At 35.2% G+C, this 72,089-nt stretch overlaps 2 protein-coding genes and 1 non-coding gene across 6 annotated transcripts; 2 read left to right on the plus strand and 1 right to left on the minus strand.

Moving 5' to 3' along the window:
- The first annotated feature begins 23,014 nt into the window (after positions 1 to 23,014).
- LOC139894443 (puromycin-sensitive aminopeptidase-like) lies at positions 23,015 to 32,619 on the plus strand. 4 transcript variants are annotated; one of them, XM_071877736.1, is made up of 29 exons: positions 23,029 to 23,092; positions 24,987 to 25,081; positions 25,164 to 25,239; positions 25,317 to 25,393; positions 25,501 to 25,614; positions 25,705 to 25,779; positions 25,865 to 25,972; positions 26,316 to 26,528; positions 26,837 to 26,895; positions 26,981 to 27,008; positions 27,108 to 27,194; positions 27,289 to 27,314; positions 27,402 to 27,465; positions 27,543 to 27,623; positions 27,739 to 27,786; positions 27,880 to 27,903; positions 27,983 to 28,051; positions 28,158 to 28,267; positions 28,825 to 28,905; positions 28,975 to 29,158; positions 29,656 to 29,804; positions 29,895 to 30,033; positions 30,100 to 30,246; positions 30,754 to 30,835; positions 30,931 to 31,106; positions 31,198 to 31,308; positions 31,846 to 31,962; positions 32,127 to 32,198; positions 32,305 to 32,619. In XM_071877736.1, the coding sequence occupies exons 1-29, from the start codon at positions 23,077 to 23,079 to the stop codon at positions 32,383 to 32,385; spliced, it is 2,709 nt and encodes a 902-aa protein (XP_071733837.1). In that variant the 5' UTR covers positions 23,029 to 23,076; the 3' UTR covers positions 32,386 to 32,619. The 4 variants fall into 4 exon arrangements, with proteins under 4 accessions (XP_071733840.1, XP_071733837.1, XP_071733839.1 ...); XM_071877737.1 differs by lacking the exon at positions 23,029 to 23,092 and adding an exon at positions 23,614 to 23,772; XM_071877738.1 differs by lacking the exon at positions 25,705 to 25,779 and having other exon boundaries at positions 23,030 to 23,092.
- On the minus strand, positions 32,330 to 34,117 carry LOC139894444 (uncharacterized protein At1g65710-like). Its single transcript, XM_071877740.1, has one exon. It carries the CDS (start codon positions 34,112 to 34,114, stop codon positions 32,615 to 32,617), a length of 1,500 nt encoding a protein of 499 aa, XP_071733841.1. The 5' UTR covers positions 34,115 to 34,117; the 3' UTR covers positions 32,330 to 32,614.
- Positions 34,118 to 50,731: 16,614 nt separating this feature from the next.
- Positions 50,732 to 50,838, plus strand: LOC139894883 (small nucleolar RNA R71). The gene has a single exon (XR_011775361.1). It is a non-coding gene; the product is annotated as a small nucleolar RNA R71 (small nucleolar RNA).
- Positions 50,839 to 72,089: the final 21,251 nt, after the last annotated feature.

Raw genomic sequence — 72,089 nt, forward strand, 5'->3', positions numbered from 1 at the left:
ATATAATAACATGTATCATCTGCAGATTGCGGTTGTTGCATGGCTCTATCAACTGAAAAGGTAACACTCTCGTCCTCTATACTTAAGGTCAGTTTCTTACCGAACACGTCTATTATTGCTTTAGCCGTGTTTAAGAATGGTCTTCCTAATATGAGAGGAACTCGAGAATCTTCTTCCATGTCCAGAATAACAAAATCTACTGGAAATACTAAAGTACCAACTTTAACTAGCATGTTCTCCATTATCCCTCTAGGATATTTTACTGATCGATCGGCTAGTTGTATGCTTATTCGTGTTGGTTTCAATTCTCCAAGGTCTAGTTTAGCGTATAGTGAATACGGCATTAAATTTATACTAGCACCTAAGTCTGCCAATGCTTCTATTGAACTAAGACTACCCAGAAAATATGGAATTGTGAAACTTCCTGGATCTGATAATTTTTCTGGTATCTTATTCAATAGTACTGCAGAGCAATTAGCATTCATAGTAACAGCCGAGAGTTCTTCCATTTTCTTTCTATTTGTGATTAGATCTTTCAAGAATTTAGCATATCTAGGCATTCCTGAAATTACATCAATGAAAGGAATATTTACATTTATCTGTTTAAACATATCCAAGAATTTGGATTGCTCGGCTTCAAGTCTCTCTTTTCTCATTTTACTCGGGTAAGGAAGTGGTGGTTGGTATGGTTTAACATAAGGTTTAGCCTTAACTATGTTATCTTCATTAACCTTTTCAACTACCAGTTCTGTTTCCTTATCTTGCTCAAATTGTGGTTCTTGTGGAGTATGAATAGCCTCATCAGAAATTACAGGTATTTCAGGTGGTTTAAGTGTAATACCACTTCTTGTGGTAATGGCTTTAGCTGTTTTATTTCGGGGGTTAACATTTGTATCACTGGGTAGACTTCCCGATTTTCTTTCACCTATCAACCTTGCTAGGTTGCTCACTTCTTGTTCCAGATTTTGAATAGAAGCTTGTTGATTTCTAAATGCTTGAGCATTTTGTTCATTGGTTTGTTTCTGAGATGTGAAAAATTGCGTTTGAGATTCAACTAGCTTCGACATCATATCTTCTAAATTTGGCTTTTTATCATCGGTTTGTGGTGGTTTGTTTTGAAAAATAGGTCTTTGCTGATTGTAAGTATTATTGGATACTTGTTGATTGCTAGGACCTTGTTGGTTGTTGTATGGAACATTTCGGTTATAATTGTGGTTTTGATTGTAGATTGGTCTTGGCGGTTGATAATTATCCTGATAATTATTTCCAGACCTTTGGTTTATGTATGAAACATTCTCTCTTTGTTCCATTGTTAGTTCAATACTGAGACAATCTTTTATTAAATGTGGTCCTCCACACTGCTCACAACTAATTCATATTGAGTGAATATCTTTAGTCATCTTTTCCATTCGTCTCTCGGCAGCATCTATCTTTGCAGAAATGGAATCTAAGTCATGGCTAGAATCGGCTCTAGCTGCTTTAGATGATCTAATGATATCTTTTTCTTGATGCCACTCATGTGAGTGGGAAGCAGTGTTATAATTTTGTAAGCGTCAGTTGCTGTTTTCTTCATAATGGAACCACCAGCTGCTATATCGATGTCTTTCCTTGTAGTGATGTCGCATCCTTGGTAGAATATTTGTACTATTTGACAAGTGTCTAAACCATGTTGCGGACATCCTCTCAATAACTTTCCAAATCTTGTCCACGCTTCATATAGAGTTTCATTTGGTTTTTGTGTGAACGTAACAATTTCTCCTTGAAGTCTTACGGCTTTAGATGCCAGAAAGAATTGTTTAAGAAATTTTTCAACTAAAACGTCTCATGTATCAATCGCCCCTTCAGGTAACGATTCTAACCAATCTTTGGCTTCTCCCTTTAAAGTCCAGGGAAATAACATGAGATATATCTGTTCATTCTCCACTTCTCGGATTTTAAATAAAGTACAGATCCTATTAAAGGTACGAAGATGTTCATTTGGATCTTCCTTCGGTGCACCACTAAATTGGCATTGATTAGTTACCATGTGTAGGATTTGTTCTTTGATTTCATAATCTGGCGCATTAATGTCTGGTTGAGTAATTGCGTGACCTTGGCCAGTGCGTTTAGCTCTCATTCGGTCTTTCATACTTAGAGGTTTCAGATTCTCCATGATTGAATTTGTTGAATCTGAATCAATAGAGGATTCTGATTTAATGGTTGGTTCCTCTACAATCTCTGTTTGAATGATTGGTGGTTCTGGAGGAAAGATTAATGGTTCAGGATCTCTGAATTGTCCCTGAATATCTTCCGAATTCTCAATTGTGAGGTCGGGTTCAAAAAATGGATTATCGGAAATTTGAATTGGAGTACTTGGTTGACTGGATGACGATTCTAAAGAAAAATCAACGGCGACAATATTTGCTAGATGTCTTGATCTGGTTATAGGTGGTGAACGTACAAAAGGTGGTGAACGTTTTGCTCGGTGCATTCACTGAATATCCAATTAGTTATAAAAAATAAAAATTATATAAGTTATCAAATTAATAGACTTTTCTGCTTTTGCCCACGTTTCGAATAGCCAATAGATGTAGCAAGGAGCCAGAACCCTTTAAATCGAAAGCTCACAACTCAGCCACTAACAAATCCAACTATTACTACGAAGCAGAAAATTTGGATGTCTATCAATTTAACCACTTAAAATAATTTTTCGTTGAAATTTTAGAGAAATTTTAAAGAAGAAACAGAAAATTCTATGTCCTAAAAACTAGATCGGTGAGAAATAAGAAAGAAAAAAAGCGCGTCGTAAAACGTCAAAAAAATAAAAAGTCGAAAAAAATATAAAAATAAGAAAGTAGCGCGTCGAAACTTAAAAAAGAACTAAAACCTAAGAATTAAAAGTTGCGTCTAAAAATATTAAAGCTTAAAAGAAATACTATATCTCAAATGGCAATAACTTAAAAAGGTACTAAAATATAAAAACGGCGTCGCAAAATTCTATAGCACCTAAATCTTAGTCTAAAGAAAAAGTACTTAAGAGATTTTACGGCAAAGCCTAAAAATCTAGAAATAAAAATAACTATGGCAAAAACTACACTTAAAAGTAAATACGAGCGAAAAATACAAATATTATGCTAAAACAAACAAAAAGATACAAAATATAAAAAAATAATCTTAAAGTTGCAAAAAGTACAATTTTATAAAAATATTATTTTTATATTATTTATTTTATAAACTATTAATTTATACTTTATTAAAAATAATTAAACTAAATAATACAAATTAATAATAAAAACTAAAATAAACTATAAATTAATAAACCCTAATTATAATTTAATTAATAATAATAATAATAATAATAATAATAATAATAATAATAATAATAATAATTAAAACCTAACCCTAATTCGTACGTCCAAGGATTCAGACCTGTCCAGTCAACTCATGCGATCGCATGAGTTTTCTGTTATGGAGCCATGCGATCGCATGGGCCTCGGATCCGGTTCTATTTTGGGCTGCTACAGTGACCAGGCCGAATAATTTTATATATTTTTTTTTCAGTTTTCTGTTTTATATTAATACAAAATATTAAATAAAATTTATATTTTTACAAACTAAAAATAAAAATAAAGAAACTTTATAAAACTTAAATATTTAAAAAACTCTTAAAAATATATAAATTTTGTTTTTCTTTTTATATTTTTGAATATATATTTTTTTAAAACGTATATTTTTATAATAAAAATAAAAATCTTTTTTTTTATATTTAGCGTTGCGCTTTCGGCGTTTTAGCTTTCCCCGGCAGCGGCGCCAAAAATACTTGATGTGTGCGAGGTGGTGTATAAAATAGTTATATATTTGCTACAAAATACTATTAAATACGATACAATTTTACACAAGTGATTTATTTATTTATAGAGTGGATATACCTAAACCTTGCTACAACACTTATAGGCAGTGTACCTAATCGTACAGTAGTGTAGTTTTTTGTAAGTCCGGTTCGTCCACAGGGAACTCTAGCCAAGTTTAACGCTATATTAGTTTTAACTTATAATTGTAAAAATACAAAAATATATATAAGTAGTATTATTATTATAAAGGGGGTTTTTACCGTTTAATGACCGGTTTTTCGATTTTAAAACTTTAGTCGCAGTTAAAACCTAAAGTAAAATATTAAATATATAAAAGACTTAATTTAAAGCATAAAGTAAATAACGATAATGAAATTGCGATAAATAAAATTGCGATAAATAAAATGACAATAAATAAAAGTGCGATAATTAAAAGTGCAATTAAATATGAAATAAAGGAAATTAAATATGAAATAAAGGAATTATGCTTATTTAAACTTCCGTTTGTCCTGGATTATTCGATATGTCCATATGGATTTGTCCATAATAGTCCATCAGTCATAATCATAAAGTGCGAAAGTCTTCATCAAATTATTCTTATTCCCGAGGTCAAATATTCCAACTAATTGGGGATTCGAATTGTAACAAGGTCTTAATACTTTGTTTAATGAATACACCAGGTTATCGACTGCGTGTAGACCAAGGTTTTACTACTTTGTTAACAATTACACCAATTACCCTTGAATGTAATCCACCCCTGTTTCAACAAGTCTATTAACTATTAATCCAGTTCCGTGTCCGGTAAAATGAACAATTATTGGTATTTATAGATATCCCGTCCACCGTGCCCAGTCAAGCGTATGTGGTTATATATAAATACGTCAAATTATAAGTCTATATATTAAATCAACGAGGTATCATTTAGTTAATATAAAACCCATTAATAGCCCATAGTCTAATTTCTACAAGTGTCGTTCTTTTATCCAAACCCCAATTATGGTACAAAGTCCAATTACCCAATTTTAATATTTAGCCCAACATTACGATTACTTTGGCATTAAATAAGCATAATAATAACTTAGCTACGAGACATTAAATTAAAAAGGTTGAACATAACTTACAATGATTAAAAATAGCGTAGCGTTACACGGACAGAATTTTGACTTACACTTTTACAACATTCGCTAACATACCCTTATTATTAGAAATTAAAATTAAAATTAAAATTATAATATATATATATATATATATATATATATATATATATATATATATATATATATATATATATATATATATATATATATATATATTATACGAGTGAGTGATAGAGGAAAGATGGAAGATGCATATAAACTGAGCCAAAACCGCGAAATTTATAGCATGTGGCCTGTCACCTACTTCCATGCGATCGCATGGAAAATGTGCTTCCGGGCCATGCGATAGCATGGCCACTTTTTCCAGCTCAGGTTACTTTGTTTTCTTTCTTGCCGACGGATTTAATAAATAAATATAATATATAAATAATTTTAAGAATTATTTAAATATTATATTATATTTATGTGCATAGTTGACTTGTAATTTTTAGTCCGTTGCGTCAAGCGTTGAGAGTTGACTCTGGTCCCGGTTCTGGTTTTTTAAACGTCCTTGCGTACAATTTAATATCTTGTACTTTGCTTTTCGTATCTTGTACTCTTGTAATTTTGAGACGTTTCTCATCAATAATTGGAACCACTTTGATTGTACTTTGTACTTTTGAGCTTTTTGGTCATTTGCGTCTTTAATTTGTCGAATCTGTCTTTTGTCTTTACCTTTTATTATTTAAACGAATATCACTTGTAAATAGAACAATTGCAACTAAAAGCTTGTCTTTCTTGAGGTATAATGCTATGAAATATATGTTCGTTTTTAGCATTATCAACCGGCATGCCCTAGAAAACTCCTAACTCCTCTAACATTGGTGGGATGTGGAAGTTTAGCAATTACATCTACTTTAGCTCTATCCACTTCAATTCCTTCCTTTGAAATTTTATGACCAAGAACGATGCCTTCATTAACCATGAAATGGCATTTCTCCCAATTAAGTACTAGATTTAATTGTTCGCATCTAATAAGCATTCTTTCAAGATTAACTAGACATTATTCAAATGTATCACCGAAGACTGAAAAGTCATCCATGAAAACTTCCATGCATTCTTCTATCATGTCGTGAAAAATCGTCATCATGCACCGTTGAAAGGTTGCAGGGGCGTTGCAAAGTCCAAATGGCATGCGTTTAAAAGCAAAAGTACCATAAGGGCACGTGAATGTGGTTTTCTCTTGGTCCTCGGGTGCTATTGGAATTTGAAAATATCCGAAAAAACAATCAAGAAAACAATAGTAACTATTTCCGGCTAATCTTTCCAACATTTGATCAATAAAAGGTAAGGGAAAGTGATCTTTTCCGGTGGCGTCATTTAATTTTCTATAATCAATACAAACACGCCATCCTGTTACAGTCCTAGTAGGAATAAGCTCGTTTTTCTCATTTGTGATGACAGTCATGCCACCCTTCTTAGGTACGCATTGAACTGGGCTTACCCATGGACTATCAGAGATTGGATAAATTAAACCTGCATCTAGCAGTTTAATAATTTCTTTCTTAACAAGATCTTGCATGTTCGGATTTAGTCTTCGTTGGCGTATCACATACGTTTTATGACCTTCTTCCATAAGGATTTTATGTGTGCAATACGAAGGACTTATTCCTTTAATATCATGAAACTTCCATGCAATAGCTGGTTTATGAGCTTTTAGCACAGAAATGAGTTGAGATTTTTCATTTTCAGTAAGAGAAGACGATATTATTACAGGTAATTCAGTTTCACCATGTAAATAAGCATATTCCAAATGGTTTGGAAGTGGCTTTAACTCTAATGTCAGTGGTTCTTCTATCGATGATTTATATCGATATCTGTCTTCTTCTTTTAACATTTGAATTTCTTCTGTTGTTGGTTCATATCCATTAGCCATAAGTGTAGCTAACATTTCAGTTTCATCAATTGGTTCAGTTCCTTCTCCTAAAGAACATTCTCCTGTTCCTTGTAATTCTGGAAATTCTTCTAACAATTCTGCATGTGGATCTGTAGTTTGAATATAATAACATGTATCATCTGCAGATTGCGGTTGTTTCATGGCTCTATCAACTGAAAAGGTAACACTCTCGTCCTCTATACTTAAGGTCAGTTTCTTACCGAACACGTCTATTATTGCTTTAGCCGTGTTTAAGAATGGTCTTCCTAATATGAGAGGAACTCAAGAATCTTCTTCCATGTCCAGAATAACAAAATCTACTGGAAATACTAAAGTACCAACTTTAACTAGCATGTTCTCCATTATCCCTCTAGGATATTTTACTGATCGATCGGCTAGTTGTATGCTTATTCGTGTTGGTTTCAATTCTCCAAGGTCTAGTTTAGCGTATAGTGAATACGGCATTAGATTTATACTAGCACCTAAGTCTGCCAATGCTTCTATTGAACTAAGACTACCCAGAAAACATGGAATCGTGAAACTTCCTGGATCAGATAATTTTTCTGGTATCTTATTCAATAGCACTGCAGAACAATTAGCATTCATAGTAACAGCCGAGAGTTCTTCCATTTTCTTTCTATTTGTGATTAGATCTTTCAGAAATTTAGCATATCTAGGCATTCCTGAAATTACATCAATGAAAGGAAGATTTACATTTATTTGTTTAAACATATCCAAGAATTTGGATTGCTCGGCTTCAAATCTCTCTTTTCTCATTTTACTCGAGTAAGGAAGTGGTGGTTGATATGGTTTAACATAAGGTTTAGCCTTAACTGTGTTATCTTTATTAACCTTTTCAACTACCGGTTCTTTTTCCTTATCTTGCTCAGACTGTGGTTCTTGTGGAGTAGGAATAACTTCATCAGAAATTACAGGTATTTCAGGTGGTTTAAGTGTAATACCACTTCTTGTGGTAATGGCTTTAGCTGTTTCATTCCGGGGGTTAGCATTTGTATCACTAGGTAAACTTCCCGGTTTTCTTTCACCTATCAACCTTGCTAGGTTGCTCACTTCTTGTGTCAGATTTTGAATAGAAGCTTGTTGATTTCTAAATGCTTGAGCATTTTATTCATTGGTTTGTTTCTGAGATGTGAAAAACAGAGTTTGAGAATCAACTAGCTTTGACATCATGTCTTCTAAATTTGGCTTTTTATCATCGGTTTGTGGTGGTTTGTTTTGAAAAATAGGTCTTTGCTGGTTGTAAGTATTATTGGATACTTGTTGATTGCTTGGACCTTGTTGGTTGTTGTATGGAACATTTCGGTTATAATTCTGATTTTGATTGTAGATTGGTCTTGGCGGTTGATAATTATTCTGATAATTATTTCCAGGCCTTTGGTTTATGTATGAAACATTCTCTCTTTGTTCCATTGTTAGTTCAATACTGAGACAATCTTTTGTCAAATGTGGTCCTCCACACTGCTCACAACTAATTCGTATTGAGTGAATATCTTTAGTCATCTTTTCCATTCGTCTCTCGACAGCATCTATCTTTGCAGAAATGGAATCGAAGTCATGGATAGAATCGGCTCTAGCTGCTTTAGATGATCTAACGATATCTTTTTCTTGGTGCCACTCATGTGAGTGGGAAGCAGTGTTATCAATAATTTTGTAAGCATCAGTTGCGGTTTTCTTCATAATGGAACCACCAGCTGCTATATCTATGTCTTTTCTTGTAGTGATGTCGCATCCTTGGTAGAATATTTATACTATTTGACAAGTGTCTAAACCATGTTGCGGACATCCTCTTAATAACTTTCCAAATCTTGTCCACGCTTCATATAGAGTTTCATTTGGTTTTTTTGTGAACGTAACTATTTCTCCTTGAAGTCTCACGTCTTTAGATGCCGGAAAGAATTGTTTAAGAAAATTTTCAACTAAGACATCCCATGTATCAATTGCCCCTTCAGGTAACGATTCTAACCAATCTTTGGCTTCTCCCTTTAAAGTCCAGGGAAATAACATGAGATATATCTGTTCATCCTCCACTTCTCGGATTTTAAATAGTGTACAGATCCTATTAAAGGTTCGAAGATGTTCATTTGGATCTTCCTTCGGCGCACCACTAAATTGGCATTGATTTGTTACCACGTGTAGAATTTGTCCCTTGATTTCATAATCTGGCGCATTTATGTCAGGTTGAGTAATTGTGTGACCTTGGCCAGTGCGTTTAGTTCTCATTCGGTCTTCCATACTTAGAGGTTCCAGATTTTCCATGATTGAATTTGTTGAATCTGAATCACTATAGGATTCTGATTTAATGGGTTGTTCCTCGACAATCTCCGTTTGAATGATTGGTGGTTCCGGACGAAAGATTAGTGGTTCAGGATCTCTGAATTGTCCCTGAATATCCTCCGGGTTCTCAATTGTGAGGTCGGGTTCAAAAAATGGATTATCAGAAATTTGAATTGGAGTACTTGGTTGACTGGATGAAGATTCTAAAGAAAAATCAACGGCGACAATATTTGCTAGATGTCTTGATCGAGTTACAGGTGGTGAACGTACAAAAGGTGGTGAACGTTTTGCTGGGTGCATTCACTGAATATCCTATTAGTTATAAAAGATAAAAATTATTTAAGTTATCAAATTAATAGACTTTTCTGCTTTTGTTCACGTTTCGAATAGCCAAAAGATGTAGCAGGGAGCCAGAACCCTTTAAATCGGAAGCTCACAACTCAGTCACTAACAAATACAACTATTACTACGAAGCAGAAAATTTGGATGTCTATCAATTTAACCACTTAAAATAATTTTTCGTAGAAATTTAAAGAAATTTTAGAGAAGAAATAGAAAAAATCTAAGTCCTAAAAACTAGAGCGGCGAAAAATAAGAAAGAAAAAGAGCGCGTCGAAAAACGTCGAAAAATAAAAGGTCGAAAAATAATAGGCGTCGAAAAATAAAAATAAGAAAGTAGCGCGTCGAAACTTAAAAAGGAACTAAAAACTAAGAATTAAAAGTTGCGTCTAAAGGTATTAAAGCTTAAAAGAAAAACTATATCCCAAATGGCAATAACTTAAAAAGTACTAAAATATAAAAACGGCGTCGCAAAATTCTAAAGCATCTAAATCTTAGTCTAAAGAAAAAGCACTTAAGGGATTTTACGGCAAAGCCTAAAAATCTAGAAATACAAATAACTATGGCAAAAACTATGTCTTAAAACTAAATACGAGCGAAAAATATAAATATTACGCTAAAACGAATAAAAAGATACAAAATATAAAAATAAACTTAAAGTTGTAAAAAGTACAATTTATTAAAAATATTATTTTTATATTATTTATTTTATAAAAGTATTAATTTTATATATTTATAAAACTAATTAAACTTAAAATACCAAAATATAAAACTAAAACTTAATTAATTAAATACACTAACCCTAATTAGGGTTTTGATTAAATAATAATAATAATAATATATACTCCGTAATTATTGCTGTTACCAGTCAACTCTGGCGTGTCAGATGGTTTCATGCGATCGCATGAATTTTTGCCTTCGGGCTCATGCGGTCGCATGAGCTAGGGTTTCGGGCCAGTATATGGGCTGCTACAGTACCAGGCCGAATGTTTTTTTTTTCTGTTTTATAATTATATAAATTATTTATATAAAATAAATAAAAACTTAAATTATAAAAACTAAAATAGAAAATAAAAGTATTTTATAATTTATGTATTTTAAACAATTCTTAAAAATATATACTTTATTTTGTTTTTCTTTTTATATTTTTGAATTTTTAATATTTAAAACATAAATTTTTTTTTATACAAAGAACTTAATAAAAAAAAAAATTTTATAGCGTTGCGCTTTCGGTGTTTTAGTGTCCTCGGCAGCGGCGCCAAAAATACTTGATGTGTGAGAGGTGGTGTATAAAATACTATTAATTTTTTTGCTGGAAATACTATTAAATACGATACAATTTTACACAAGATATTTATTTATTTATAGAATGGATATACCTAAACCTTGCTACAACACTTATAGGCAGTGTACCTAATCGTACAGTAGTGTAGTTTTTAGTAAGTCCGGTTCGTTCCACATGGATCTTTTAAACAAGCTTAACGCTATATTTTTAAAAACTATAATTGTAAAAATACAAAAATATATAAGAAATATTATTATTATAAAAAGGGGGTTTTTACCGTTTAATGACCGGTTTGTCGATTTTTAAACTTAAGTCGCAGTTAAAACCTAATGTAAAATATTAAAAATAACTTAATTTAAAGCATAAAGTAAATAACGATAATGAAAGTGCGATAAAATAAAATTGCGATAATTAAAAGGTACGATAAATGACAATAAATTAAAGTGCGATAATTAAAAGTGCAATTAAATATGAAATATATAAATTATGCTTATTTAAACTTCCGTAATCATGATGTTTGATGTGTTGATTTTAGTTTATTACTATGGGTTAATTGTCCTTTGTCCTGAATTATTCAATATGTCCGTCTGGTTTTTGTCCATAACAGTCCATCAGTCATAAATATAAAGTGCGAGTGTCCTCGTTAAATTATCCTTATATCCGAAGTCAAATATTCCAACTAATTGGGGACTTAAACTGTAACAAGGGTTTAATACTTTGTTTAATAATTACACCAGGATATCGACTGCGTGTAACCCAAGGTTTTAATACTTTGTTAACTGTTATGCCAAGTGTCCTTGTACATAATTTCACCCTTGTTTTAATAAGTCTATTAACTATTAATCCATTCCCGTGTCCGGTTAAATGAACGATAATTCGTACATATAAATATCCCGCCCATCGTGTCCGATCGAGTGTATATGGTTATTTATAGGTACGTCCAATTGTAAATCTTTATATTAAATTAACAAACTATCATTTAATTAAACAAATATAAAGCCCATTGATAGCCCATAGTCTAATTTTCACAAGTGTCGTTCTTTTGTCCAAACCTCAATTATGGTATAAAGCCCAATTACCCTGTCTTAATATTTTAGCCCAACATCATGATTACTTCGTCTTAAATAAGCATAATAACAACTTAGCTACGAGACATTAAATTAAAAAGGTTGAATATAACTTACAATGATTAAAAATAGCGTAGCGTTACACGGACAGAATTTCGACTTACACCCTTACAACATTCACTAACATACCCTTATTATTAGAATTTAAAATTAAAATTAAAATTAAAATATAATATATATATATATATATATATATATATATATATATATATATATATATATATATATATATATATATATATATATATATATATATATATATATATATATATAGAGATGGATGGATGATATTTATTCGACCAAAAACTGCGAAATTTATAGATGTGGCCAATATTTTAGGGCCATGCGATCGCATGGCTTTGATGCCTGATTTCCATGCGATCGCATGGAGGTAGGTATCAGCTCACACTCATTTGTTTTCTTATTTGCCGATGTTTATATTATATAATATAATATATATATTAATTTTAAGAATTAATTATATATTATATTATATTCATGTGCATAGTTGACTTGTAATTTTAGGTCCGTTGCGTCGAGCGTTGAGAGTTGACTTTGGTCCCGGTTCTGGATTTTCGAACGTCCTTGCGTCTAATTTAATATCTTGTACTTTGCGTTTCGCGTCTTGTACTCTTGTAATTTTGAGACGTTTCTCATCAATAATTGGAACCACTTTGATTGTATTTTGTACTTTTAAGCTTTTTGGTCGTTTGCGTCTTCAATTCGTCGAATCTGTCTTTTGTCTTCACCTTTTATTTTTTAAACGAATATCACTTGTAAATAGAACAATTGCTCTTGAGGGATAATGCTATGAAATATATGTTCGTTTTTAGCATTATCAAGAGCAGAGGTCGTTTGTTACAAAAATGCGATTCGCATTATGCGTGAAAAAGGAAAACCTTTAATGGTGTACGGAGAAAAGAACAACGCGAAATTAAATCTTATTAGTAGTTTGAAGGCGCAAAAACTAATAAGAAAAGGTTGTTACGTCATTCTAGCACACATCGAGGAAGTTAAACCTGAAGAAAAGAACATCAGTGATGTTCGCGTCGCAAAAGAATTTTCCGATGTATTTTCGAAAGAATTACCGGGATTACCCCCACATCGATCCGTTGAATTTCAAATAGACCTTGTACCAGGAGCTGCACCAATAGCTCGTGCTCTATACAGACTCGCACCCAGCGAAATGAAAGAATTACAAAGTCAGTTATAGGAACTTTTAGAGCGTGGTTTCATTCGAACAAGCACATTACCATGGGGAGCTCCTGTTTTGTTTGTCAAGAAGAAAGATGGTACATTCAGGTTGTGTATCGACTACCGAGAGTTGAACAAACTTACCATCAAGAACCGCTACCCACTACCGAGAATCGACGACTTATTTGATCAACTACAAGGCTCGTCGGTTTATTCGAAGATCGATTTAAAATGCGGGTGAAGGAGGATGATATTCCAAAGACTTCTTTTAGGACACGTTACGGTCATTACTAGTTTATGGTTATGCCGTTTGGATTAACTAACGCACCAGCTGTGTTCATGGACCTCATGAACCGAGTGTGTGGGCCATATCTTGACAAGTTTGTCATTGTTTTTATCGATGACATACTTATTTACTCGAAGAATGATTAAGAGCACGAAGAACATTTGAGAAAAGTGCTAGAGTTACTGAGAAAAGAAAAACTGTATGCTAAGTTTTCAAAGTGTGCATTTTAGTTGGAAGAAGTTCAATTCCTCGGTCACATAGTGCACAAATAAGGTATTCAGGTGGATCCAGCAAAGATTGAAACCGTTGAAAAGTGGGAAACCCCGAAAACTCCGAAACACATACGCCAGTTTTTAGGACTAGCTGGTTACTATAGAAGGTTCATCCAAGACTTTTCCAGAATAGCAAAACCCTTGACTGCATTAACGCATAAAGGGAAGAAATTTGAATGGAAAGATGAACAAGAGAAAGCGTTTCAATTGTTAAAGAAAAAGTTAACTACGACACCTATATTGTCATTACCTGAAGGGAATGATGATTTTGTGATATATTGTGACGCCTCAAAGCAAGGTCTCGGTTGTGTATTAATGCAACGAACGAAAGTAATTGCTTATGCGTCTAGACAATTGAAGATTCACGAACAGAATTATACGATGCATGATTTGGAATTAGGCGCGGTTGTTTTTGCATTAAAGACTTGGAGGCACTACTTATATGGGGTCAAAAGTATTATATATACCGACCACAAAAGTCTTCAACACATATTTAATCAGAAACAACTGAATATGAGGCAGCATAGGTGGATTGAATTATTGAATGATTACGACTTTGAGATTCGTTACCACCCGGGGAAGGCAAATGTGGTAGCCGACGCCTTGAGCAGAAAGGACAGAGAACCCATTCGAGTAAAAGCTATGAATATAATGATTCACACTAACCTTACTACTCAAATAAAGGAGGCGCAACAAGGAGTATTAAAAGAGGGAAATTTAAAGGATGAAATACCCAAAGGATCGGAGAAGCATCTTAATATTCGGGAAGATGGAACCCGGTATAGGGCTGAAAGAATTTGGGTACCAAAATTTGGAGATATGAGAGAAATGGTACGTAGAGAAGCTCATAAAACCAGATACTCAATACATCCTGGAACGGGGAAGATGTACAAGGATCTCAAGAAACATTTTTGGTGGCCAGGTATGAAAGCCGATGTTGCTAAATACGTAGGAGAATGTTTGACGTGTTCTAAGGTCAAAGCGGAGCATCAGAAACCATCAGGTCTACTTCAACAACCCGAAATTTCGGAATGGAAATGGAAAAATGTTACCATGGATTTCATCACTAAATTGCCAAGGACTGCAAGTGGTTTTGATACTATTTGGGTAATAGTTGATCGTCTCACCAAATCAGCACACTTCCTGCCAATAAGGGAAGATGACAAGATGGAGAAGTTAGCACGACTGTATTTGAAGGAAGTCATCTCCAGACATGGAATACTAATCTCTATTATCTCTGATAGGGATGGCATATTTATTTCAAGATTCTGGCAGACATTACAGCAAGCATTAGGAACTCGTCTAGACATGAGTACTGTCTATCATCCACAAACTGATGGGCAGAGCGAAAGGACGATACAAACGCTTGAAGACATGCTACGAGCATGTGTTATTGATTTTGGAAACAGTTGGGATCGACATCTACCGTTAGCAGAATTTTCCTACAACAACAGCTACCATTCAAGCATTAAAATGGCGCCGTTTGAAGCACTTTATGGTAGAAAGTGCAGGTCTCCGATTTGTTGGAGTGAATTGGGGGATAGACAGATTACGGGTCCGGAGATAATACAAGAAACTACCGAGAAGATCATCCAAATTCAACAATGGTTGAAAACCGCCCAAAGTCGACAAAAGAGCTACGACGACATTAAAAGAAAAGATATAGAATTTGAAATTGGAGAGATGGTCATGCTTAAGGTTGCACCTTGGAAAGGCGTTGTTCGATTTGGTAAATGAGGGAAATTAAATCCAAGGTATATTGGACCATTCAAGATTATTGATCGTGTCGGACCAGTAGCTTACCGACTTGAGTTACCTCAACAACTCGTGGCTGTACATAACACTTTCCATGTCTCGAATTTGAAGAAATGTTTTGCTAAAGAAGATCTCACTATTCCGTTAGACGAAATCCAAATCAATGAAAAACTTCAATTCATCGAAGAACCCGTCGAAATAATGGATCGTGAGGTTAAAAGACTTAAACAAAACAAGATACCAATTGTTAAGGTTCGATGGAATGCTCGTAGAGGACCTGAGTTCACCTGGGAATGAGAAGATCAGATGAAGAAGAAATACCCGCACTTATTTCCAGAAGATACGTCAACACCTCCAACTGCTTAAAATTTCGGGACGAAATTTATTTAACGGGTAGGTACTGTAGTGACCCGAACTTTTCCATGTTTATATATATTAAATGAAATTGATATTTACATGATTAAGTGTTTCCAACATGTTAAGCAATCAAACTTGTTAAGACTTGATTAATTGAAATAGGTTTCATATAGACAATTGACCACCCAAGTTGACCGGTGATTCACGAACGTTAAAACTTGTAAAAACTATATGATGACATATATATGATTATATATATAGTAAACATGATATTATGATAAGTAAGTATCTCATTAGGTATTTTAACAATGAGTTATATATATAAAATTGTGTTTATTGAATTAAGAAACTCGAAATGATATATATAACGATTATCGTCATAACAACGTCTTACTAATTACATATGAATCATATTAAGATATTATTGCACTATGTTTAATCATGATAAATGATAAGTAAACATGTCATTATGTATATTAACAATGAACTACATATGTAAAAACAAGACTACTAACTTAAGGATTTCGAAACGAGACATATATGTAATGATTATCGTTGTAACAACATTTAAATGTATATATATCATACTAAGATATATTAATATATCATAATATAATGATAATATAATAATTTAACATCTCATTAGATATAATAAACATTGGGTTAACAACATTTAACAAGATCGTTAACTTAAAGGTTTCAAATCAACATTTACATGTAACGACTAACGATGACTTAACGACTCAGTTAAAATGTATATACATGTAGTGTTTTAATATGTATTCATACACTTTTGAAAGACTTAAAGACACTTATCAAAATACTTCTACTTAACAAAAATGCTTACAATTACATCCTCATTCAGTTTCATCAACAATTCTACTCGTATGCACCCGTATTCGTACTCGTACAATACACAGCTTTTAGATGTATGTACTATTGGTATATACACTCCAATGATCAGCTCTTAGCAGCCCATGTGAGTCACCTAACATATGTGGGAACCATCATTTGGCAACTAGCATGAAATATCTCATAAAATTACAAAAATATGAGTAATCATTCATGACTTATTTACATGAAAAACAAAATTACACATCCTTTATATCTAATCCATATACCAACGACCAAAAATACCTACAAACACTTTCATTCTTCAATTTTATTCATCTAAGTGATCTCTCTCAAGTTCTATCTTCAAGTTCTAAGTGTTCTTCATAAATTCTATAAGTTCTAGTTTCATAAAATCAAGAATACTTCCAAGTTTGCTAGCTTACTTCCAATCTTGTAAAGTGATCATCCAACTTCAAGAAATCTTTCTTATTTACAGTAAGATATCTTTCTAATACAAGGTAATACTCATATTCAAACTTTGATTCAATTTCTATAACTATAACAATCTTATTTCGAGTGGAAATCTTACTTGAACTTGTTTTCGTGTCATGATTCTGCTTCAAGAAATTTCAAGCCATCCAAGGATCCTTTGAAGCTAGATCTATTTTTCACACTTCCAGTAGGTTTATCCACAAAACCTGATTTAGTAATGATGTTCATAAAATCATTCGATTCATATATATAAAACTACCTTATTCGAAGGTTTAAACTTGAAATCACTAGAACATAGTTTAGTTAATTCTAAACTTGTTCGCAAACAAAAGTTAATCCTTATAACTTGACTTTTAAAATCAACTAAACACATGATCTATATCTATATGATATGCAAACTTAATGATTTAAAACCGGAAAACACGAAAAACACCGTAAAACCGGATATACGCCGTTGTAGTAACACCGCGGGCTGTTTTAGGTTAGTTAATTAAAAACTATGATAAACTTTGATTTAAAAGTGTTTCTTCTGAGAAAATGATTTTTCTTATGAACATGAAACTATATCCAAAAATCATGATTAAACTCAAAGTGGAAGTATGTTTTCCAAAATGGTCATCTAGACGTCGTTCTTTCGACTGAAATGACTACCTTTACAAAAATGACTTTTAACCTGTAATTCTGACTATAAACTTATACTTTTTCTGTATATATTCATAAACTTAAGTTCAATATGAAACCATAGCAATTTGATTCACTCAAAACGGATTTAAAATGAAGAAGTTAAGGGTAAAACAAGATTGGATATTTTTGATCTTTTTAACTACGGGAAATGTTTAACAAATCTATACAAATCATATCCTAGCTAACTTATATTGTATTATACATGTATTCTAATATATTATGTAATCTTGGGATACCATAGACACGTATGCAAATGTTTTGACATATCATATCGACCCATGTATATATATTATTTGAAACAACCATAGACACTCTATATGCAGTAATGTTGGAGTTAGCTATACAGGGTTGAGGTTGATTACAAAAATATATATAGTTTGAGTTGTGATTTAGCCTGAGACGTGTAAACACTGGGTCGTGGATTGATTCAAGATAATATATATTGATTTATTTTTGTACATCTAACTGTGAACAACTAGTTGTAGGTTACTAACGTGGACAGCTGACTTAATACACTCAAATCTTTAAAACATAATAAAAATGGTTGTAATTATATTTTGATCATACTTTGATATATATGTACATATTTGTATAGGTTCGTGAATCGATCCGTGGCCAAGTCTTATTTTCGAGGAAGGAAATATCTGTGAAAGTGAGTTATAGTCCCACTTTTAAAATCTAATATTTTTGAGATGAGAATACATGCAGGTTTTATAAATGATTTACAAAATAGACACAAGTATGTGAAACTACATTCTATGGTTGAATTATCGAAATCGAATATGCCCTTTTTTATTAAGTCTGGTAATCTAAGAATTAGGGAACAGACACCCTAATTGACGCGAATCCTAAAGATAGATCTATTGGGCCTAACAAACCCCATCCAAAGTACCGGATGCTTTAGTACTTAAAAATTTATATCATATCCGAAGGGTGTCCCGGAATGATGGGGATATTCTTATATATGCATCTTGTTAATGTCGGTTACCAGGTGTTCACCATATGAATGATTTTTATCTTTATGTATGGGATGTGTATTGAAATATGAAATCTTGTGGTCTATTGTTACGATTTGATATATATAGGTTAAACCTATAACTCACCAACATTTTTGTTGACGTTTAAAGCATGTTTATTCTCAGGTGAATACTAAGAGCTTTCGCTGTTGCATACTAAAATAAGGACAAGATTTGGAGTCCATGTTTGTATGATATTGTGTAAAAACTGCATTCAAGAAACATATGTCGATGTAATATATTTCTATTGTAAACCATTATGTAATGGTCGTGTGTAAACAGTATATTTTAGATTATCATTATTTGATAATCTACGTAATGCTTTTTAAACCTTTATAGATAAAATAAAGGTTATGGTTGTTTTAAAAATGAATGCAGTCTTTGAAAAACGTCTCATATAGAGGTCAAAACCTCGCGACGAAATCAATTAATATGGAACGTTTATAATCAATATGAACGAAACATTTCAAACGCAAAGGTTGGTGAGTTCATAGTTTTAATATTGCGCATAATCTGTAAATAAAGGTGAATCACAAGTTTTCAGTTGTTTCATCCAGAAACGTTTATCAAAATATTCTACGAAATTGAGCACCATGGTAACTAAACTTAACGTATATATAATTTATACCCTTTGTATAATCATCTTAATAATACACGCAAACCAACGTGTATGCTTCTCAAATAGCATACGTCCGTTAAAAGGCTAGTGCTCTAGCTCGGACGGGGATATCAAGCTCTATGGATCCATATACTACTACTCGCGCCCACCAGTTCTTATAACTGGCAGTTACTAGTTACCAAAGCTAAGGAATTTTCGGTTCAAACTCAGTGTAGAATTTAGTATGTACTTGTATCCATTGCGTTTAAAATAAAGTGCATGTATTCTCAGCCCAAAAATATAGATTGCAAAAGCAATTAAAAAGGGATCTATAAAACTCACCTTAACAGCACATAAAGTAATTCACCGGAATGTGACCGAAACTCGAAATGTAAAATAACCGTAGATCTCAACCTAGAGAACATATGTTGGTCAATACATGTCTAACAAATTAGGTCTGGTCATAGTGTATCACAATCCTAATGCTCGAGACCGACATGCAAAAGTTAACAAAAGTCATTTTAAAAGTCAACCTGACCCAATATGATCTTTAAATCTATACATGTTTATTAACATAGTATAAGTCTTAATAATTGAACGAATTTATAGTTTATCAAACTCAAAATATTATTTATTTCATGAGCTATATTATATTTGAATTATCATGGCAGTCGAAAATATTTTATTATTTCACATAGTTTTTCAATACTTGTAAAATCAGATTATAGTGTTTATAAAGCTTTAAAACATGATAAGATAGTCAATTTTGACAATTGCTCAACAAGACGAGACATGCCTTATATAGAAATTTATTTACTCGATTAGTAATATTTAAAAATTCAATTTATCAATCTCATAGACAAGTTGTTTAAATAGTAATTTACAGTTTCAAACACAATTTCATTTAACGTTAACCATAATTCACTTGACCATATCTTTTAATACGTTCATCGAAATCACGCGATTTCTAAATGAAAAGTTAATAATTTTTTGCTAGCTTTCAAACGACATGCATATCTTATACCTTATCTCAACCGCATATGTAACTAATTCAGGATTCAACATAACCTATCTAATGGCAATATCAAAAGTACAAGCATGCATAATCCTATATACTCGAGCACTAGTCAGGGATACACTATTAATATATAAAAATTAAATTACGAGTACTCACGTATCAATATTGAGATTCAATATTGCAGGAAAAGTACGTAGACGCAACGGAGATGATAAATACTAGTTTGACCTCATGAGCATACCCCCGAACATTACCCATAACCTCCATAGCTATAACCCATAATTTCCTTAGCTTCATCCCGCTCATAAAATCCGTTTTGAAATTAATGCACTCATGACCTCGCCGTAGTATTTTATGTATATACTAATAATAATATTACTCCTAACCATAAGATTAATAATAATATTAATCTTAATAATAATAATAATATAAATAAAATAAATATATTACGGAGTACAATATAGATAGAGAGATTGAATGTTAATTAATCCGGACGAAATCGACATTTAAAGAGGTTTCTTGCCCACCTACCCTCTCCATGCGATCGCATAGGGCTTGAGAGGTATAGCCATGCGATCGCATGACTTACCTTGCTGGCTCAAAATCAATCAAAAACTCTGCCGACACTTTATGTTTATAATATATATATATATATATATATATATATATATATATATATATATATATATATATAATATATTTAATCTTTAGAATTAATTAAATATTATATTATATTTACGTGCGTAGTAAAAATGTAATTTTTGTTCAAATGACTCGTACGTTGTCACTCGGCTCATGTACCACTTTCGGTTTTTCGAACGCACTTTCGTACGTTTAGAAAACTAGCCTTTTACGTTACGCGACGTGTACCTTTATTAATAATTTGATTTACTCAACAATAAATTACCTTACAATAAATGTAACTTATAAAATTGAGCATTGTGGTCATTTGCTTCTATAAATCAGTGGCTCATTGTTTATCAAAATATATTATTTTAAATCAGGACGTTTTATGACTAAGTTAATATATATATATATATATATATATATATATATATATATATATATATATATATATATATATATATATATATATATATATATATATATATATAAATCAGTGGCTCATTGCTTATCAAAATATATTATTTTAAATCAGGACGTTTTATGACTAAGTTAAAATATATATATATATATATATATATATATATATATATATATATATATATATATATATATATATATATATATATATATATATATATAGGGGCAGGATCAATGGGGAAGTAACCAATCGGGGGGAAGCGGGGGGAAGCAAAAAAAAAATTCGTTTTTTTTTTGGAATTTTTTTTTCCGGCATCAAGATCACACGAAAATATGAACGTTTAGAAGAGACACTTCGTGATGAATGTTATTATTTAGGCGAAAAAACGATCGACAAAAATAACATTCAAGATAATATTGTTCGTGAAGAATATGAACGTTTTTTTTCTTCATGTTTTGTGAAGTAAAATTTAGCCCGATTTAGAGTTTAGGGTTTAGGGTTTAGGGTTTAGGGTTTGGTGTTTTGGGTTTATTCCATAAACCCAAAACACCAAACCCTAAACCCTAAACCGTTCGTGTTAAAAACTCAATCTAAATCCTAAATCTAAACCCTAAATCTAAACCCTAAACCCTAAATTTCTAAACCCTAATATCTAAACCCTAATATCTAAACCCTATAAACCCTAATATCTAAACCCTAATATCTAAACCCCAATAGCTAAAACCTCAACATACGCTCGAAAAACACGATAATTGTTATATATTACTTCTTCGAGCGTTTTTCCGCCAAAATAAAAACATTTATCACAAAGTGTCTCTACTAAATGTTCATATTTTCATCTCATCTATAATGTTCGTGAACAAAGTTTTTTCAAAAAACGAAAAAAAAAAGTTTTTGCTTCCCCCCGCTTCTCCCCGATTGGTTACTTCCCTCTTGATCCTACCAATATATATATATATATATATATATATATATTTAGAATTGTAAATTTGTACGTAATATATATGTTTGAAATATTTATCTAATGATATAAATATAAAGTTTAAATTTGTTCAGAAATTTCCGAGTCAATCACATTCACGTTAGGTCTGCCGCCTCCTCACCAACATTAAGTATGATCTTTCTTCATAGTCCTACATAACTCCTATACGGATTAATTCGAGTTCATCAGTTTACTCAACCTATTTCATATACCAAAGGTTCACTCCGTTGAGTTAATCTTTTGCTCGTCTATATAACTCAACATACACACTTTACTTTCCTCACCTAGTGATCGCACACTAGCGATTGCATATGACGTCAAGTCATATTTCTATCCTTCCCCACTCAATGAATTATTATCGTCCCTTCATTAGTTTTGACACCTTCTACCCTAACCCTTGATTCACAAATTCACCATCTTTTCAAACTTTCGATGCACAAACCCTAATCCTTAAATTCGAATTAGGGTTTATATGAAGTAAAAAACTTCACTTTATCAACCAAATAAAAGTATTAGAACTCATACCTCAAGTTTTACAAAAACCTAAAATCCCCAAATTAGAGATGAACAAGGAATAAATCTTGAGGAATAAATCTTGGCTCCAATAGTTGATACTAGTGTTAATAAGGTGGATTACACTACTAGAATTACTTTTATGAAGAAAAATCAAGGTTTGGTGCTTGTTCTTCACAAATCGTCACCAACCACCCACCTACCTTCTATTTCTTATTTTTATTTTTCCCAGCTTTTGAAGAAAATGAGCTGCTGTCCCATATCATTATTGAAGTGTTTTATCACATATTTATACTTTCTACACTGTTTCATTTAAAACTTTGCATTCAAGGTCCTTTTCTTACATATGAGGTCTTTTTTCTTAACAAATGTTAAATTAATAACACTCACAACAATAGAGTAATATTTCAAAAATATGAGATGTTACATTTTAAGTCAAACAAGTTCAAATACAAGTCAATTTTAGTTGGAACTAGTAATAGTAATATTAGTCTACTTTTTTTTTTTTTTTTTTTTTCTTTGGCTGATTATATTGATTACGAACAAATTTAGGTACCAATGTCGTCAAATAATATTTAACAAAATCAGAATATCTAGCGCTGGTCATATCCATTTTATTTTTATTTACTCTATCATAATCATAATCATAATCATAATCATCATATGATCATATCATATCATATCATATCATATCATATCCTATATCCTAAACTGCTATCTGATCTCCATCATTCAAACAAACAAAGGATGCTTTATAATATATTCTTAAGTTGATATTTTCTTTGCCGTTATCAAGCCCATCTTGTATACAAGCTGCTCCATATATAAGACCCAACTGGTAATCTGGTACCTCTACTCACAGTTGATTTAATATGATTTAGGGTTTTAAAAAAGTCTAATTCTTTAGAGGTTTGGTCGTCTGGGTATTAAGTTTTTTGAACATAATTGATACCATTTTTGAGATTTATTAAAATCTTGATTAGTTGACGATGGCTCGATTGATTATACCATGCAAAGGTTCAAGCTTGCTGAAGACTTGTAGCTTGTGTTTGATTTTATCAGCTTATGCAATTACCCAATACCATTAATTTACCATAAATCTTTATAACATTTCTTTGTGTTATTGTTTTGGATTAGCTTATCTTTAAGGGGTGTTTGGATTTGCCTAAATATGGAGCTTTATGTTAGAAATTAGGTTTGAAATTGATAATCTTGATTTATTTTTGAATAGTGAAAGCACTCTCTCTGTCAATGAAAGGTTGATATATATTCAAATTTCGGTTACTTTTGGTTAGAAATGAAAGGGTGCTTGATAATTTGATTTTTTCTTATAGACCCCTGTCGGGGGGAAAAGAGGTAGGGGATGAGACCCCGCTATTTTCGACACGATATTGAGTTAGGTCGAACGAGAATGTACTCGGCACCCTTAACTATATAACTCTTTGCTTTCAAGTAAAAACGTAATGAACCAAAATGACTGTTGACTTAAACACCGACACTTTATTGCTATACCTTATACTATTATTTGAAAGCTAATAAGGCCAATGATCTGTTTGAATAAGCTTATTTTATGGGCTTATGAGCATAAAAGTTTGATATATTTAAAGGCGGGTTATGTTTTCAGATGTTTGTAAAGATTAATAATGTAGGCTATGTATTGCTGTGAGTGATGAAAATCGTCAACATTGCGTTAGTTTAAGCAAGTTTAAGGATTGTTATCATTGGTTTTGACTTTTGAGTAATCAAGAATCGTTTATAAGGCTACACTTTTAATTGTTACTGTGTATTTGCTATTATTCTCTTTTCACTTGGCTGGTATGCTAATGGCTATTTAAGTGCATTATATTCTTTTTACATATTTACATTGAATCTTTGCAGCTTCAAGCTACTTCTCATGTTCTGTCAGTAAAATTTGCAAATACAGTCATTATCATAGTTCACAGATTTGTATTGATTATATTCCAGAAGTGTTTTCGAGTTTAACTATGAATCAGTTTGTAGATCGGGTAACTAATTTGAAAGTATCATGATTTGTTTGTTTCGTTGCAACAGACTCTGGGCCAAATTCGTTTGAAAAATCGAAAATGGATGCCCCTAAGGAAATCTTTCTGAAAGATTATAAATTACCAGACTACTACTTTGATACGGTATGCATTTGTCTCGACTAAAACAGACATTATATTCGTAGAGTTTTTAATATATGATGTGATTTAATAAGTTGTCTTATAGGTGGATCTATCATTTTCGTTGGGGGAAGAAAAAACAATTGTGCGTGCAAATATCAGTGTCATTCCTAGAGTTGATGGTATGCTTTGCAATTGTCATTAACTTTTTAATCTTCTTTTAATCGTTCTTTAAATTTAAATGGCTTTCGTTTGACAGGTGTTACCTGTCCATTGGTTTTGGATGGGGTTAATCTCAAACTGATTTCGGTTAAAATCAATGGAAATCAATTGCAAGTATGCGATACAGAACCCTGGATTTTATTATAATTTATATTTATAATATAATAACTAAACTATAATTTTGGATAAAATAAAAGGCTAAAGTTTATGTTGTTCTTTAGGAGGGAGATTTTGAGTTGGACTCGCGCCATCTAATTCTCACGTCACCTCCAAGTGTGAATTTTATCTTAGAAACCGTCACTGAGATTTTACCACAAAAGAACACATCATTAGAGGTAATTTAGTGGTTTTTATTTACTTTTTACTTAATATTTTATTTAGTATTTCTCCATGGTTTTATGTGATAAATTTATGATTTGAGGCAGGGTTTATACATGTCATCTGGTAATTTCTGCACACAATGTGAGGCTGAAGGTTTCCGAAAGATCACATTTTATCAGGTGTGATATTGGATATGCCTATTTATCTATTTTCTAATTGTTGTTTTTTTTTCTTTTCTAATTTAACTTATGTATGTGTTTTCAGGACCGTCCTGATATTATGGCGAAATTTACTTGTCGTATTGAAGCCGACAAGTCACTATACCCCGTGTTATTGTCGAACGGAAACCTCATTGAGCAAGGTGATCTAGAGGTAACACTTAAAAAAATTTGGATATATCAATCCTGAAATTTAGAAAATCAACACGAAAATCAGATATATATATATGAACACCGCTTAACTGAATATAGCCAAATTTCTGGTGCATTGAAAGACTCTGTCACCGTTACTGTTGCTGGTACTAATTATAGAACACTGCTTAACTGATTTTTGTATTCAATTGTAAGTTTGTCACATCTGACGACCAAATCGTAATTACCCTCTACACATACTGTCAGCAGTATGCTGTGTATGTGTGTACATATATATAATTTATATAATATATATAAACGTATAATTTGTGAACGTATTTTCAAGCAATTGGAATTAATTGCAGGGTGGCAAGCATTTTGCTCTTTGGAAAGATCCGTTTAAAAAGCCAAGCTATCTATTTGCCTTAGTTGCAGGACAGCTAGAGAGCCGAGATGACACTTTCACGACCTGCTCGGGTCGTAAAGTTGACCTGAGGATTTGGGTCCCACTAGTGGATCTTCCTAAAACCGAACATGCCATGTACTCTCTTAAAGCAGCCATGGAGTGGGACGTAGATGTTAGTTATTGCTCTCTTTTCTAACTTTTATTACTAAAGGTGTCACTTTGCTACATAATTTATGCTGTTACCACATTTAATCTAATTATTCAAGTATAACCATTTGGTAGGTTGTATGGTTAAAAATACGTTTTTGGCAATTTGCTAGCCATTTTTGCATTTAATAAGTTTTACTCATAGGCTTGTTAATTATAAGTCATAACCCAAGTCAATCCATACATAAGTAAATGGATCGAAATTTCCACCTCTAGTTTTTACGATATCTTCTTGGTTAACCTTCCGTTCACTCCTTATCTATCTTTTTGTAGGTTTTTGGCCGTGAATACGATCTTGACGTCTTTAACATTGTGTCTGTTCCAGATTTCCTGTATGCGACTCGTTTCTTCATTTTCTCTGTCATCTGCTATTATATGTTACTTAGTTTTAAATCTCTTTTTACTTGTAACTTTCAGGGGAGCCATGGAAAACAAGAGTTTGAATGTATGTGCTTTACACTAAATTGAAAACTATGTTTTTTTTTTTTTTTTTGCATGTCAAAAGAATCGTGTTTTGATTGATCTTTTTTCTGTTGTTGATTAGATATTTAGTTCAAAGCTTGTTTTGGCATCACCGGAAACCGCTACAGATGCAGATTATGCTGCAATTCTGGGTGTCATTGGTCATGAGGTATACTCAATACAACGCTGATACTTTTTAATTTCGTCTCGCGTTTCATTTAATTAATTAATTAATTTTTTTTTTTTTTTTTTTTTTTTGGCAGTATTTCCATAATTGGACTGGCAACAGGTTCTTTTTATATGCACCACTAAAACATATTCCGTTTCATTATGATGTTAAAAAGTATATATAAACGACATACTATTATGTTTGTAGAGTGACATGTCGTGACTGGTTTCAGTTGAGTTTGAAGGAAGGTCTTACCGTTTTTCGCGATCAGGTTAGGGTGTTTGGTTAGTTATAAAAAAAAACTGTTAATTATCTTCTTAGATAACTTTTTAATGGTTACACGTGCAGGAATTTTCATCTGATATGGGAAGCCGTACAGTCAAGCGGATTGGAGACGTTTCAAGGCTTCGTACATACCAGTTTTCACAGGTTATTTTATTTTATTTTATTTAATATGATAAGAGTTTGTTTTATCAAAAGTAGTATTTTATGAGGTGAAAATATTGATTTTTAGATATGTAATGGTTTGTGTTATATAATTCAGGATGCGGGTCCCATGGCTCACCCAGTTAGGCCTCACTCATACATTAAGGTTCAACGCTCATTTCTGCCATCCTTAAACTTTTGGTTAGTTTCTTGATAATTAAATTTTTTTAACTCCTGATTGTTAAATTTTTTCTTCCAGATGGATAACTTCTATACAGCAACGGTATGCTTCTGATTTGTTCACTCTTGGTATTATATATTCTTCATTTTGCTACGGAATAATTAATTTTTTTGGTTAATAGGTTTATAATAAGGGAGCTGAAGTTGTGCGCATGTACAAAACATTATTGGGAAGTCAAGGGTTCCGAAAGGTAAGATGATCGGAGATATATTAACTTGATGGATGAATGATGTTTTTTATGTATTTTTTTCTGAAATAATATAAACTATAAATATAAATTATGATTGGTATATTAGGGTATGGATCTGTATTTCGAAAGACATGACGGGCAAGCTGTAACTTGTGAAGACTTCTTTGCTGCTATGCGAGATGCTAACAATGCCGATTTTGCTAATTTCTTGCTATGGTATTAAATTAACTTACCTTTCTCGATTTTTGGATTCAAGTCCAGAAACTAATTAACAGATTAGCTTTGGTCTTTAGTGTTTGTAGAAATGGGTCTGGTCATGTTTTCAGATTATTCAAGGTTCAAGTGCCCGATTCTATGCCATCTGCAAAAAGAAATTAAAAAAAAAATAGTTTTCACAAAAGTCTAAATAAATATATACAAAAATAATTGTATTTGATTGAAACAACGACAACAACACCCAATCCCACCACGTCTTTGATTGAAAGTGTTTTTTTTTTTTTTTTTTTTTTTTTTTTTTCCCACAAACTGCTGAGTATCAAACTACTGATTATCAGGTTATTATGACCTCATATCCAAACGCTTATCTCTTACAACATTATCTTTAAATTGATAATCTAATATTGATTACTCGGTAAGGCGTTATCACTAATCACTAATTCACTAATCAGCTTTAATACATACATCTTAAGTAAACACTCCCTTATTGTCTTTTTAATTGTATTTTTTATTTGCTTTTAAAAAATTATTTACATCTGATTTTAACTTCTGTTTAGGTATTCACAAGCTGGGACTCCTAGTGTGAATGTTACCTCTTCTTACAACGCTGAAGCTCGTACCTTTTCTTTGAAGTTTAGGTATTTTACTCTTCTTTTGTCATCTTTTCAGACTCCGAAAATAACTTGTCAAATCTTTGACTTTTTCAGTCAAACAGTGCTGCCTACGCCAGGTCAGCCAATTAAAGAACCGATGTCTATTCCTGTGGCTGTGGGGCTTGTCAATTCAAGCGGAAAGGATATGCCATTATCATCTATTTATCATGAAGGGAAGTTAGAGTCTGTTTCATCTGGTGGTCAGCTCGTTTACACGACCGTTCTTAGAGTAACAAAGGTTAGTTAAATACTCCTTCCGTCCCATAATGAGTCCAGTATTGCATTTTGGGTTCTCCGAATTAATAGTACACTTCCATAAATAGATAAAGTATATAAGGTAAGGTTTCTTTATACCCTTAACTTTTGCATATAAGACAAAATGATAGGTCATTAAGGGGTAAAACTGTAAACTAAAGAAAACCTACATTGTAATGATGAGATTTATTAAACTTTGTGTTTTTTGTCTGGGACTATTAATATGCGACGGAGGGTGTATCTAATAGGCTCGATAGAAACTCAAAACTGTAGTTGATATAAAAAAATAAGTTTTCTAACAATAGTTCTTAGGGCTGTCGTTGGGCATTAACGTACTGTACAAAGCGGTTGATTTTGACTTTTACAAGGCAGTTATGAAAATGTACAAATGTTTTTCGCACTTTAGCGACATCCCTAAGGGCCGTCGTTAGAAAAATCTAATTAAAAACTATAAATTCATCCATCTTTTTGATAAATTAGGGTGAAGAAGAGTTCGTGTTCTCCGATGTGTCCGAGAAACCTACTCCATCTCTGTTGCGAGGTTATAGTGCTCCTATACGCCTACAATCTGATCTCACAGACGACGATTTGTTTTTCCTTCTTGCTCATGATTCAGATGAGTTCAATCGGTGACTTTTTTATTTTTACAAAATTATATGCATCACACTCCTATAACGTAAAATGGGAACCGAACATTTAAAAGTCAGTTTTTATTGCAGGTGGGAAGCTGGACAAATATTAGCAAGAAAACTGATGCTACATCAGGTTGTTAATTTCCAAAGCGATAATCCGTTGGTTCTTGATCCGCAGTTTGTGCACGGTATTAAGTGTATAATTCTGGATTCGAGTCTTGACAAGGTAACATCTCTTGTGATTATTGTTTCTATATTGAAGAAACGAGCAGCTAAAAAAAAAAAAAATTAGGAATTTATTGCAAAAGCAATAACTCTCCCCGGTGAAGGTGAGATTATGGACATGATGGAAGTAGCCGATCCTGATGCGGTCCATGCAGTTCGGTCCTTCATCAAAAAACAGCTTGCTTTTGAATTAAAACAAGAGTTTTTAAATCTGGTACGTTATTTGTCCATTTCCGGGTGAACCTTGAATATTATCATGGGAAGGGATGACAAAAAAAACCCGTACCCGATGTGGAAACCCGATATTTTTGGGTCGGGTTCGGTCCAGGTAAATGGGTCTAGGGCCGGGTATGGGGATGGTTTTTAATTTTTTTGCGGGTCTGGGTTCGGGGATGGTTTTAGACACAAACTCGATTACCCAGCCCGTGTACTCGGAAAAGACCCAAGTCCATATACCCGGCCCATAAACCCGATTACTTGGCCCGTATTCCCGAAAAAGACTCGAATACCCGTGGAAAAACCCGTTTACTCGATATTTCGTAAGTAAATGGTGACCCGGATACACGTGGGAAAACCCGTTTACCCGCTAGTTGGTAACTAAATGGGGACCCGGTGGGTCCGGGTTTGAGACGGGTTTTTTTAATCGGGTTCGGGTCTGAGATTACATAAACCGGGCCCGATGCCATCCCTACATGGGAGTTAATATTTGCATGCTTGAAAGGTGGATGAAAATAGGAGCACTGAGAAGTACGAGTTTAACGACGTCAATATGGCAAGGCGTGCTCTAAAGAACACCGTTCTCGGTATTTTTGTTTTTAGGTTGACTTACTGCTTTACATTTGGACTTTTTCTATTTAGCGAGTTTGTTGACTTTGTTGAATTGACTTTTTTTAAAAAGGGTATCTTGCATGTCTTGAAGACAAAGAAACTAACGAGCTTGTGTTAAATGAATACAAAAACGCTACAAATATGACGGATCAGTTCTCGGCTCTGGCAGCCATAGCTCAGAAACCTGGTAAAGCCCGAGATGAAGCTTTGGCCAATTTCTATAACCAATGGCAGAATGATTACCTGGTATATTGCTTTGAAACAATTGTTAAACTGTCATTGTAAGGAAAAAAACTGAAATAGGTTTTATATTATTGTTCGTTTTCTTGATATTCAGGTGGTTAACAAGTGGTTTGCGCTTCAATCCTCATCTGATATTCCTGGGAATGTTGAGAATGTTCGGAAGCTTTTGAGTCACCAATCGTTTGACCTAAAAAATCCCGACAAGGTTAGGATCTTTCGCTCACAGGCTCATTAAGTTTTATTGGAGGTCAAATGATTATATGGAAATGGGTAATTTATTGTTGTGTTAATATGATAACTGGTCAAATGGGTAGCATCTAGAATGGTTGGAAATGAAACAGGTCTAATGGTTTAAACGTTAAATATATTTGAATTATATGGGCTTCTTAATCATACAAATTACATTGTTATTTGCGGAAGTTGGATATTGTTTGTAGGTCGGCCCGACCTGAACCAACCTGCTTTTATCTTAAGGGGCGTTTGGGATTGTGTTTTGCAGTGATTATCTGATGTGTTTTGTAAATGCAAATATTTAGAAAAAAGTGTTTGGTGAAGAAATGATTATATGCGTTTTTCCTCAGAGAATATGCAGTTTTGAAAAAAATATGCCTTTTTGAGAATGCAAAATCTGTTTGAAAACCCAATCCCTAACACCCTCTTTTATATAGAAATTATGCTTTGGACCGTAAAATATATCTTAGATTTTCATAATGTTTATTTCTTGAACCCTGATGTTGAACAGGCGTTCTCATTGATTGGTGGATTTCGTGCATCGCTTGTTAATTTCCATGCAAAAGATGGTTCAGGTTACAAGTTCTTAGGAGAACTTGTGGTGCAGCTTGACAAACTGAACCCTCAGGTGCAAATTACTTAATTACCCCTTTTTGCTTTCTCGACACATCCAAATGAAGTTTTTAAGATACATTTGAAATGTATATATAGATATTGATATTGATTTGTACTAGACAAACCTTATAAAATCTAGGATTATAGTGTTTTTTTTTTTCCTCGTCTTGATTGCAGGTCGCGTCTGGGATGGTTTCAGCCTTTTCTAGATGGAAGCGCTTTGATGAAACCCGACAAAACCTTGCCAAGGTGTTTAGTCTTCATCTTGTTAACGTTTAATATACGGAGTACTTGATAATTTCTTTAGTCACCAATATTTTTTTCATTAAACTAATAATATTATGAAATTGAACAGGCGCAACTGGAGATGATTGTGTCGACTAACGGGCTCTCTGAGCATGTATATGAGATCTGCTCAAAGAGTTTGGCTGTTTAAAAGTGTCGTTTCTTTAATCGAAGAATCAAATCAAAGTGGAAATCTTATACACGTCACTTATAATAAAGCTGTTTATTTAAATGTATATATTAAGTATAGTTAGCAGTTAACACCCTGATCAGGTTGTTTAACAAACAAGAACTCAATTGCCAAGAATTACAGAAATGTTGTACAAGTTTTACAAAAACATACACGATATAATCATGCTATGATCAATACAGTTTACAGTTTATGTCAAAGGAACGGTTTTGCCGTTGGAAGTCAAGTAAGGACTTTTACGACCACGCCCAATTCCCTTCCTTGGATACTCCATAAAGTCCCTCTGAAACCTGCCCAATTGGCTACCTTGAGTTGCAGAATCTACTAAATTTCGTTCCCCATTACTCCCTGACGATTCAGGCTCTTCGATCGCATCAACAAAAACATCATTCACCACCACATTCCTAGATTCTTCAAGTTTGTCTTTCTTGATCGGTGTCGTGTTTCTCCACCTCTCATCTGAACATAACGAGCCCGTGTTGGAATTGAGGTCAGCCACTGCCTCCATAATCGAGCACGCCTTACTAACACATTCTGGGAGAACAAAATCCGGCGACACTTTAGTCCCACCACTCGCGTTCTTTTGATGAAACTTGTTAATATCATCAAGTAACAAACTTGCATACGATGGCGGACTAGGATCAACATTCATATCAATCTCCCTCGATAACTTCCGTGTTCTTTTAGCCTGCGAAGATCTAGCAGCATTGTTATCAATCTCGACCAGTGATCTCCGTCTGTAATACATTTCATCAACCTCTCGTGTATTGTAATACTCCCGGTCCCGCCTTAGCTCTTCACTCTGATTATCACTATAAACCCGAAGGTTAGTTTTAGCAGGAGATACGTTTCGCTTCACGTGAATCCGTTTAACAGAACCAACCGCCACCTCATCACCACCCGCAACGTGACTCTTATTGGTAGCTGGAACAGAAACCATCTTTGCAGGCGGCCGATTGTTATTACTACCGCCGCCACCGGTAGCCACAACTGCATTATTTGAATTCCGAAAAGGCGATTGAGACCTTTTACTAGGGGATATACTTATTCGCCTTTCTTTACTGCTACTACCACCACCACCACCACCAGCAGCCGTAACCGTATTCGAATTACCAAAAGACGATTGCGATCTTCTACTAGGAGATATACTTATCCTCCTTTCTTTACTACTAGACCTACTATTTCGTCTCGAAACCGGAGACGAAACCCTAACTTCACGTTGCCAGTGGTGTAATCCATCAATTTCATCATTATCGTTATCATAATCATTAACATTATCATTATCATATTCATTTGCGTGCTTTAAACGATTACTTAAATCGAAATCAAAGCTTCGTTTAGAACGAGAATACCTTCGTCTTCTTCTGAGGTTAGGGTTTTGAGCTCCGGCGGAATTACTCCGGCCAAGTCTGTCACATTGTAATAGAGTCGAATCAACTTCATCTTTACTACAGCTGGAGGTCCCCGTTGTAGCTCCGGCGACTTTAGGGCTAGGGTTTTGGTCATTGTTGTCTTGGTTTGAGTGCCGGTCAATTTCGTGACTGATTCGGTGTTTAATGACGAAAATTTCTTTCTTTAAAGCATGAGGTTGTTGTTGTGGACGGTCCGATTTGAAATCGGGTTTGAAATCGGGTTGTTGAGGAATAGGAGTAGTGCTGCTGGTGCACTTCTTGCTGAAACATCCACCCATAGATGTATGTGTGTGTGGAAGAGGGAGACAAAGGGATTAGGTTTTGTTTTTAAATTTTGAATTTCTACACAGCTGTAAATGCAATGAAAATACTTATCAAGTAAAATTTGATTTTCTGACATTTATTTCGTACCGTAAAAGATTTTGTTTACATAGCTTTTAGCTTTCATTTATAGTTTGAAAACAAGAACCTTATTTTTTTTATTTAAATTTTTTTTTTAAGGCGAAAAAAATATATTAATAGAACCTTCATCGTTGATGAAGAAAATACAACATATTACATTGGAAGATGCTTGAAAGCCCGAAAAAAAGACATTAATTGAAAATACATCGGGAAAGACACCTAAAAGAAAACATTGCGAGCGAGCGACCTTAACCGAGAATGGGAGCCAACATAATTCAGGACTTAAACAAACCACCAAAGAGAGGCCCAACCTTCTTACTGGGCCTAAAAGCCCAAAGACATGAATAACATCAAATTGAAACCCACCATCAAATTGTTACGGCACCTAATTGAAAACTTAACTTGAAACGCAAAAACCATTGAAATTGACGTTCATTCCCAATTGATTGAAGACCGACTTAAACTGTAACGACGAATGACGAATTGAAGGCGAATCAACATCAATTGGAATCATGAAGAAACTCGACACCTAAAGAAAAAGAAATACCAGAGACTTGATAAAACAAAGAGGTATATTATCCAACTTTTTTTTTTTTTAATCAATGAAATTAAAAAGCACAACAATCCGGTAATGATTCGGATGATTATTAGAACCAGTGACGAAAAAGACTTGAAGATGTAAATTCGTGATGACGGTGAAAAGAACATTTATGAAGGAGCAAGATGAGGAGAAAAAAAAAACGATTGAGGCAGAACCAAAAAGGAGCCTTGAGGGAAGCATTGAATTTCCAAAAATTGAAAGAAGAGATCCTCAATGTTCCAGTTGACCTCATGGCTTTGATTTCTTTATTGGGGTATCGTAATCGGCCATATTTTGCATCATAACCCCGAAGTTGGCTATCTCTTCTTTAAAGGTTAGTTTTTTACCACCAAAACAATTGTTGGGAAGGCTGCTGTTCTTCACTGATTTATCATCGCCAATGACGTGATGAATTTCATTTGAAGTGTCAAAAACGCCCGAAAGAATTGGAACATGATCAATCCAATCGTTACTTGTGATTTTACCCTTGTTCTTGATTTTAATTTCTTTGTTGTGAATAACAGGTGCTTCATTAGACGGGTCAGGGATGCACCTTGCTTTAATTTTCTCACAAGAATCCTTACACCCTTGATCGATGCAGTAATTATCTTGTATAGTTGTGATTGGGCTGGAAAAACAAGAACCTTATGTCCTCTTTCATTTCACAGTTTTTAATTCACTCATTCTAAACTATAAACAATCATTACATATTTATTCCAATTCTATTATTCAGTATTTTTTTTGTCTACAATTAATTATTCATTTTCATAAATGAAAAAGAATAATGTGATAAAGTTCTTTTATGCTCCTATTTATACATGTAAGAAAAATAGATAGGTAAAAAGTAAGAAATAAAGTTAGAAAATATACAAAAAGTACATGCACCAGTTACTTTTTCTTAAACTATGTATTTATTGTCTCGGACAATAAGTATGAGACGGAGAGAGTAACATGTTTTTTAATAACCTACTCCCACCGTCTCAAATATGTTGTCTCCGGACAAAAAACACATTTTTATAAATAAAAAAAAATGCAGGTCAATCTGTTACATGTATTTCAATCTTACCCCTTACTTTTTACCAATTTTTTGGTTCTACATGAATAAAGTAAGGGCACATAAAACTTTTATCACATTATTCCGATCTATAAATGAAAGTAAATGAAAGTCTTTTTGGATAAAGGGTTACCTCGGTAAATTTTATTAAAGAATGACCACAATACAAAGCACGAACAAAAGAGAATCCTGAAGCTACAAAAAACAACCAACTACAAAGAACATCAAAGACTCATAGCAAACAAAGCGACATAACACAAAAAATTAGTGAATCTGCCATGTCGTCTTCATCATCTCCACTTTTGCTGAATTCTTGAACCTGAAGGACATTAGTTTCAGATGGACCGTACTAAAAATATCATCAAACAGCTTCAATTCAATACAGTGAGACTTTTTGAAAATCATGTTGTTCATTTCCTGCTAAATAAAATAAACCAACGCTCCAAAAACAATTTTCGCAACCACCATGATTGAAATATTCCTAGCAGCCGAAACAAGCATACCATTGCATACAACTTTTCCAATTTGGAAGCGTAGGCAGACAATTCGTCGTAGCAGTCTTGTTCCAAACTCTATTCGCATATGAGCACTCACAAAATAAACGATTGTGAGAATCAGCGCATAACTTACAAAGCGAACAAATCAATTGCATATTATAAATCTCCCATTTTTTGAGTTTATCTTGAGTCTTTAGCCTTTCTCCCATCAAAAGCCAAGCGAGTGCCTCTGGATACACTGAGAAAACTAAAGCATCAGGAACCATTTGACAGAATTTGACCTCGGCCGGATAGCCTCCCATTCCTGGTTAACCAAAATTGACCGTGTAACATTGTCAATACCAATCCAAACAATCTCGTCAGATCTACGTAGAAATCGAAGGCACGATGAGCTGCATCAACCGTGGGTATTTCGTACTCCATGAATCTGGCCATAACCAATTTGACTCACTAATAAATCCGTTAACCTTCTTTTTTATCCCAAAAATGTGAATATCATTAGCAGTAATGATGTTATCTAAACGACCTAACTGCTCCGAACATCAAACCATGCAGAGGTAATGTTACCAGAACCAATTTACTGAAAGAAAAATGGTTGAATAACCGGATGGATACGCAATTTAACGACCCGTCAAAGTACACTTGACGACCATCGTTATCTTGGTCCCACAGCTTGATCATAACTCTATATGAATTTAATAAATAACCTTGCATTCTTTATTTAAAAATGATTTCATATAAAGGAAACCTATCAAAATATGTAAGTTTAGAAAAATCATACATTATTACTTAACCAAAAGTTGACCAAAACAAAGTCAACATCATCCACTATTAAATGTATCAAAATAGAATGCAAGTTATTGTTTAACAAAAGCTGCCATCATAAATATGCAGACTCTCTAAGCACAGCGGAAGCAATCAATCATGAACATGAGAATAAAATATGCGAGTAACTGTCAACAAAAATGTTGAGTGAATTATAGGTTCAATATTGCAAACAATATTTAATAAAAACCATAAAAATTTATGTTTGAAAACATAAAAACTCCTTTTTGGACCACAAAATTATATGCTAGAAAACATATAAAAATATTATTCCATTTTCCGTGAGCCACCTGGTAACCACTTAACCATTTATTTACCCTTGCCAAACACAATAAATAATATACACCGAACAAGTGTATCTACAACAAAATACGAAGTACTAAACATTCCAATTATAAATTGCTAGCGCGACTAGCTCGAAATGGGGTTGTCAAACCCGATAGATCTATCCATAGGATTCGCGTTCACCAGTAGAAACCAGTGATTACAGTTACCAGACTAGGGAATATTTTTGTTCAACTCACAATGAATAATTTAAACCAACTTCCACTTGTGTCCAAAATATAAATAAATTGCATGTATTCTCATCCCAAAAGATTTAAAATAGAAAAATGAGACTATAACTCACCTTAATAGCAAACAAAGTAACCACACAAATATGCGAACAGCAAATGAAGTAAAGTGATCAGGAATGATCGCAACGCCGACCCTAATCAAAAATTGATTTATATGAACGCGTAGAGAAGAACGAAAGCAATCCGATTATGTAAAAAGCCCTATGATCCAAGCTTGATTTGATGATGAATTGATGATGATTATGGTGATATGGGATGGCCTAGAGAGAAAAGGGAAAGGGATAAAAGAATTTTTAGGTTAAAATGAAGTAGTATGCTAGGTTTTGATCAAGTAAATCTCAAGTTTCAAAAAGTGACACATACCCCCCATCCATGGGGGTATTCGGCCAAACCATCACAAGGGAGTGGGCTCACTTAGCCCAATTTGATGACTAGATAATAATCTTGTGGCCCAAAAGCCCGATCGAAGCCCAAAATGCGAAAACGCTACTACGCGATTGATTTTTCGGAGAGATAACAATTACGCGACAAATAAAATATATAAACACTATATATAATCATATGATATTAAAATATCATATTTAAAATAATTAAGATTCAAAAATCTCAAAAGTCTGACCGTTGGTTTGAAAACCGAAATGATTCACCGGATAGAAATCCGCGACACGTAGAAACGTACAATTTAAAATATGAATACAAATATTCACATAGCATATAATAATTAATATATTACTACTAAAATAACAATATAGGTCATAGAAATGACGTGGTATGAATAACAATTAACGGTCATTAAATAATTAACGGTAAAAGATAACGAAAAAAGTAGGGTCGTTACAGTACCTTCCCGTTACGGAAATTTCGTCCCGAAATTTAAGCAGGTGCAGGGGTTGACTCAGCATCTGGGAACAAATGCGGGTACTTCTGCTTCATCTGATCTTCACGCTCCCAAGTGAACTTGGGACCGTGTCTGGCGTTCCATCTAACTCGAACAATAGGAATTCTACTCTGCTTAAGAGTCTTAACCTCTCGATCCATGATTTCAACAGGTTCCTTAATAAAATGAAGTTGCTTATCAACATGAAGTTCCTCCAGAGGAATAGTTTCATCAGCCTCGGCCAAACACTTCTTCAAATTCGACACGTGAAAAACGTCGTGAACAGCACTGAGTTCTTGTGGCAATTTCAAACCATAAGCCACGGGTCCAACTCTCTCAATAATCTTAAACAGTCCAAAAAAACGAGGATTCAACTTTTATCTCTTACCAAATCGTACCACACCCTTCCAAGGTGATACTTTCAACATAACATCGTCACCGACCTGATACTCAATATATTTCCTTCTCCTTGTGGCATAGCTCTTTTGCCGACTTCTGGCAGTTCTCAATCTTTCTTTAATCTGTACGATTTTCTTGGTAGTCTCATGAATAATTGCTGGACCTGTGAGTTGAGCATCCCCAACCTCATTCTAACAGACAGGAGACTGATGTGTAAAATCTAGTATATAATTTATCTCTGGAAAATGCCGGTTTAAAGATTACTACACACTAACGGGCAGTGTACCCGATCGTGTAATAGTATAAAATTGGTAATTCCGAAATCGTTCCAAGGACAGTTTTAACGTGAGCATTAAGATTGTAACTAATAAAATAAACTAAGTTAATCTATGAAAATCGAAAGTACGAGATAGTTTGTTTTGGTGGCTATTTAACGATTAGCCAAATCATAGATTGATTAAAAGTAAAAGACGATATTTTTGTATTTTTAAGTTTATAAAAATAAATGCTGACTCAACAAAAAGTAAAGATATTTGAATTCAATAGATAAAAGAATGTTCGCCTAGATCTCCTATTCGCAGTGTTGGATGATTTGTTATTAAGCACTAGTTCTATTTATCAATGCATGCAATTACAGAGTCGGTTTACCCGGAGTTCTCTTTTAGCAAACACGACAAACTTAGATTTATTGGCTTAGGGTTCCCTCTCACCAAAGACCTCTTTCGTTTGTGACTTAGTAATTAACTAATTATAAGATTAAGATTCAATTGGTTACGCGTTCGCTCCACACAATTCACCCCTATTTTGTTCAATCAATGTTACCCGGTTTACCCCCTTGGTCCAGTAAGCACCCAATCGGTTAAGACAAATCAATTGGAAATTAGATCACTAAATTGAAACAGGGTTCCCTTTGTTCAAACAAGATTCACTAATCAACCTAGTAACAATAATCAACACCCACAAGAATGGTTCTTAATCAAAACTCATAATTATCATGTATTAATTAATAAAGCTACAAAGTATCATCCAAACACATGCAAATATTCAATCTAGACAACATTAAAAGTTTAGCCAAAAATCATGGCTAGAACAAAAATCACAATCAAAGTAATAGAAGAATTCATTGTTTTAAACAAAGAGATTAACCTAATTAATGATTGAATCTTGAACGATAAACGGATCGAGACTTGTTTCCGGAATGATTGATGTGTTAGAATGACCTTGAAGTTCTTCAAAGATCACCAAAAATCGTCCAAAAGTTGCCCCAATTCGTCTGGATGGAAGAATGAATAATTAGGGTATTTTTCGTGCCTTTTATACTTGCCAAAAATTGCCTGAACAGACACCCGATCGCGCCGCGGCCAAAAATGTCGCGCCGCGACATAAGTCTTGAATATTTACCCTCTTTAAACCAACTTCTGATCTGGAAACTCGTCATTTGTCGCGCCGCGGACGCATTTGTCTCGCCGCGACACAACACTGAAAATAAATCCTTCGTCTATTTTTCTCTTTTTACTTGCTTAAATAATCTCAGAACCTCATTAATCAATAAAACATTAACGTTTTAATCTTCGGTGCACTAATAATATCAACCAATCGACAAAATGCCTCAAAAGCTTCAAAAACCGCATCTCTTCTACAAATAGCTCTTCAAACTCGAACATTCTCATTATTATCAAAATAAACACCAAATCGTATCCGAACGGACTAAATTATGATCGATATTTGCTAAGGAAAACATGTATAAAATACGCGATATCAAACCACCACACACTAGAGTTTTGCTTGTCCTCAAGCAATTAAACTCGATAATAATCTTCTACCATATAATAACGTCTTCAAAAATGTATGCAGAACCAAACGAACAAGAAACCAAACTAACGACTAGCGTGGGCACGATTTGGAGTAAATAACCATTATGATTCCCACTTGCATTCCCCCGAAATAACTTCCCAAACCGCAATCAATATATAACTAGTATAGCAACCAAAGTTAACCTCGAATTACGTACCATAATGATGAAGTAGAAAATCTCAAAAAATAAGTCTTCAAAGTAAACGGGAATCAAGTAGGAACCGAGCACCAAAAAGTATAGCAATCGAACAAATGTGCCAAAGAATGCACGGGCTACCCTGCAATTGGTCAAGCCAAGCCTCCCACAGTACCTAACATCGCGAGATGTCGGTAAAAAAATAATGTGCTTAGGAGGATACACATTACGTCCAGATATCATCAATAATCATGAGGTGATCATCTAATCCGTTAAGTCAACCATAAAGATTGAGGTTCATCAGGCTTAAAAGCTGATATCTTACCTTTCCGGAGGTTATCCACTGGGAATCTGATCAATCACTGATATTTTGTGTATCATGGTGCGCTTCCCATTTGGCTAGCAAATCTCCCTCATTGAGATAAGCTTTGACTACCAGCTTCCCTGTTTGACGTTGAGGCCTGATAGATTTTCAGTCAATTTTAGCAATGACTTTTCAAGATTTTTCGTCACCCTACAACTGGTCTGGACTACAACTTCTGAAACAAATCAGCAAGTGTGTCGTTCGGGAGACTTGACTCCCTTTAGGATGGAATGGATACATCCTATGTGGTTAAATAAAGTAGTCGGGTGCAACATCGTCCTTGTTAGGAGAAACAATGAGGATCGCCTTGTTTAAGTTTTCGATCTAGCGAATGGTCCGGTTTCGACTATACGCCACTATCACCGTTCATACGGTTGACACCCGCCTTGGTGCAGATGACCTACGTATGAACTTTCATGTTCATGTAGGATTTCACATTCAAAATAATGAACATGTTTTGAAAGTTCAAGACTTTCTCCTCTAACAGTACCTCATCGTGAAATGATGGGTAATGAAATGGTACGCTTAAGAGGTATACGTACCAAGTGAAACGGTCGGAAGACTTTACTTCCTTAATGAGTGGATCTGAATCACTCAGAAGTGCCAATCTATTTCAATTGACACCGGTTTTCCTACTTCCCACATGACAAGCTTTTCTGCTTGTTTTAAGAAAGGTAAGAAGTAGATACTACCTTTCCAATAAATCCCAAAAACCTTTGGGTGCCATAGCTTTTGGCTATGGGTTGTGTTGTCTAAGCAAACACAAGCACGTAGCTATTGCTCCTAAAAAGGACAGCACTGGTGAAGCTCGAGGCTCCTCTTCCCACAGTATCACACCATTAGATGATGTAATAATAAAATGATATAGTTTCGGAAGTCTGCTATACCAAGTAACCAAAAGTTTTTGATCTGGCACGTGATTCGGTCACAATCACGCTATGCAATCACCGCTCTCTCACGGTTTACACCCGTTTTGGTACAGGTGACCTACTATTGAGTTCCCCGAACTCGTAGGATTTCATGTCTAATTGTAATGAACATGTGGAACACTTTTGGCTTCTTTGAAAACACGAATTATACCATAAAATACCAAGCCAATTTTTAAAATTAAGGTTTTGGCCGAATTTTCAATTGTTTTTCTACTTTTTTTTATTTTTGAACTAGTTTTTCTGTTTTATTTTTTTTTTATTTTTTTAAATTTTTCAAATTTTTTTTACGACCAAAACTCCGTGAAACGTCAAGTCTTTTAATATCAAAACTAGTTTGATGATGATTCCATTAACAACCAACCCGAGAGATTTTACATCCCCACCCCACACTTGAGATCAAGCAATGTCCCTTTTACTTGAGATCAAAAATAGATTAAAATTGAAAGGTTAAGGAAAATAAAAACTTATCGAGGTAACCACTGATCGTGGAATGACAGTGACAGATGGCGCTGAACTTACTGCCAGCATAAGAACATCGTCCATTCCCGATCCTCACACCAATATCATCACTCAAGTAGTTTTGCTGAACTTACTGCCAGACTTGAAAAATTGTTTCACCAACATACCTAAGAAAAGAAAAACACAAGAAAACTACATAAATGGAACAAGGTGGTACCACCCGGTACCGAAATGCCTTGTCCCCAAATAAATCCACAGTACATAAGCAAAATATAAAATTAACCAAGTACAAACCAACGAAACGGAAATAGTTTAAAACAAATTACAACATAATCACGGTCTAGCAGGCCCTCCTCACTGAAACCCATCATACGGCCAGTTGCCGTATGGATACTTCTGCTCGAACCTCTGTCGTGCATCATCCAACCTCTCTTCTTCACTGTAAATCGGGGCCTGAACGCGGGGCCTAACTGGGCTGCGATAATAAACTGGTGTCTGAGCTTGTGTACCATAATAATTCTCCGGGTTATAGTAGAAAAGACGAGCGTTGTACCTTTGCCAATCACCTCCATATGCCATCCATTGCTGGTCATGCAAAGACTCAGTCGTCCTCTCATCGATCCTCTGCTGACTCTCCCACATACGGTCATTATGCGACCGTTGTTCTCCCCGAAACGCAGCAAAGTTGTCTGACACACCGATTTGTACGTTATCGACCCCTGAAACTAAGTTATCCCAAATTTCTTGGGAGATACCCCAAGGCTGACCCCCCGCTGGCACATTCGGAGCAACCGGCTCCGCCTCTTCACCTCCTTGAACATTCCCACCGGCCTAGTGCTCTTGTGGCTCAACATATGCGACCAAACCAACCCGATTCGCATCCCACATCACAAAACGCACATTAAGATAAAACCTTAAATTGAAAGGTTTCATCACTTGCAAGGGGTCGGTCAATCTTGTACAGCTGCTAAAATTGATGTCGGAAAATCGTGCAATCTTTGTAACAAAATGACCACCTAGCAGTGGCCTCGAAGAGCGTGTCTCCCTCGACTGATTAGATAAATAGGTAGCGATCAACATACACAAATCCACATGCGCATTATGCCGAAATCGATGCATTATCCACAACTCGGTAGAATTAACCTTATCATTCCCATTCCTTCGTCCACAAAAAGTACACGACAATAGTTTATGGAGTAACCGTAGATCTCTGCTTCGAATATCGGAGCCCTTCGACTCATTAGACACAAATGGAGTTAAACCTGAAATTTCAAACCAAAAATCGCGCTCATTATAATCTTCCTGATTCCCGATGAACTCAGTTTCTTTCTTCAAATAACGTATCAAAGACTTCTCATCTAATTCTTCATATAAATTTAGTGCTCGATACAAATCAATTCGGCTCATGGCTCGACTTTCCCCTCCTAAATGAAATGTCAAAAAGCCTTGATCCGTCCCATCCCTTCGAGAACGGAAACTCAAAGAGGAGAAAAACTCAACAATTAACTCACGGTAAAGATCGTCTCTTAATGAAAAAGCACGTTCCCAAGTGCCAAGATCAACCCCCTGTCTCGACATCACCAACATATAAGCAATATCCTCCCTTACTTCACTAGATGCACTATTCAATTCTTCCCAACTAAAATACCAAGTCGCTTGAATATTCCGAGGTGAAATGTATCCAAAATATTCCGAGAATTGCTCCTCAACTTGTTGCAACCAAACCTCCGGATTAGTTCTTCGCTCTTCCTCCCTTCGGGATTGAGCCGAGGAGGAAGATGGAGCATCAAATCTGCTTCTCTACACACATGAAACAAAAAACCAAACCAAACACAAAACATCGAAAAGTTAGCGTTAGAAAAATGAACATGTTCCACATACTTGCACCAAGCACCATTAATACTCGTCTCAACTTCTATTAGGTATTTAGACAAAAGCAAGTATTGACAACATATGTTTGTGTTCCATGGTATCAAATTCAAACCAATTATCAAAACAACATATCATGTAAACGTCCCATTTATCAATCTCCATGTAACTCAATTGCACAAAATCATCTAACTAATTAACTTACTCCATGAAAAATAAACCATTTCAATAACTTAATAAACATCTCATAAATCACATAAATCATCATGTTCTACCAATTTCCAAAATCACAAATGACCCGCCCAAATCACCCCACACTATCCTAAAGCATGTATCTATTAGCAAACATCTCCCTAACAAGCAATATCCCCAAACATTCAACATCAAATTCGGATTTATCACTACCCTAATCTTAAGAATCAATATTATGTATAAACTACACAAGTATTCATGAAGAAAACACAATAATATCATATTCATCAACAATTCATTACATACTAAAGCATAAAAGTTTCAATTAAACAAACCCCTTAAGATTCCAAACATGAACCCTAGAATTAATACAATTAATCAAGAAACATGAGAGAAAAAGCAAGAGATTAGTCAAAATCGGACCTTAACCGGCATGTTTGCATAATGAATTGAAGAAATTAGGTAGCAATTAGTGTTAATTGAACTAGGGTTTGAGAGATTTAATGTTGCTTGAGAGATAAGTGTGAGAGTGGTGGGTGAAAAACTGATCCAAAACCCCTAAAAAGACTTATAATCCCGTCGGGTATTTAGTGGGTCGGGTTGACTCATTTAATTTAAAACCTAAACCGGGGGAGTGGAACCTGTGCAACCGATCTGTAGCGCCGCGACATAAGTCGCTGCGCCGCGGCAGACAACTACACCTGATTCTGATTCTTTAAAAATACGTAACCCACAAAACCCTTGAAATCTCGCGCCGCGACCTCAAATGTCGCGCCGCGGCAATGCTCGTGTTTGAAACCCCTTTTTAAATGGCTTTCTGTAACCAAAACCTGTTTTATACCGCGCCGCGACCCCAATTGTCGCGCCGCGGCAATGCCCTGGAACTGGTACCTCGATTTTTTTTTCAAACTATGCCGCAAACTTCAATACCTTAAACACCAAAACGACCAACAAAACAAGCAAGTAATCTATCATAATTAATCATTTAGCATTTAAGACTCAGCAAACCCATGATTAACCCTATTAATACAACCTATACAATAATGTGAACCATGTTTAACGAGTCGTTCACAAAACTCGTTTCCAACTTTAAGTAACCTTAGGATCGGGTTCAACATGAACCCCGTCATCAATCACCATCGGACCATCAAAATACTTCTTCACACGATGTCCGTTAACCTTAAACGTAGTATCGCTTATGTTTTTCAACTCAATTGTACCATACGGGTACACCTTAACAACCTCAAATGGTCCCGTCCACCGGGACTTAAGTTTTCCCGGTAGAAGCTTTAATCTAGAGTTAAACAAAAGCACTCGATCGCCTTCATTAAAATCTTTTGGACCCTTTAACTTCCTATCATGCCATTGCTTGGTTTTCTCTTTATAAATTAACGAATTCTCATACGCATCAAGGCGTAATTCACCAAGCTCATTCAATTGCCCCGCCCTTAGGCGTCCGGCTTCCTTCAAATCCAAATTGCACTTTTTAAGTGCCCACATAGCCTTATGCTCAATCTCCAACGGAAGATGGCACACTTTCCCATAAACCAACCGATAAGGAGTGGTACCAATTGGCGTTTTGTAGGCGGTTCGAAACGCCCACAAAGCTTCATCGAGCTTGTTCGCCCACTCCTTCGGATTCGACCCCACCATCTTCTCTAGAATCCCCTTGAGAGCTCGATTGGTATTCTCAACTTTTTCGCTCGTTTGGGGATGGTATGAAGTAGAAACTTTATGGAGAACTCCATATCGCTTCAATACCTTCTCCATTTGAGCGTTACAAAAATGAGTACCCCTATCGCTAATCAAAGCTTTAGGGGTTTCAAATCGAGAGAATAAACGCTTAAGGAAGGTAATTACAACTCGTGCATTGTTTGTGGGTAAAGCTTGCGCTTCGGCCCATTTAGACACGTAGTCAATGGCAACGAGTATGTAACTATAATTCTGAGATTTCGGAAATGGCCCCATAAAGTCAATTCCCCAAACGTCAAATATTTCGCAAACTTGGATGCTTTGCTGAGGCATCTCATCCCGTTTGGTGACTTTACCGGCCCTTTGACAAGAATCGCACGACTTGCAAATCCAGTGGGCATCCTAGAAAATTGTCGGCCAAAAGAAGCCGGCATCATAGACTTTACGCCCCGTGATTTGGGGTCCAAAATGCCCACCGGTAGGCCCACTATGGCACTCGGTCAAAATACGCATACACTCCTCACCGGAAACGCACCGGCGGATAACCCCATCGGGACAACAACGAAAAAGATAGGGAGCCTCCCAGAAATAGTACTTAAGGTCACTGAAGAATTTCTTCCTCTTTTGATGCGACCACCATTTTTCCAAGAATCCCCCAACAAGATAATTAGCAATGTCTACGTACCACGGCTCATCCACCTTGTCCATCGCCATGAGATATTCATCGGGAAAATCATCATGGATACTCGATTCGTGAAGGACTTCGAGATTTGGGTTCTCGAGTCTAGACAAGTGGTCAGCCGCTAGATTTTCAGCACCCTTCTTATCCTGGATCTCGATGTCGAATTCTTGCAAAAGCAAGATCCATCTAAGCAGTCGAGGTTTCGCATCTGGTTTCGAAAATAGGTACTTCAGAGCAGAATGGTCCGTAAAAACTATCGTCTTAGACAAGACTAAGTAGGACCTGAACTTATCAAAAGAAAAGACCACCGCAAGGAGCTCCTTTTCAGTGGTAGTATAATTCAATTGTGCTCCCTGCAAGGTCTTGCTTGCATAGTAAATGGGTCGGAAGTGTTTCTCGACCCTTTGACCCAAAACAGAGCCAACAGCAAAATTGGAAGCATCGCACATAAGCTCGAATGGAAGGGACCAATTCGGAGCAATTATGATTGGTGCATTGATCAGTTTCTCCTTAAGAAGATTGAATGCCTTTTGGCACTCGTCGGAGAAATTCCACGGCGTGTCCTTTTCAAGGAGTTTGTTCATCGGGTTAGCGATTTTAGAAAAATCCTTAATAAACCGCCGGTAAAAACCCGCGTGCCCGAGAAAACTCCGAACACCCTTAACATCGGTGGGAGGTTCTTAATAGCCGTTACCTTCACAGGATCCACCTCAATACCGTCCTTGGAAATCTTGTGCCCGAGAACTATGCCCGCTTGAACCATGAAATGACACTTCTCCCAATTGAGCACAAGATTAGACTTTTCACACCGTTCCAACATCCGTTCTAAATTCAGAAGACATGAATCAAAAGTGTCACCGAAGACCGAAAAGTCATCCATGAACACCTCCATGCAATCCTCTATCATATCGTAGAATATGGCCATCATGCACCTTTGAAAAGTGGCCGGAGCATTGCAAAGGCCAAAGGGCATGCGTCGGTATGAAAATGTGCCATACGGGCACGTGAAAGTAGTTTTCTCCTGGTCCTCGGGAGAGATAGGAATTTGGAAATAGCCCGAAAAACCATCAAGAAAACAATAAAAGCTGTTTCCCGCTAACCTCTCTAGCATTTGATCCATGAAAGGTAACGGGAAGTGGTCTTTACGTGTGGCGTCGTTCAACTTTCGATAGTCAATACAAACACGCCACCCCGTGACAGTCCTAGTGGAAATTAACTCATTTTTATCATTGGTGGTAAGAGTCATACCACCTTTCTTAGGTACACAGTGTACCGGGCTAATCCAAGGACTGTCAGAGATCGGGTAAATCAGACCTGCATCGAGGAGCTTAATGATCTCTTTCTTCACGACATCTTGCATGTGCGGGTTCAACCTCCTTTGACGTTGCACCACAGGTTTGGAGTTATCCTCCATTAGGATTTTGTGGGTGCAATAGGAGGGACTAATACCCTTAATGTCGTGAATTTTCCACGCAATGGCCGGTTTATGGGCCTGCAGCATGGTTACAAGCTCAGTTTTCTGACCTGTAGTAAGAGAAGAAGAAATAATTACCGGAAGCTTAGATTCCTCCTGCAAATAAGCGTATTCCAAATGATCTGGAAGTGGCTTCAATTCTAACTCGGGAGGTTCTTCAATTGAAGACTTGCTCCGGTAATCTGCATCGCGCTCGAGTTCTTTGAACTCCTCCTCAGTCGGCTCATAGCCGTTTTCCATCAAGGTGGTCAAAATATCCACCTCCTCAACCTGCAACTCTTCATCAATTTCAACCAATGAACACTCTCCTGAACCCTGTAACTCTGGGAATTCCTGCAACAACTCAGAGTGGACATTCACAGTGTTAAGAAAATAGCATACATCATCGGTGTACGCAGGGTATTTTAAAGTATGGTCGATTGAAAAAGTTGCATGCAAATTATCTATCCGAAGGGTCAACTGTTGGCCATATACATCAATGATACACCTCGCAGTATTTAAAAATGGCCGACCCAAAATCAGTGGAATCCTATCATCCACTTCCATATCTAACACCACAAAATCGGCCGGGAAAACCAACGACCCGGTCTTAACTAGCATATTCTCGATAATTCCACGAGGGAATTTAATAGAGCGGTCTGCTAGCTGAATAGCCATTCGCGTGGGTTTCAACTCCCCGGGGTCTAGCTTCAAATAAATAGAGTAGGGCATTAAATTTATGCTAGCCCCCAAATCTGCCAACGCCCGCATACAATCCAAGTTACCCAATAAACAAGGAATGGTAAAACTCATAGGATCCTCAAGCTTCTCTGGAAGCTTGTTTGCAACTATCGCTGAGCATGCGGCATTCAACCTGACTGAAGAAACGTTCTCCAGCTTCTTCCTGTTAGTTAACAAGTCCTTAAGAAACCTTGCATACTTGGGCATACCTGCAATCACATCAATAAAAGGCAAATTAATGTTAACTTTTTTAATCAAGTCCATGAACTTGGACTTTTCTGCCTCTAGCTTCTCCAGTCTCTGCTTCCTCGGGAATGGGAGCGGTGGTTGATACTCTTTAACTACCGGTTTAGCAGCAACAGTTTCCGGTACCCTCACAATCTTCTCAATCACCTGTTCCGGCTCTTTATCCCCCTCCGGTTCACTAACAATAACCGGCTCACTATCCTTAACCAACGGCACTCGTAAATCATCCTCATCGGGCTTACTAAGTGAATCATATGCTAAACCACTGCGTGTAGTGATAGCATTAACGTGCCCATTCTTTGGGTTATTATCAGTTTTACTCGGTAACTCCCCCGGTTTCCTCACATTATTCTGACTAGCAAGCTGACCAATTTGTTTCTCTAGATTCTGAATCGCTGCTTGTTGATTTCGAAACATTTGATCATTCTTCTCATTGTTCTGAGTAACAGTAGTAACAAGCTGAGTTTGAGATATCACAAGCTTCTCGATCATAGCTTCAAGATTGGACTTTTTCTCTTCGGCTTGGGGTTTCTGAAAATACCCTGGAGCTTGCTGTTGATATCCTCCACTAGAACCTGGCTGGAACCTCGAACCTTGATTACCTTGAGGATTATAGGGATTGTTGAAATTCCTATTAAACTGCGCACGTCCCTGAAACTGATTGTTGTTCTGCTGACTAATATAAGCTATCTCTTCCTTCTGATTCATAGTCAAACCTGCATCACAATCTTTTGCCAGATGTAATCCCCCACAATACTCACAACCAACCTTCATACCATGAATATCCTTATTTATCTTCTCCAAATTCCTACCAAAGGAATCCAGCTTAGCACTTATAGACCCAAAATCGTCATATGCACCATGGGTTTCGGTCTTCTTAACTGAAGCTGAATGGAATGACTCATGATCTTGATGCCATTCGTGAGAGTAAGCAGCTTGCTTTTCAATTATCTCTAGCGCCTCTTCTTTGGTCTTATCCATTAACGTACCACCTGCTGCTTGATCAATAGTCTGACGAGTCAGAATATCACACCCCTTGTAGAAAATCTGAACCTTCTGTAAATCATTCAACCCGTGTTGAGGACATGAGCGTAACAAAGTAGCAAAACGGTCCCAAGCATCAAATAATGTCTCACTGCTCTTTTGTCTAAATTGTGAAATTTCTGCTTGAAGTCTAGCAGCTCGGGACACAGGGAAAAACTTCGATAAAAACTTATCCTCCAAAGTCTCCCAAGAGGTAATCGTGCCCTCTGGTTGCTTATCTACCCATCTCTTGGCTTCTCCCTTAAGAGTCCAAGGGAAAAGCCTTGTCTTGACTGAAGTATCGGCAACCTCATGCAACTTAAATAAATTGCAAACATCATTAAAATTACGAAGATGCTCGTTAGCATCCTTAGTATCCTTGCCATAAAATCTGCAATCAGAAGAAATCAAATTCAGGATCGGCCCTGTAATTTGAAAAGGCTGAGTGATGTTCGGTTGAGTAATCGAGTTGCCTTGGCCCCCTCGTGTGGCCTTCAACTTTTGTGCCATAGTCTGAGGACGAGGTGGTTGTTCTTGATCAGTCATATCTTCAGTCTCTAAAAGATCTAAGGAAATGTAAGATTCTTATTCTTCTCTGATTTCAGGTGGTGTATCGGGCACCACAGTCTCAGAACTCCTTCCCAAATTAATTATATTAGCACTTGAAGAAAAAGATGAATCCACTGTAGACTGTTGTTCGTGACTTAACGCTCTGAATAACTCTCTTTCGGGTTCTGCAAATGGCTGAAGAATCGGAGAATTAGAAGAACGCGTATGTGGCATGCACTACCTGTTACCTGCGAAATCACAACTAACAACTGATTAAACGCACCGATTCAACTGAGAATATACGAAAAGAAATAATAAACTATAACTAAACTAAGAACAATTAGATAACAATCTTAATTTTCGACACAACTGTCCCCGGCAGCGGCGCCAAAAACTTGATGTGTAAAATCTAGTATATAATTTATCTCTGGAAAATGCCGGTTTAAAGATTACTACACGCTAACGGGCAGTGTACCCGATCGTGTAATAGTATAAAATTGGTAATTCCGAAATCGTTCCAAGGATAGTTTTAACGTGAGCATTAAGATTGTAACTAATAAAATAAACTAAGTTAATCTATGAAAATCGAAAGTACGAGATAGTTTGTTTTGGTGGCTATTTAACGATTAGCCAAATCATAGATTGATTAAAAGTAAAAGACGATATTTTTGTATTTTTAAGTTTATAAAAATAAATGCTGACTCAACAAAAAGTAAAGATATTTGAATTCAATAGATAAAAGAATGTTCGCCTAGATCTCCTATTCGCAGTGTTGGATGATTTGTTATTAAGCACTAGTTCTATTTATCAATGCATGCAATTATAGAGTCGGTTTACCCAGAGTTCTCTTTTAGCAAACACGACAAACTTAGATTTATTGGCTTAGGGTTCCCTCTCACCAAAGACCTCTTTCGTTTGTGACTTAGTAATTAACTAATTATAAGATTAAGATTCAATTGGTTACGAGTTCGCTCCACACAATTCACCCCTATTTTGTTCAATCAATGTTACCCGGTTTACCCTCTTGGTCCAGTAAGCACCCAATCGGTTAAGACAAATCAATTGGAAATTAGATCACTAAATTGAAACAGGGTTCCCTTTGTTCAAACAAGATTCACTAATCAACCTAGTAACAATAATCAACACCCACAAGAATGGTTCTTAATCAAAACTCATAATTATCATGTATTAATTAATAAAGCTACAAAGTATCATCCAAACACATGCAAATATTCAATCTAGACAAACATTAAAAGTTTAGCCAAAAATCAAGGCTAGAACAAAAATCACAATCAAAGTAATAGAAGAATTCATTGTTTTAAGCAAAGAGATTAACCTAATTAATGATTGAATCTTGAACGATAAACGGATCGAGACTTGTTTCCGGAATGATTGATGTGTTAGAATGACCTTGAAGTTCTTCAAAGATCACCAAAAATCATCCAAAAGCTGCCCCAATTCGTTTGGATGGAAGAATGAATAATTAGGGTATTTTTCGTGCCTTTTATACTTGCCAAAAATTGCCTGAACAGACACCCGGTCGCGCCGCGGCCAAAACTGTCGCGCCGCGACATAAGTCTTGAATATTTACCCTCTTTAAACCAACTTCTGATCTGGAAACTCGTCATTTGTCGCGCTGCGGACGCATTTGTCGCGCCGCGACAAAACACTGAAAATAAATCCTTCGTCTATTTTTCTCTTTTTACTTGCTTAAATAATCTTAGAACCTCATTAATCAATAAAACATTAACGTTTTAATCTTCGGTGCACTAATAATATCAACCAATCGACAAAATGCCTCAAAAGCTTCAAAAACCGCATCTCTTCTACAAATAGCTCTTCAAACTTGAACATTCTCATTATTATCAAAATAAACACCAAATCGTATCCGAACGGACTAAATTATGATCGATATCGCTAAGGAAAACATGTATAAAATACGCGATATCAGAGACCTACACTTTCTACCATACAGAGCTTCAAACGGTGCGACCTTAATACTTGCATGATAACTGTTGTTATAAGAAAATTCAGCCAACGGCAAGTATCTATCCCAACCATTACCAAAATCAATTACGCAAGCCCTCAACATGTCTTCCAACGTTTGGATGGTCCTTTCACTCCGACAATCCGAATGTGGATGATAAGCGGTGCTCATACCCAATTTAGTTCCCAAAGCATCTTGTAAGGACTGCCAAAACCTCGATGTAAATCGACTGTCTCGGTCCGAAAATAATCGATACAGGAACACCATGTCTCGAAAAAATCTCCTTCAAATACAAATGAGTAAGCTTCTTCATTGAATCTGTTTCCTTAATTGGCAAGAAATGAGTTAACTTAGTGAGTCAGTCAACAATCACCCAAATGGTATCATAACCACCCACAGCTCTTGGTAACTTTGTAATTAAGTCCATCGTAATACATTCCCACTTCCACTCGGGAATTTCAGGTTGCACCAAAAGTCCTGACTGTTCTGATGTTCAGCTTTAACCTTAGCACTGGTCAAACACTTAGCCACATACGTTTCCACATCAGCCTTCAAATGAGGCCCCCAATACAGCTCCTTAAGATCATGATACATCTTTTCTGAACCAGGATGAATACAGTACCTAGACCTATGAGCCTCCTCTAGAACAAAGTTGTCGCAGATCACCAAACTTCGGAACCCAAAGGCGCCCCGCAAAATACCGAGTACCATCGGTTCATACCTCTAACTGTTTACTCAAGCCTCAGACCTTCCCATTACAAAATTCTCCTCCTTCAAGGCTTCTTGTTGTGCCTCAAGAATCTGCCTAGCGAGGTTTGTTCGAATTGTCATATTCAAGGCCCTAAACCTGCGAGGTTCAGCCCCTTTCTTTATGACTTAACGTATCAGCCACAACATTGGCCTTTCCCGGATGATATAAAAGCTCACAATCATAATCATTCAACGTCTCAATCCATCTTCATTGCCTCATATTCAACTGTTTCTGATCAAGGATATGTTGAAGATTTTTGTGATCGGTGTACACAGTACTTTTGACCCCATAAAGATACTGTCTCCAAATCTTAAGCGCAAACACAACAACTCCCAATTCTAAATCATGGGTTGTATAATTCTGTTCATGGATCTTTAACTGACGTGACGCGTACGCAATAACTTTCTTTCACTGCATTACAACACAGCCAAAGCCCTGACGTGATGCATCACAATAAACAACAAAATCATCATTACCCTCAGGTAGTGACAATATCGGAGCGGTAGTCAACTTCTTCTTCAAAATCTGAAAAGCATTCTCATGTTCATCCTTCCACTCATACTTCTTCCCCTTGTGCGTTAAAGCAGTCAGAGGTTTCGATATACGAGAGAAATCTTGAATGAACCTTCTATAGTAACCTGCTAACCCTAGAAACTGATGAATCTGAGTAGGAGTTTTCGGAATTTCCCACCTTTCAATCGCCTTAATTTTAGCAGGATCAACTTGTATTCCCTGTTCACTAACACTATGTCCAACGAACTGAACTTCTCTTAACCAGAAAGCACACTTAGAGAACTTAGCATACAACTCTTCTTTTCTCAATAAATCAAGCACTAACTTTAAATGTTCTTCGTGCTCTTCATCATTCTTAGAATAAATAAGGATGTCGTCGATGAAAACAATAACGAATTTGTCCAGATAGGGTCTACACACACGGTTCATGAGGTCCATGAACACAGCAGGTGCATTTGTCAATCTGAACGGCATAACAAGGAATTCAAAGTGACCATAAAGGGTGCGAAAAGCAGTTTTCGGAACATCAGATTCTTTAACACGCAACTGATGATAGCCGGAACGAAGATCGATCTTAGAATAAACAGACGAACCTTGAAGTTGATCGAATAGATCATCAATTCTCGGAAGAGGGTAACGGTTTTTAACAGTAAGCTTGTTCAATTGACGATAATCAATACACCATCGGAACGATCCACCCTTCTTCTTAACAAACAAAACAGAAGCTCCCCAAGGGAATGAACTGGGACGAATAAAATATAGTTGCAACAATGAAGGAAGAAATATATGGAGTAGTCACATAAGTGGCATAGATATTTAAGGCAATTCTCTCAAAGGAGATAACGAGGATCATGGATTTCAAAGTAAATTTTTATTACATTTCCGAAAGGAAGATGTACGAAAGGTGTGATATTTCAACGAGAGTGAACTCCCTTGCTCAATGAGCGAGGAAATCTAGGATTCATCCATATTCTTAAATTTATGTGAGGATGAAAAGAACTCAAATCATGGGTTATAAAGAATGGCCGACTCCAGGTGGGATGAATCTCTAAAAATAATTTCGTGCACCTCAAAGTATTGAATCCTAGGATTGATGTTTATGAGGGTGTTGCAGTTGATAGCGAATATTGAGAGTAGAAACTCCTCAAACGGTCTAGTGTAATATATATCCATGATACCTACTATAACAACAGTTGGAGTAGAAAGCCACATAGCAACTTTTCTATAATAGGGTGACCACCGAGCGTATCCCAGAAAATTGATTTATCGGTCCGTGTTTCGGCCATGTCCAACCATAAGAGGGAAAATTTTATGAGCGCAAAGACTTTCCAACAAATTTTATAAAACCGGCATCCAAAGTGGCGTAAGAGTTTCTATCAATGAACTTAATGGTAAGTTTCATCCTTAAACTGAGGATGAGAAGAACTGTGATCCAGACACTCTGTAGGGTAATGCGAAAAGTTGATAAAATTAATCAAAGGAGTTTTGAAAAAGCTTTAAACATTTGATGTGACAACATAAACGGAACGAAGTTCTTAGTAATTTAGAAGTATTTACAATGTGTACCATTTTATATAAAATAATCTGACTTAATTAAACAACTCAATAAAGGTGTGGTTTTAAAATAATTTTGAAGGTATAATTTAGTATGTACTAATCAAAATAGGTTAAGGTAAACTTATTCATTTGAATCCATACGTACATATACGATTTTATAAATTGTATACATGATAAAATATTTCATTACTTCTATTCTCCCATAAATCTGTGAGAACCACCCAATTAAACAAATGTGTAAAACTCCCGATGATAAATAGAGTATCTGTATTTTAGAGGTTACAAGTTGAAGTAAGATTTGTGAAAGATCGAGTAAATGACCAGAATCGTCGTGCGACATTTGACCAACAAATGTTATGAGGTCATGAAAACCAATGAGTTAAATGTTGTTTTGACTATTATCAGGACATAAGTCCTTGGGCCAAAACTGTTCCCGAGCGAAGCTGTTGCTAACAAGCGAGTTATGAAAGGGTAGAGCATGAGATAGATAATCTAGTTAAGACGAGCTCCTTGTATATCAACAAATAAGATAATGAATATTTTCCCTACCCATGTAATACATCGGAATTTCTAAATGAGTAGTGTAAAAATTTTCTTTGACTCGCTTTCTATTCCTCATGTCACAATATTGGGACTTCTTTATGAATTAATGTAATATAATCACGTTGACCTGACGCCATTATATTTCACTAATTCATAGTTCCATTCCAATAGCACTACATGAGGTCAGGACACGCGATCAACCTCAAATTTTTCACACAATTTCTCTAAAACGATTTCTTAAACAATGTGCTAAGGATAGCACAAGAGACAAAAACATCAAAGGTAATGAATAGGAGTAACGATGACATAAAAATGTCTTCGAGGTACCAAGAATCTCTAAAAGTCAAGAATGACGTTTTCCGGTTCAAAAACCAAAGCACATAGGCACAACGGCACAAAGGCACGTAATATAACAAGAATGTTATATGCCTAAACATAATAGCTGACATTGAAATGCTGAGCATTTAGAAGTCAAGAATGACATCTCGCGTAACATAACTCAAACGTCAAACACATAACCATAATAGATGACATAGGAATGTCGAGAATTTCAGAAGTCAAGAATGACATCCCTCGGTTTCACTATCCGAGGTGTTCTTATAAAAGATAAACTCGCATGAGTCAGAGAATACGTTTAAATCAGAATGGGAGTTCCTCTCGGATTCAGAACATAACAGAGATGTATGTATGTTAACAATATACATGGCAATACGATACAAATAATCACATATAATAATATATAATAGGTCGGGCTGTAGACTAGACTCACTAATTCACCCTATTGACTCGGGTAACGCCATCAATGCAGCCTAATTCCCTACAACCAGAGCTCTGATACCAACTTTAACAACCCGTCAAAGTACACTTGACGACCATCGTTATCTTGGTCCCACAGCTTGATCATAACTCTATATGAATTTAATAAATAACCTTGCATTCTTTATTTAAAAATGATTTCTTATAAAGGAAACTTATCAAAATATGTAAGTTTAGAAAAACCATACATTATTACTTAACCAAAAGTTGACCAAAACAAAGTCAACAACATCCACTATTAAATGTATCAAAATAGAATGCAAGTTATTGTTTAACAAAAGCTGCCATCATAAATATGCAGACTCTCTAAGCACAGCGGAAGCAATCAATCATGAACATAAGAATAAAACATGTGAGTAACTGTCAACAAAAATGTTGAGTGAATTATAGGTTTAATATTGCAAACAATATTTAATAAAAACCATAAAAATTTATGTTTGAAAACATAAAAACTCCTTTTTGGACCACAAAATTATATGCTAGAAAACATATAAAAATATTATTCCATTTTTCGTGAGCCACCTGGTAACCACTTAATCATTTATTTACCCTTGCCAAACACAATAAATAATATACACCGAACAAGTGTATCTACAACAAAATACGAAGTACTAAACATTCCGATTATAAATTGCTAGCGCGACTAGCTCGAAATGGGGTTGTCAAACCCGATAGATCTATCCATAGGATTCGTGTTCACCAGTAGAAACCAGTGATTACAGTTACCAGACTAGGGAATATTTTTATTCAACTTACAATGAATAATTTAAACCAACTTCCACTTGTGTTCAAAATATAAATAAATTGCATGTATTCTCATCCCAAATGATTTAAAATATAAAAATGGCACTATAACTCACCTTAATAGCAAACGAAGTAACCACACAAATATGCGAACAGCAAATGAAGTAAAGTGATCAGGAATGATCACAACGCCGACCCTAATCAAAAATTGATTTATATGAACGCGTAGAGAAGAACGAAAGCAATTCGATTATGTAAAAAGCCCTATGTTCCAAGCTTGATTTGATGATGAATTGATGATGATTATGGTGATATGGGAAGGCCTAGAGAGAAAAGGGAAAGGGAGAAAAGAATTTTTAGGTTAAAATGAAGTAGTATGCTAGGTTTTGATCAAGTAAACCTCAAGTTTCAAAAAGTGACACATACCCCCCCTCCATGGGGGTATTCGGCCGAACCATCACAAGGGAGTGGGATCACTTAGCCCACTTTGATGACTAGATAATAATCTTGTGGCCCAAAAGCCCGATCGAAGCCCAAAATGCGAAAACGCTACTACGCGATTGATTTTTCGGAGAGATAACAATTACTCGACGAATAAAATATATAAACACTATATATAATCGTATGATATTAAAATATCATATTTAAAATAATTAAGATTCAAAAATCTCAAAAGTCTGACCGTTGGTTTGAAAATCGAAATGATTCGCCGGATAGAAATCCGCGACACGTAGAAACGTACAATTTAAAATATGAATACAAATATTCACATAGCATATAATAATTAATATATTACTACTAAAATAACAATATAGGTCATAGAAATGACGTGGCACGAATAACAATTAACGATCGTTAAATAATTAACGGTAAAATATAACGGAAAAAGTAGGGTCGTTACACGCAACAATTTCCTCCAACTCCAACTTGCATTTGTAGTAATCGGGACCTCCCAAAAATGATGGTTCTCTAAACGGTAAGTATGAATCCGCTGAACCCATAAGGTTTGCTTATGAGTAAGGATACACCATATATGCGAGGTCATTAAGGCAATATTCCAATACTTTAACCGCTTTATACCTAACCCTCCTTCGTATTTAGGTTTGCAAAGATCATTCCATTTAATTTTAGCCTTACCTCTTTTCATCTCTCCCTGACACCATAAGAAACTGTGAAGAATCTTCTAAATCTCTTAAATAGTAGCATTCGGAAGAATGAACACATTATACCAATAGATTTGAATGGAAGTAAGGACATAGATAATAAGTTGAATGATATTTATTCTTCCAATCTTTAACCTTGTGCTTAAATCTTTCAACCAAGACCTTAAAATCCCAATACATAAGGCGTGATGAAACAAGAGGGACACCAAGATAACGAAACAGCAGTTTCCCCTCCTCAAACGGTAAGATCTCTCCAGAATACGCGCTTTCATGAGATTATAAACATTAGAGAAGAAAGTTGTGCTTTTCGGTAGACTAGGGACCAAACCAGAACAACGCTTAAATTCTTCCAACGAGTCACAGATAACTGACACCGAATCAATACTAGCATGGGAGAATAAAAATAGATCATTGATATCGGCTAAAAAGTCACATTTTTACCCCCGATATTAGCCCCATTTATGATCAAGTAATTGACTTTATCATCCAAATAAGCATTTATTTGCTTCATTTGGTAGATTATATCATTACAAAGGCTATGTTTCAAGAATCACTTAAAACGGATGAAAAACGAGGAAAAACGAGCAAAATCGGCTAAGACGATTAACTCGCGTTTAAATAACTTATTTTATAATTTTTGGAAAAGTTTATTTACTTAATATCATGTTTTAGGATATTTAATTACGAACACGTGGGCGCAAGAATCGTCAGAATCGGAGCTAAAACGAAGATTCTAGAGCGAAAACGGTGAAAGACCAGAAATCAAGTTACGATCCAGTGAATTCAGCAAACCAGGGCAGGCCAAACGGCTTGCCATACGGGTCAAGCAAATGGCACATCAAACGGGCAAGGCTGGAAAATGGCCCCTGCAAACGGCTTGCCAAACGGCCTACTGGCCTTTTGCCAGCTAAAATTAATTATTTGGCCTTCAAAATTAAAAGATGCCAAAAGATGCCTTAAAGATGCTTTACTTGCCCACCAATTTGGAAGATGCCAAAGAATATTCCAAGATGCCTTACTTGGTCACCATGCATGTGCACTTTTCAAGATATTTACAAGATTGTCACTAAGATATTTACAACTTTGCCATCAAGCTTTCCTATAAATAGGTGGCTCATCCCACCATTTCAACACACACCAATTCTTCACTTCTCTCTCAAATATCTCTCTATAGTCTCTCTCTAGTGATCTATAGGAGATTAGTTCTCTCTACTTTCTCTCTCTAGATTCTAGAGAGAGAAAAGTACAGAGATTAGGAAAAATAATTATCTCTCTATTGTTGCTCTCTAGTGATCAATATGAGATTAGTATATAGTTAGTAGTAGAAGATATCAAGCATTGTAACGCTATGGATATTATGAAGAAATACAAGTGTTATTCTGCCGACATTATTCTGTAACATCTATCCTTTCTTTTATTAATTTATTATAATATTCTTGTTCGATGTTTATGATTTATTAATATTAGAAATGCTTGTTGCCATGATGTGTAAGTAATTGCTTGATTGTTTGCCATGATTTAATAATGTTAGTTAGGGATGATTATCGTTTTGTACTCGCTTTCTGTCTATGATATTAAACCTCGTTATTATCGTCCTTCCACCAATAAACGTGATTAAAAACTTTTATAAAGTCGACTATTATAAGGTAATTAATTATCGGTGTGTATACATTGGTCAAGGTATGAACCTGTAGTGACCCGAACTTTTCCATGTTTATATATATTAATTGAGATTGATATTTACATGATTAAATGTTTCCAACATGTTAAGCAATCAAACTTGTTAAGACTTGATTAATTGAAATATGTTTCATATAGACAATTGACCACCCAAGTTGACCGGTGATTCACGAACGTTAAAACTTTTAAAAACTATATGATGACATATATATGGATATATATATATAGTTAACATGATACTATGATAAGTAAACATATCATTAAGTATATTAACAATGAACTACATATGTAAAAACAAGACTACTAACTTAATGATTTTTAAACGAGACATATATGTAACGATTATCGTTGTAAAGATATTTAATGTATATATATCATATTAAAAGATATTCATACATGATAATATCATGATAATATAATAATTTAAAATCTCATTTGATATTATAAACATTGGGTTAACAACATTTAACAAGATCGTTAACCTAAAGGTTTCAAAACAACACTTACATGTAACGACTAACGATGACTTAACGACTCAGTTAAAATGTATATACATGTAGTGTTTTAATATGTATTTATACACTTTTGAAAGACTTCAATACACTTATAAAAATACTTCTACTTAACAAAAATGCTTACAATTACATCCTCGTTCAGTTTCATCAACAATTCTACTCGTATGCACCCGTATTCGTACTCGTACAATACACAGCTTTTAGATGTATGTACTATTGGTATATACACTCCAATGATCAGCTCTTAGCAGCCCATGTGAGTCACCTAACACATGTAGAAACCATCATTTGGCAACTAGCATGAAATATCTCATAAAATTACAAAAATATGAGTAATCATTCATGACTTATTTACATGAAAACAAAATTACATATTCTTTATATCTAATCCATACACCAACGACCAAAAACACCTACAAACACTTTTATTCTTCAATTTTATTCATCTAATTGATCTCTCTCAAGTTCTATCTTCAAGTTCCAAGTGTTCTTCATATATTCTACAAGTTCTAGTTACATAAAATCAAGAATACTTTCAAGTTTGCTAGCTCACTTCCAATCTTGTAAGGTGATCATCCAACCTCAAGAAATCTTTGTTTCTTATAGTAGGTTATCATTCTAATACAAGTTAATAATCATATTCAAACTTTGGTTCAATTTCTATAACTATAACAATCTTATTTCAAGTGATGATCTTACTTGAACTTGTTTTCGTGTCATGATTCTGCTTCAAGAACTTCGAGCCATCCAAGGATCCGTTGAAGCTAAATCTATTTTTCCCTTTTCCAGTAGGTTTATCCAAGGAACTTAAGGTAGTAATGATGTTCATAACATCATTCGATTCATACATATAAAGCTATCTTATTCGAAGGTTTAAACTTGTAATCACTAGAACATAGTTTAGTTAATTCTAAACTTGTTCGCAAACAAAAGTTAATCCTTCTAACTTGACTTTTAAAATCAACTAAACACATGTTATATATCTATATGATATGCTAACTTAATGATTTAAAACCTGGAAACACGAAAAACACCGTAAAACCGGATTTAAGCCGTCGTAGTAACACCGCGGGCTGTTTTGGGTTAGTTAATTAAAAACTATGATAAACTTTGATTTAAAAGTTGTTATTCTGAGAAAATAATTTTTATTATGAACATGAAACTATATCCAAAAATTATGGTTAAACTCAAAGTGGAAGTATGTTTTCTAAAATGGTCATCTAGACGTCGTTCTTTCGACTGAAATGACTACCTTTACAAAAAACGACTTGTAACTTATTTTTCGACTATAAACCTATACTTTTTCTATTTAGATTCATAAAATAGAGTTCAATATGAAATCATAGCAATTTGATTCACTCAAAACGGATTTAAAATGAAGAAGTTATGGGTAAAACAAGATTGGATAATTTTTCTCATTTTAGCTACGTGAAAATTGGTAACAAATCTATTCCAACCATAACTTAATCAACTTGTATTGTATATTATGTAATCTTGAGATACCATAGACACGTATACAATGTTTCGACCTATCATATCCGAAGGGTGTCCCGGAATGATGGGGATATTCTTATATATGCATCTTGTTAATGTCGGTTACCAGGTATTCACCATATGAATGATTTTTATCTCTATGTATGGGATGTGTATTGAAATATGAAATCTTGTGGTCTATTATTATGATTTGATATATATAGGTTAAACCTATAACTCACCAACATTTTTGTTGACGTTTTAAGCATGTTTATTCTCAGGTGATTATTAAGAGCTTCCGCTGTCGCATACTTAAATAAGGACGAGATTTGGAGTCCATGCTTGTATGATATTGTGTAAAAACTGCATTCAAGAAACTTATTTTGTTGTAACATATTTGTATTGTAAACCATTATGTAATGGTCGTGTGTAAACAGGATATTTTAGATTATCATTATTTGATAATCTACGTAAAGCTTTTTAAAACCTTTATCTATGAAATAAAGGTTATGGTTTGTTTTAAAAATGAATGCAGTCTTTGAAAAACGTCTCATATAGAGGTCAAAACCTCGCAACGAAATCAATTAATATGGAACGTTTTTAATCAATAAGAACGGGACATTTCAGTTGGTATCCGAGCGTTGGTCTTAGAGAACCAGAATTTTGCATTAGTGTGTCTTATCGAGTTTGTTAGGACGCATTAGTGAGTCTGGACTTCGACCGTGTTTACTTGAAAAATGATTGCTTAAAAAATTTTGTTGGAAACTATATATTTTTAACATGTGAATATTATGTGATATATTAATCTCTTAAAGCGTTTGATATTATGTGATAGATGTCTACCTCTAGAACAAGTCCCATTGACTCACCTAATAATAATGAAGAGTCAAATGTAAATTGGAATGATTCGTGGACTGATTCACAAGTTCCCGAAGAGGAACCAGAAGAAGAGTCGGAACCGGAAGAAGAATCGGAACCGGAAGAAGAATCGAAACCGGATGAAGAAATAGAACCGGTGGAGGAAATAATAAAACGGTTAAGTAAAAGAAAATCCTCAACCAACCGACCAAGGTTAATTATGGTCAATGGTGTTTCCGCCAAGGAAGCAAAATATTGGGAGGATTACCAATTCTCCGATGAATCGGATTCCGACGAGAATTCCGATGATGTTATAGAAATTACCCCAACTGAATTTAAAAAGGAAAAAGAAAGTAATAAGGGAAAGGGCATAAAAATAGAGAAATCTAATTCCAACCCCGATGAACTTTATATGTATCGTCAACCCCCGAAGTCCTTAAGTTGTAACAATGACCCGGGAACCTCTAAACCACCAGGTTTTTCTAAACCAATGTGGAAAACGACGGATCGTATTAGGGGAACATCATATATCCCTTGAAACTTGGCAAAACGAACCAAAACCGAAGAAGAAGAAACAAGCGAGTCGGAATAAGATAGTTGTATTCGTGTGGTGTAATATATGTAATATAGTGTGCTTATGCTTTATGATATATGTAAAAATTGCTTGTATTAATAAGTATTTTTTTTATGAATCTAACTCTTGTCTATTTTACAGTATAAAAACACAAAATGGATAGACAACCCAATATTTTAAGAGACCTACCCGGAGATATGATTGATGAAATCTTGTCTAGAGTCGGTCAGAATTCTTCGGCACAACTATTTAAGGCGAGATCGGTTTGTAAGACATTCGAAGAACGTTCTAAGAATGCCTTGGTTTATAAAAGGCTTTCGTTCGAAAGATGGGGGATATCACATTGGGAAATCCATAAGTTACGATGTGTTTACTTTGACGCATATATTGCGGGGAACCCAAATGCTATTTTACGCAATGGGTTAAGAAATTATTTTGACTCAATATATTCGAATATTGGACTTCGTGATTTAGAAAAAGCGGCTAACATGCAACATAAAGAAGCATGTTATGCTTACGGATTAGTAATGTTCGCTTCTCACCAAAGTGAGAACAAGAACATCGGGCTACAACTATTAAACAAAACGTTTCCACAAGTGACGGATTCGGTAATTGGGGTAAGAAATGAGGTTTTTAGATTGTTACGGGACTGTTGGACATTACGTAACCCTCGTCCCTTTGACGACGTTACAACACGCTGTCTTATCAACGGCCATAACGGTTATGTTCCACAAGACCAAGGATGGGAAGTAATCCTAGTAAAACCAGAATGCATGACTTGTTTCTGGACGTATGAATTACGTGTCTTTATTGCCTTTGCTGAACGACTTGTGTACTAGCTAGAATTATCTTCACAACCATCTTGTATCAAATTTATTGTGTGCTATATTTCATGCTATATGTAAAATAAGCGGTATTGTAAGTTTGTAAAATATTGTGTAAAAGTTTGAACGCGAAATATTATTATAATCAGTTTTTCATATAGAATTGTAGTAGTTGAATTGTATATTAGCTACTAAGTATGAACTTAACAGGTAGGTACTACCCGAATTTAAACTTATAAAACGCTAATATGAAGAAAAAGCTTTTATAAATGAGTTCATATTATGCTAAGAAATACTATTAACTACTCTTAATATTTTGTATGATTAACTTGTTCCATTTGACTATTTTGAAGGAAATGGAACCAACTACTCGACACACCGTGAATATGAATGAAGAGGAATTCCGTACTTTTCTAGCTTCAAACATAGCCGCAGTACAGGCTGCACTACATACCAACAATAACCTTGGATCTATTAGTACAGGAAATCGTGTAGGATGCACCTACAAAGAATTCACTGCCTGCAAACCTTTGGAATTTGATGGAACCGAAGGACCGATCGGATTGAAACGGTGGACCGAGAAGGTCGAATCGGTGTTTGCCATAAGTAAGTGTACTGAAGAGGACAAAGTGAAGTACGCTACGCATACCTTCATAGGTTCTGCGTTAACATGGTGGAATACCTATCTAGAGCAAGTGGGACAAGATGATGCGTACGCACTACCGTGGTCAGCATTCAAGCACTTGATGAACGAGAAGTACCGTCCCAGAACCGAGGTCAATAAGCTCAAGATAGAACTTAGAGGGTTACGAACCCAAGGATTTGATATTACCACGTACGAAAGACGATTCACAGAATTGTGCCTATTGTGTCCGGGAGCATTCGAAGATGAGGAAAAGAAGATCGACGCATTTGTGAAAGGAATACCGGAAAGAATCCAAGAAGATATAAGTTCACACGAGCCCGCCTCCATACAACAGGCATGTAGAATGGCTCACAAACTAGTGAACCAGATTGAAGAAAGAATTAAAGAACAGACTGCTGAAGAGGCCAATGTGAAGCAAGTCAAAAGTAAGTGGGAGGAAAACGGTGATAAGAATCACCAATACAACAACAACAGCAATTACAACAATAATCGCAACAATTATCCCAACAATCGCAACATCAATCGCAACTACAACAAACGGCCCAACAACAACAACAACAACAACAACAACAACAACAACAACAACAACAACAACAACAACAACAACAACAACAACAGCAACTACAACAATCATCCCAACAACAATAATAACCGCAACAACAACAACAATCAGAAGCAGCTATGCCAAAGGTGTGAAAAGTATCACTCGGGGTTCTGCACCAAATTTTGCAACAAGTGTAAAAGAAATGGTCATAGCGCGGCGAAGTGTGAGGTCTGCGGACCAGGGGTTAATAGAATGAAAGGAACAAATGGTGTCGGAACGAGTAATGGCGGAGCAAGTAGTGTCGGAGCAAGTTATGCCAATGTAGTTTGTTATAAATGTGAAAAACCGGGCCACATTATTAGAAATTGCCCGAACCAGGAGAACACGAATGGACAAGGCCGCGGAAGAGTTTTCAATATTAATGCGGCAGAGGCACAGGAAGACCCGGAACTTGTTACGGGTACGTTTCTTATTGACAATAAATCTGCTTACATTTTATTTGATTCGGGTGCGGATAGAAGCTATATGAGTAGAGATTTTTGTGCTAAATTAAGTTGTCCATTGACGTCTTTGGATAGTAAATTTTTACTCGAATTAGCAAATGGTAAATTAATTTCAGCAGATAATATATGTCGGAATCGAGAAATTAAACTGGTTAGCGAAACATTTAAGATTGATTTGATACCAATAGAGTTAGGGAGTTTTGATGTGATAATCAGTATGGACTGGTTGAAAGAAGTGAAAGCAGAGATCGTTTGTTACAAAAATGCAATTCTCATTATACGAGAAAAAGGAAAACCCTTAATGGTGTACGGAAAAAAGGGCAACACGAAGCTACATCTTATTAGTAATTTGAAGGCACAAAAACTAATAAGAAAAGGTTGCTATGCTGTTCTAGCACACGTCGAGAAAGTACAAACTGAAGAAAAGAGCATCAATGATGTTCCCATTGCAAAAGAATTTCCCGATGTATTTCCGAAAGAATTACCGGGATTACCCCCACATCGATCCGTTGCATTTCAAATAGATCTTGTACCAGGAGCTGCACCAATAGCTCGTGCTCCTTACAGACTCGCACCAAGCGAGATGAAAGAACTGCAAAGCCAATTACAAGAACTTTTAGAGCGTGGTTTCATTCGACCAAGCACATCACCGTGGGGAGCTCCTGTTTTGTTTGTCAAGAAGAAAGATGGTACTTTCAGGTTGTGTATCGACTACCGAGAGTTGAACAAACTTACCATCAAGAACCGCTACCCACTACCGAGAATCGACGACTTATTTGATCAACTACAAGGCTCGTCTGTTTATTCAAAGATTGACTTACGTTCCGGGTATCATCAAATGCGGGTGAAAGAAGATGATATTCCAAAGACTGCTTTCAGAACACGTTACAGTCATTACGAGTTTATGGTCATGCCGTTTGGTTTAACTAATGCACCAGCTGTGTTCATGGACCTTATGAACCGAGTGTGTGGACCATACCTTGACAAGTTTGTCATTGTTTTCATTGATGACATACTTATTTACTCAAAGAATGACCAAGAACACGGTGAACATTTGAGAAAGGTGTTAGAAGTATTGAGGAAGGAAGAATTGTACGCTAAGTTTTCAAAGTGTGCATTTTGGTTGGAAGAAGTTCAATTCCTCGGTCACATAGTGAACAAAGAAGGTATTAAGGTGGATCCGGTAAAGATAGAAACTGTTGAAAAGTGGGAAACCCCGAAAACTCCGAAACACATACGCCAGTTTTTAGGACTAGCTGGTTACTACAGAAGGTTCATCCAAGACTTTTCCAGAATAGCAAAACCCTTGACTACATTAACGCATAAAGGGAAGAAATTTGAATGGAATGATGAACAAGAGAAAGCGTTTCAGTTATTGAAGAAAAAGCTAACTACGGCACCTATATTGTCATTGCCTGAAGGGAATGATGATTTTGTGATTTATTGTGACGCATCAAAGCAAGGTCTCGGTTGTGTATTAATGCAACGAACGAAGATGATTGCTTATGCGTCTAGACAATTGAAGATTCACGAACAAAATTATACGACGCATGATTTGGAATTAGGCGCGGTTGTTTTTGGATTAAAGACTTGGAGGCACTACTTATATGGGGTCAAAAGTATTATATATACCGACCACAAAAGTCTTCAACACATATTTAATCAGAAACAACTGAATATGAGGCAGCGTAGGTGGATTGAATTATTGAATGATTATGACTTTGAGATTCGTTACCACCCGGGGAAGGCAAATGTGGTAGCCGATGCCTTGAGCAGGAAGGACAGAGAACCCATTCGATTAAAATCTATGAATATAATGATTCATAATAACCTTACTACTCAAATAAAGGAGGCGCAACAAGGAGTTTTAAAAAAGGGAAATTTAAAGGATGAAATACCCAAAGGATCGGAGAAGCATCTTAATATTCGGGAAGACGGAACCCGGTATAGGGCTGAAAGGATTTGGGTACCAAAATTTGGAGATATGAGAGAAATGGTACTTAGAGAAGCTCATAAAACCAGATACTCAATACATCCTGGAACGGGGAAGATGTACAAGGATCTCAAGAAACATTTTTGGTGGCCGGGTATGAAAGCCAATGTTTCTAAATACGTAGGAGAATGTTTGACGTGTTCTAAGGTCAAAGCTGAGCATCAGAAACCATCAGGTCTACTTCAACAACCCAAAATCCCGGAATGGAAATGAGAAAACATTACCATGGATTTCATCACTAAATTGCCAAGGACTGCAAGTGGTTTTGATACTATTTGGGTAATAGTTGATCGTCTCACCAAATCATCACACTTCCTGCCAATAAGAGAAGATGACAAGATGGAGAAGTTAGCACGACTGTATTTGAAGGAAGTCGTCTCCAGACATGGAATACCAATCTCTATTATCTCTGATAGGGATGGCAGATTTATTTCAAGATTCTGGCAGACATTACAGCAAGCATTAGAAACTCGTCTAGACATGAGTACTGCCTATCATCCACAAACTGATGGGCAGAGTGAAAGGATGATATAAACGCTTGAAGACATGCTACGAGCATGTGTTATTGATTTCGGAAACAGTTGGGATCGACATCTACCGTTAGCAGAATTTTCCTACAACAACAGCTACCATTTAAGCATTGAGATGGCGCCATTTGAAGCACTTTATGGTAGAAAGTGCAGGTCTCCGATTTGTTGGAGTGAAGTGGGGGATAGACAGATTACGGGTCCGGAGATTATACAAGAAACTACCGAGAAGATCATCCAAATTCAACAACGGTTGAAAACCGCCCAAAGTCGACAAAAGAGCTACGCTGACATTAAAAGAAAAGATATAGAATTTGAAATTGGAGAGATGGTCATGCTTAAAGTTGCACCTTGGAAAGGCGTTGTTCGATTTGGTAAACGAGGGAAATTAAATCCAAGGTATATTGGACCATTCAAGATTATTGATCGTGTCGGACCAGTAGCTTACCGACTTGAGTTACCTCAATAACTCGCGGCTGTACATAACACTTTCCACGTCTCGAATTTGAAGAAATGTTTTGCTAAAGAAGATCTCACTATTTCGTTAGATGAAATCCAAATCAACGAAAAACTTCAATTCATCGAAGAACCCGTCGAAATAATGGATCGTGAGGTTAAAAGACTTAAGCAAAACAAGATACCAATTGTTAAGGTTCGATGGAATGCTCGTAGAGGACCCGAGTTCACCTGGGAGCGTGAAGATCAGATGAAGAAGAAATACCCACATCTATTCCCAGAAGATTCGTCAACACCTTCAACAGCTTAAAATTTCTGGACGAAATTTATTTAACGGGTAGGTACTGTAGTGACCCGAACTTTTCCATGTTTATATATATTAATTGAGATTGATATTTACATGATTAAATGTTTCCAACATGTTAAGAAATCAAACTTGTTAAGACTTGATTAATTGAAATATGTTTCATATAGACAATTGACCACCCAAGTTGACCGGTGATTCACGAACGTTAAAACTTGTAAAAACTATATGATGACATATATATGGATATATATATAGTTAACATGATACTATGATAAGTAAACATATCATTAAGTATATTAACAATGAACTACATATGTAAAAACAAGACTACTAACTTAATGATTTTTAAACGAGACATATATGTAACGATTATCGTTGTAAAGACATTTAATGTATATATATCATATTAAGAGATATTCATACATGATAATATCATGATAATATAATAATTTAAAATCTCATTTGATATTATAAATATTGGGTTAACAACATTTAACAAGATCGTTAACCTAAAGGTTTCAAAACAACACTTACATGTAACGACTAACGATGACTTAACGACTCAGTTAAAATGTATATACATGTAGTGTTTTAATATGTATTTATACACTTTTGAAAGACTTCAATACACTTATCAAAATACTTCTACTTAACAAAAATGCTTACAATTACATCCTCGTTCAGTTTCATCAACAATTCGACTCGTATGCACCCGTATTCGTACTCATACAATACACAGCTTTTAGATGTATGTACTATTGGTATATATACTCCAATGATCAGCTCTTAGCAGCCCATGTGAGTCACCTAACACATGTGGGAACCATCATTTGGCAACTAGCATGAAATATCTCATAAAATTACAAAAATATGAGTAATCATTCATGACTTATTTACATGAAAACAAAATTACATATCCTTTATATCTAATCCATACACCAACGACCAAAAACACCTACAAACACTTTTATTCTTCAATTTTCTTCATCTAATTTATCTCTCTCAAGTTCTATCTTCAAGTTCTAAGTGTTCTTCATATATTCTACAAGTTCTAGTTACATAAAATCAAGAATACTTTCAAGTTTGCTAGCTCACTTCCAATCTTGTAAGGTGATCATCCAACCTCAAGAAATCTTTGTTTCTTACAGTAGGTTATCATTCTAATACAAGGTAATAATCATATTCAAACTTTGGTTCAATTTCTATAACTATAACAATCTTATTTCAAGTGATGATCTTACTTGAACTTGTTTTCGTGTCATGATTCTGCTTCAAGAACTTCGAGCCATCCAAGGATTCGTTGAAGCTAGATCCATTTTTCTATTTTCCAGTAGGTTTATCCAAGGAGCTTAAGGTAGTAATGATATTCATAACATCATTCGATTCATACATATAAAGCTATCTTATTCGAAGGTTTAAACTTGTAATCACTAGAACATAGTTTAGTTAATTCTAAACTTGTTCGCAAACAAAAGTTAATCCTTCTAACTTGACTTTTAAAATCAACTAAAAACATGTTCTATATCTATATTATATGCTAACTTAATGATTTAAAACCTGGAAACACGAAAAACACCGTAAAACCGGATTTACGCCGTCGTAGTAACACCGCGGGCTGTTTTGGGTTAGTTAATTAAAAACTATGATAAACTTTGATTTAAAAGTTGTTATTCTGAGAAAATGATTTTTATTATGAACATGAAACTATATCCAAAAATTATGGTTAAACTCAAAGTGGAAGTATGTTTTCTAAAATGGTCATCTAGACGTCGTTCTTTCGACTGAAATGACTACCTTTACAAAAACGACATGTAACTTATCTTTCCGACTATAAAGCTATAATTTTTCTGTTTAGATTCATAAAATAGAGTTCAATATGAA

Source organism: Rutidosis leptorrhynchoides, chromosome 2 (genome assembly GCF_046630445.1).
Source record: "Rutidosis leptorrhynchoides isolate AG116_Rl617_1_P2 chromosome 2, CSIRO_AGI_Rlap_v1, whole genome shotgun sequence".
Taxonomy (NCBI): domain Eukaryota; kingdom Viridiplantae; phylum Streptophyta; class Magnoliopsida; order Asterales; family Asteraceae; genus Rutidosis; species Rutidosis leptorrhynchoides.

Excerpts from the sequence above, each read along its gene's own strand:
- LOC139894443 (XM_071877736.1), top strand. Across the intron at positions 27,904-27,982 it reads ATAACTTCTATACAGCAACG|GTTTATAATAAGGGAGCTGA; the intron begins GTATGCTTCTGA and ends TTTGGTTAATAG. Across the intron at positions 31,107-31,197 it reads AATGGCAGAATGATTACCTG|GTGGTTAACAAGTGGTTTGC; the intron begins GTATATTGCTTT and ends CTTGATATTCAG.
- LOC139894444 (XM_071877740.1), bottom strand. The coding sequence starts at position 34,114 with ATGGGTGGATGTTTCAGCAAGAAGTGCACCAGCAGCACTACTCCTATT.